General features: G+C 40.8%; 4 protein-coding genes across 4 annotated transcripts; all 4 read left to right on the top strand.

Annotated features, from left to right (window-relative positions):
• The first annotated feature begins 16,038 nt into the window (after positions 1–16,038).
• On the top strand, positions 16,039–36,433 carry renbp (renin binding protein). Its single transcript, XM_085344431.1, has 11 exons — positions 16,039–16,091; positions 19,446–19,551; positions 19,633–19,708; positions 19,792–19,867; positions 26,605–26,783; positions 27,946–28,173; positions 28,293–28,374; positions 28,527–28,702; positions 28,829–28,960; positions 32,487–32,574; positions 35,444–36,433. The coding sequence occupies exons 2-11, from the start codon at positions 19,451–19,453 to the stop codon at positions 35,515–35,517; spliced, it is 1,212 nt and encodes a 403-aa protein (XP_085200557.1). The 5' UTR covers positions 16,039–16,091; positions 19,446–19,450; the 3' UTR covers positions 35,518–36,433.
• A 1,453-nt stretch (positions 36,434–37,886) lies between these two features.
• Positions 37,887–43,021, top strand: lrif1 (ligand dependent nuclear receptor interacting factor 1). The gene is made up of 3 exons (XM_085345144.1): positions 37,887–38,167; positions 39,279–40,725; positions 42,059–43,021. Exons 1-3 carry the CDS (start codon positions 38,151–38,153, stop codon positions 42,983–42,985), a joined length of 2,391 nt encoding a protein of 796 aa, XP_085201270.1. The 5' UTR covers positions 37,887–38,150; the 3' UTR covers positions 42,986–43,021.
• A 6,817-nt stretch (positions 43,022–49,838) lies between these two features.
• LOC146611158 (uncharacterized) lies at positions 49,839–54,415 on the top strand. Its single transcript, XM_085345245.1, has 3 exons — positions 49,839–49,887; positions 51,977–52,504; positions 53,787–54,415. Exons 2-3 carry the CDS (start codon positions 51,980–51,982, stop codon positions 54,258–54,260), a joined length of 999 nt encoding a protein of 332 aa, XP_085201371.1. The 5' UTR covers positions 49,839–49,887; positions 51,977–51,979; the 3' UTR covers positions 54,261–54,415.
• A 2,812-nt stretch (positions 54,416–57,227) lies between these two features.
• Positions 57,228–66,621, top strand: LOC146611157 (uncharacterized). The gene is made up of 4 exons (XM_085345581.1): positions 57,228–57,449; positions 59,156–59,300; positions 65,002–65,180; positions 66,433–66,621. Exons 1-4 carry the CDS (start codon positions 57,228–57,230, stop codon positions 66,619–66,621), a joined length of 735 nt encoding a protein of 244 aa, XP_085201707.1.
• Positions 66,622–72,089: the final 5,468 nt, after the last annotated feature.

The following is a 72,089-nucleotide window of genomic DNA, read 5'->3' as shown; positions in this document are numbered from 1 at the left end:
CCAGCTTCAGCCTGTGCTTCGCCTGGTCAAGCTTCATCAGAGTCTTCTTCCTCGCCTGGTCCAGCTTCATCAGAGTCTTCTTCCTCGCCTGGTCCAGCTTCATCAGAGTCTTCATCCTCGCCTGGTCCAGCTTCAGCCTGTGCTTCGCCTGGTTCAGCTTCAGCCTGTGCTTCGCCTGGTCCGGCTTCATCCGAGTCTTTGTCCTCGCCTGGTCCGGCTTCATCCGAGTCTTCGTCCTCGTCTGGTCCGGCCTCTGCTTCTGCTACGCCTGGTCCGGCCTCTGCTTCTGCTACGCCTGGTCCTGCGGCTGTTGTGCCGCCGCCCAAGCCTCGTTCTGCACCTCGATATCGCCGGCCATTTTCGGGGCCACCAGCTGGACGTCATCGCCGTTGGGGTCGGCCCCCTGAACTGCTCCGTGGTCTCCTTCGTCGCCGCCGCTGCCTTCCGCATGGTCGGCCCCCGGATCGCCGTCGCCTGTGTCGCCGCCGTTGCCGCCCGCACGGCCGGTCCCCGGAACTATTTGACTGTGTTCTCCTGTGCCGTCTGCCGCCGGGCCGGCCCCCTGCTCGAGTCAACTATGGACTTCTGGACCGTCACCCTCTGGGTCGGCCCCTGAGGAGTTGCGAACTGTTTCCTGTGCTCTTGTTGGACGTTTTGTTTTGTGGCCTTGTTTCTGGCCCCCCGTCCTGGGCCCCCGCCGCCCGCCCTTGGTGGGTTGCCTTGGTTTTTGGGGTTTTGGGCGTCTGGAATCCGCCCTTGAAGGGGGGGCTCTGTCATGATCCTGGGTCTGCTGACCCAGCGTTTTGTGTTTAGTTTATGTAGCCTTCAGGTTTCCTAAGTTCATTGTTTTCATGCCTAGGTGTTTCTAGTTATTTTCCCCTCGTGTTTCCACCATGTTAAGTCTCCCCTGCTTTTCATGTATTTCATGTCTGTGGCTTATGTTGTCAAGTTCAGGTTGTCATGTCTATATCTCACTGTTTCCTGTTTTATTGTGAAGAGGTCTGGCGTTTCTGTGTTCATCGTGTTCAGTTTTACTCTCCCACTGTGACGTCATTATGTTCATGTGTGCCAGCTGTTTCCCCAGGTGTTGCCACTTCCCTCATTATCCTCCTGTGTCCATTTAGTCTGTGTGTTCTCATTCATTCTTTGTCAGGTCGTCCGTTGTACTGGTCCGTTGTATTCGTCTGTTGTACTGCTCATCCATGTCTCGGCTCCAGGTATCCCTGTCAGTTCGTTATGTTTAGAGTTTTGTATGTTTCGTTTTAGTTCACCCAGTTTAGGTCATTGTTTAGTTTTCATCGATTCCCTATTATTTTGTACCCTCGTTTCTTGCCTTAATAAACGGCTTGTTTTGTTATCCATACCTCATTTCGGTCTGCGCTTGAGTCCTTCCCTGCAACATACGGTCTGCCCTAGCCAGACCGTGACACTGAGGCTGTACGCCAAATAGAAGAACTGGAGAGCGTCAGTACCACAGTCCAGGATGAGGCAGCGAACATCCATGAATACATCAGCAAGATGGCCCCAACCGACCGCGTGCTCAGTGAATACCTCAGGCAGCAGAAACCCAAGAAAGAAAGATGGTATACAGAAACATCTGTGCCGAGTATGTCCTGGAAGTCCCAAGGTCAAAATGGGAGATGCCCCCTAGGGTGGTGGAGAATGACTGAGCTAAGATCCTGTGGGACTTCCAGATACAGACAGACAAAATGTTGGTGACTAACCAACCAGACATAGTGGTGGACAAGCAGAAGAACATGGCTGTAGTGATAGATGTAGCGGTTCCCAATGACAGCAACATCAGGAAGAAAGAACTCAAGAAAGTGGAGAAGTACCGAGGGCTCAGAGAAGAATTGGAGATGATGTGGAAGGTGAAGGTAGCCATGGTCCCAGTGGTAATCAGAGCACTAGGTGCAATGACTCCCAAGTTAGGCGAGTGGCTCCAGCAGATCCCAGGAACAACATCAGAGATCTTGACTGTTCGCATTTTTCTGTTCAGGTGTGGCATCAAAGTCACCCTCTACAATTTAAACAACAGAAAATGGTTATTTCTTGAAATTCTTATTCACTGCTTCCAGGGTTTTAATAGTTTTGCAATTTTCATTAGTTTTTATTTTTATTTAGTTTTGACTTCAGATTTTCAATTTTATATCAGTTTTAATTAGTATTTACCAATTGTTTGCTAGTTTAGTTTTTATTTTTTGAAAATCCTTAGTTTCAGTTTAGTTTTGATTAGTTTCAGTTATAGTTTTAGTTGTGTTTGCAATAATTAAGTCTAACAAAATCCCAGTTTCATCATATCAGTCATTCTCTTCTGCTTATCCTTGGGTATGTTGCTATTCCAGCTACCATACCCTGCACCCTGCACAGGTCGCCTGTCTGTCGCAGGGCTAACACGCAGAGGCAGACAACTCACATTCCCACCTATGGGTTCTTTAAATAAATAAATAAATAAAAACTTTGAAGGCAATTGACTCACACAGTTATGTAGATATCCCCGTCCTGTTGTCTCGGGATGCATCACACTGCCTTGCCTGAGGTTAGCTTCTGTTTTCTGGGGATGAGGGTTGAGTGTGCTCCCTTACCTTCTCAAGGTAACCTTCTTGTGTGAGCTTTTCAAGTGCACTTTAAGGTTTGTGGGATTTTTTCCCCCTTTAGAAATGTCCCTCATAATTTGTCTCTTTCCACTACAAGACACTTGCTTTATCCAAAACACAGACATATTCAAAGTAATCCCAAATTGGACTTTGGCGCTTTCTCCCGACTTTTCCTGACATGATTCTGCGCGTGGACGGAGCAGCAACATAGACGACTCGACTAAAATATTTGCCACCTGCTGGCATAATTAGACAGCAAGAAAAAAATCTGTAAACTAAACTTCATTTTCACCCTTGACTATTGTATGACACACACAAATCAATGAAAACTAAACACATTTTTGCTATAAATTCAGTTAATTTTAGTTAGTTTTGTGAACACTCATTACAGTTTTAGTTAGTTTTCCTTTTTTTGTTTTTATTTTTATTTCCGTTAACGAAAATATTTTTTCACTTCTAGTTTTCGTTATTTCGTTAGTTTTCGTTAATGATAATAACCTTGACTGCTTGAGTCTTACACAGGACTGGTAATCTGGCATACCGAGTATTTGCCCAGTGGGTCGATGGGCCAATATAATTTTTTTTTGTCAGTATAATTATACAGGCTTATGGACTGGCTTGAAGGGCAGCTGCACACCAGCGCAACAAGCACTGACAACAGCCCATTCTTTAATTTGTATAACTAACACTGGACCGCTTAGTCAAATCTCCTTCCCCAATCTTCCCAATGCACCTTGTAAAACAGAGTTTGGAGTAGAAGTGGTTGATAAAGATGTACCAACAAAATGTTGGAGCTGAAAAGCTAAGACACAAAATGAAAAAGAAACTAGAAATGATATAATGTGATTGATGAAATGGATTCATGAACAGAAACTAATTACATATATCACTTCTAAGTTCCTGTGAAATAAAAATAGATCATTGAGAGAGAGAGGTGATTCATGCAGGAAATAATAGCTGTGATTCATCCATTAACTACTGCTGTCTAAATGTACCTGACAGGCAGCATGGAGAAGACGTCACTGCTGATTATAACAAAAGGACGACCATACTGTTGTGTCCAGTTAGATTATGAAGATCATGGAGATCAATTGGTAATACGCCAGTGAATCATTTCACCTGAACCTGAAAAGAATTATTGTTATGCTCAATAGACACATGGTGTCCTCACGATGTTAACCACCACATAGCCCGTCGTTGTGTCCACTTTTTTCTCTGTGCTGGCTTCAGTGTTGCACACGTGATCAAAAGGGGAAAAGGTCTGTGTGTATGTGTTTGTGTGTGTGTGTGCCAGAATATACAAATATGCAAGATTTCAGTTTGCTGGCTCTTTCACCTAAATTCTAGAACATGCACTTCAACAGCAGCAGCAAGTCTGGCAGCTCTGAGTTTTACTCAAACTTTAGTTTTAGCGATGGATACGTCTCTGTGGAGAAGAGTTTGCTCAAGAGCTCTGGGTACTTTTCTCATTGAAACAGAGCAAATCTGGAAGACACCATCCTACTCCAGCTGAGATAAAGAGGTGTTTTCATGGTGGCTGTGCTGCTGCAATGGTGAGGGCTTGGGAGTGGAAATATAAATCCCTCTATGGCAACAGTCATCATGGAAAATGTCTCCAGCCCAACAAAAGCACTGTTGAAACCACTGTTTAAAGAAAGAGAACAAAACCCAGGAGTTGCCAATAAACTAAAGCACCAGTCAAAAAGCACTAAATCACTAAAACACACCAAAAAAGTTAGTAACAACAGAAACATGGGTGCAGGCAGACTGAAAAACTAGTGAGAAAAGCTGACTCTGGAATTGGAGCCAGACTGGACATACTGGGAGAGAAAAAGGAAAAGGGAAAACAATGCAGGAGTAAGTTTCACTACAAAGCAAACTGCATGAATTAGGCCTGTAAAGTCCAAGGTGACGTTATATCATGGCACAGTGTGGCTGTTTAATATATCCCAAAAATGATTCTTTGTACAACAGCAGCCTTGAAAACACTTTATCACAGAGCGCCCTCCTGTGGAACTTTTTGTGTTTTTGTTTTCATTACAACACTTGACTGTAAAAACTGGAAACTCAGACATATGATTCAATACCTTTATGAATTTTATCAAATTTAAAGTTGTTATTGAGTTTTCATATTTCAGATTTACATGGTTAGACAAGCATCCGGAAACCTGAATTTTCTTGTTTACCTAATTACAATATTCCTGTGAGGTTCATAAAACTCTAGTTTCACTGGCAGTTACTTGTACCCTATGAGGATGGGTTAGAAACAGGCAGTTTTTGTGCGTTAGGCAATTGCTAAGCAATCTGCCATACACAAAACTCTGCCGTAACAAATCAAGGATATTTGCTATTAAGATTCAATGTGGCATGCACAATTTAAATATTAAAGAGGGAAAAACTGAAGGTTAGCTGAAACATCACAGCCCTTTAACATGACTCAAGTACAATATTTTAAAAAATAAATTTATATATATTTTAAATGAATTATCAACTATATTTCAAAAGGAGAGGTCATTATTGAGCATGAGGAGATGAAAAGAATAGACTGGCTGCCAAACACCAGTGTCATAGACAGGTGTCTGATTGCACATCCTCCTTTTTGAACTTACACATAAGCTCCATTTAGACTGAGCTTCAACAGCTTCAGATAAAATAAATTGAATATTTTCATTTTTAGCAATAATTAACCTTGAAGTAAGGATTCAGAACATTTTTGAAGTAACAGTTGCCAGTGTTGGAGCATATCAAGTGGTTCGGCAAAATTCTGAAAGTGAAATATCCTCAGTGCATCACAGTTGGGCAATAATAGCAGGAAGTTTGTTGGACAGACAGGCCTTTATTTGTTCACACTGACAAATCTTAATTATTACTCTGATAATTTTGACATTTTACAGAGATGAACAATTGATCTCCACAAAGCCGTCATTTTTTTATCTGACAGGAGGGCTGACAGGAATACTCCCAATATATGAACATGTGACTTTATCACACACACACACACACACACACACACACACACACACACACACACACACACACACACACACACACACACACACACACACACACAGAAGCTCAATGTTATCAAGCTGGAATTTGTGTGGATTTAAGAGAAGATGAATAAAAGTGAGGAGTATTTACTACATGCTTTGGGTGACTAAATGGAGGATGGATAGGTGACGTGAAAACACTACTGACCCTTTATACTGAGCCAATAGCTCACACACTTCTATTAAATCTGTTTATAGAGCCAGTAATCACAGAGGATAGATACTGGAAGCAAACTGAAATGTTAGGAGGAACTAAATCACAGATTACAACACCAGTGGCAGCACCCTGCTGTCTCACACATCGGGATCACGGTCCTGTTGAAACGGGCTAATTGCTAAAGCTCACAGTTGCATTCGTCTATACTCAATATGATCGAAAGGAATGTTATTACACTTGAAAACTGCTCTATTCACGTCTTCTTTTGGTGTGAATGATATGTCAGCAAGGTGCAGCACTCATAACCACAGCAGAGCTTTGTTGTACTACGGCCTGCAGCCACAGAGCACTATAAGAGCTCTGTGGCTGAGGTCTGTTTGTTCTTTTACCTGCCAGCAACAAACAGACCTCCTTGTTGTCATGGCTACCAAGGACCACTCTTCCTGTGCCAACAAGTCATTGCCTGACAAAACATTATTTCCCATGTTTCCCTGTGTTTTTTTTTAACCTCTTTAGTCTCTAAGTGTGACTGACTTGAAATTGAGATTAAGGACAGTAACCATTTTAGGATCAGTCACTTCTAATGCCTAATCCACCCCAAACAGTAAAAAAAGGGTGGATGTATGTGTTTGTTTGTTGTTTGTTTGTTTTTGCAGTAGCAGGAGGATGACAGAGACCAGAGGAGGGGGAGACTGTAGGTTCACATGAGTGTGTGTGGGCCCTGCAGACTTAACCCTTTAACTGCCACTTTCTGCTGTCTCCTTGTTCAGAGGGCCCATCATTATGCAGAGAAAGGAATCTGTGTCTCTGGACTAAAATGACTGTACGTGTAGTGCTGTAGAAACAATACTGCCCAAAAACCTTGATGTTTCTATATGTGGAAACCTTCAAGTATGCATATCCTCCTGTAAGGGTAAAGTAATGGGACATTTGCACTTTTTGCATGTAAGCCTGTCGGTCTGAACTGGAAGTTGCACTTGAGCTGTCTTGGCATCTTTCCCTTGTTTGACTCATCAGTTTTGCCCTGAGCTGAACTGCTGCCTCCTTCTCTGTTGTGGTCCTCAGCGGTGGCCAAGATGCTGTAACATGCATCTGGCTGCAGTGACTCCAGCATCACCTGCTTCTCTCCACCAGGGACCAGCACCTGCAGACAACAAACAACACTATCATCCCAACACAGTCAGAACTCATTTAAAGTTTTGGGACTTATGGAATTTCTGGAATTCTGACACATGACAGCCGGCTGAAGGCCAGAAGAGGTGAAGATGTAATGACTACGACCCACTCACAGTGTGATCCTGGCTATCCGCTCCAGTCAATGCTGTGTAGGACACATGATACTGGGAGACATGGGCATTGGGAGGTACCCAACTGATCACCATGCTGACGGCAGTCTCATCAGAAACCGTGAGGCTGGTCGGGCCTCCACCAGACCCTGCAGCTACCACAGCTAACGACACTTAACCCTCACTTTGTTCCTTTATAGGAGGAAATTATTTTGGCAGCAGAGCAAAGTGTTTTTTTTTAGACAATAAATGTAAAGTATAACAGAGAATTTGATACTTTGATTTGATACTTTAACCTCACTACATTTATTTCATAGCTCAGAGTTCTAGTTATTCAAAGATGAGAATTTAGATGTGAAATTTAACCTTTAAGTGACTAGTACTTTGAGAACTGCCATCAATTACAGAATGAAGTTCATTTACGTACAGGTTATTGTATTAGTAATGCTATATTGTACATAGAGACAAAATATGACATGAAAGGCTGCTGACCACAGAAAAGTAAAAGGTAACTGGGCCTAAAGACTAACGGGAGAGAAACAAGCTTTCTGTGATTCTATTTGTGTTTTTGTGGTAATCTTGGATATCTTAGGTTGTCTCATTACTGTCATATATGTCCTGTCATTAAAACACTGACTTCTAACAACTAACAGTGTCTCGAAAAAAATTTAATAAATAAACAAATAATATGGATGCATGACTCAAATGCATGACTTTTAACTTGTGTATTTTTTAGGCTGAACACTAGTGCTAATGTGACTTAGGTAAATGGTTTCAGGCTCTCCCCTCCTGAGTTTGAGAAACGTTCAGGATCAGAAAATGTGTGACTCACAGGTGCTGTAGCGTATGGCCACAGCTTCACTCTGAGCTCCATCTCCATAGAGTGCAGACAGTGATATCTGATGCTCCTTAAGACACAGGACAACAGTTTATTGAGATATTATATTTTTTACTTCATAATATGTACTCCAACAATCCAATAGTTCTTCCCCACCTGTCTCAGGTCGCCTCCACTTAGTGAGGTAAGAAACATCATCATCAGCTGCAGCTTCCCAGCGCACCGTGATGTCACTGTCTGAGAAATGTGTTACCCTAAGGTCAGAAGGAGGAGGCACCTTCAATAGAAGAAAAGAATAATATGTATGGGAATTTTTTAAAAATGAGAAAGCTACATTTTGACATCTTTCATTATTAATAACATTTATAGTACTGTGCAAAAGTCGTGAGCCACACGCTGAAGTATTTCTTTGGACATTATCTGGTTTTTCCACTCCTTTTTAGTCCAGTTCTTGTACCTGACCATTTTCTGAGTAATGTTTTTTGTTTGTTTGTTTGTGTAAACACTTTGGCCATTATTGGAGAATTAAAAAGCACCTAAGTCAAGGAATGTGTGTGCACATAACAGAAAACTTGGGAAAGAACCAATTTTAAATCTTTAAGCACTTTGTTACTAGCAGCCTGTCACAAAAACACATTTTGTATAGTGTTTTTTTTTTTATCTTGTGAATAAAATGTATACAAATGTGTGTGATTAATCACAATGTGTTAGTGTGTAATCACCCTGAGACATGCATGCCTGTCTGCTAGTGTCAGATCTAAAGCCATTTCTGATTTGGAGATGCAGGCTGCAGATTCTGTCCAGACTAAACATCCAGTCTTCACTTATCAAATGTGTAAAATTCAAGGCTGATCCTTAAAAGCTCCCAACAACGCAAAAACTGCATAGCCACACAAGTCCCAGCGTTTCCCACAGCAGCAGCAGCAGCTGTGAAAAGAAAGTGGAGAAAGGATGAATGAGTGTGTGCTCTCCGCTCTCCCCCAAGCTGGCGTTGTTCTTGGTAGCCATGACAACGGAGATAGTCCCAGCTTTATAAATAAAGGCCCCAACACCCCAAAACAAACGAAAAAAAAACCATCGGGATTCCCTGCGCAGACCAGGAATCCCCCTAGCAGACCGAAGCTACTGAGATGATTTTGATTGAGTGAGACTCGAACCATCGACTATCTGTGCTTCAACCTGCCAGGGGCCGCCACATTTGCCGCCACCACATTTGCCGCCACCTGCCGGCAAATGTGGTGTATTTGACTTCTCTGAATACAAATGATTTTTGAAAAGGAAAAATAATAATTTTAATGTGAGGCAAAACATGTATGGTGCTCGTTAAAGATGACACGCCAACTCTCTTCTTCTTCTTTTTTTTTTGTTTGAGAAAGTTTGTTTTCATATTAAACCAGTGTCAGTGACGTCATTCTACACCACTACCACAAGTAAGGAAAAACCTGAATCTGTACATCTTTTTCTTTTATTTTTGTTGTCTAAAACACAAAAATCCCGAAACAGTCAGCTCACAAAGTTGCAGGTTGGTGGGAATTTGGCAGAAGAGCCAATGACTTAAAGCATTTAGGTGCATATATCTTGCCACAAGACATGTGCGCTAAGCTAGCTAAATTAGTTTCTGTTAGCGAATCAAGTTCAAGCTCCTCACATATCATCATCCAGGGTACAGTCATATGCTCATGAGGAGATCCCATGCAGGCAACATTAAGGCAGTGTAACAAGTTAAATATGCACTAATTTTAAGCTATTTCCTAATATCTAACCATTATGATAAATGTTTGCCTGCAACTGACACAGCCAACACAAATGTCATTGACAAAAACAAAACCCTGTGATAACATGTTTTTGTTTTTCTAGAATAGAAGAACCCGATTTTAAAAAGCCAGTAGGAATAAATCTTTTTTGTTACTGCATGATTAGAATGAAGTAACAACAAGTCTGGCTGGAATAAGAAGTGGTAATCTGTGTACTGTGCTAGTGATCTGCATAATTCACCTTAGATGGTCATCTGTTTGGATGGCTGAAGTCGGCTAACTACACAGCTAATTTCATCAGGCTGCTAATGAAACATCTAAAATGATAGATGGTTAACTACACAAGGGAAGCAACAGCATTACAATCACTTGATTTAATTAAAAAATTTCCCCCAAACTTTTGATCCAAATTAGCAAAGTACTGCAACCATCTGAACCTTCTAGGTGTTACATGTTACAGTGTTGCACTCTGGCCAGCTTTAAAAATGGAAAACTCTTTGTGTGGTTTACTCGGTTCTGTAAATGAGGCTCCTTTCATTTGTGAGACTGTTGTTCTTCTCTTCCCTTTTGTCCACCCTTACAAGGTGAAGGTGCTGCCCACCCATGATGCCAGCAAGGTGCGTGCAAGTGGATCCGGCCTTAAAACCACTGGAGTGCCCACCTCTCTGCCAGTGAAGTCACTTGAGCCATGACTTGAGTAAGCACTGTCCTGTTGAGTTTGTGGGCTCAGATGACAGTTATTGTAGAAACGATGTGAAATCATGTTTTAGTTTCTTTGTAAATTATAGTCAAACATACAATGAACTGAGGTATTCTCTTTGGTTAACAGAGCAATACGATAATAAAAGTGGACAAAGCACATCGAGTTGCCACAAATATCTTAGTATATCACACAGTTTACATAGTCGAAAAGGAGTATAAAGAAGTTTACACTCACAAATACTTATTTTCCACCATAATTTGCAAATCAATTCTTTAAAACTCAGACAAGTTAGAGGTAAACCTATCATGAAAATTACAGGCCTCTCTCATATTTTTAAGTGGGAGAACGTGCACAATTGGTGGCTGACTAAATACTTTTTTGCCCCACTGTATTTGATCCTGTCTCTCTCAATACTATTTAATATCTAAATGCTTGATTCATCATATTATAACAAATGTGCTGTTGTAGCTACTCACAGTGAGTTTGATTCCATTTTTTCCATCTACCAAAGAGAAATAATATCTCTTAGTGGCAGGTGGATCACACACTGATTGTAACACTTTGCATATGAGTGCGTAGGATGAGCATTTTATAACAGCATGTGTTGTTTTTGTTTATGTAAGGAAATACATCAGTTTCCCTTGTATTTTAAATTTGAGTGAAGATCCTAAATTGGCCCCACTCTTGACTTTGAGAAAGGCTGATCTGTGCTGTCCCCACATGAGCACAGTCAGATATAATACAGGCTTTCGGGAGCAGGAAGGCTAAAGGCTGTTTAATGTCTGATGTAACTGTGTCAGACATTTGCGTTCTCACGTGCATGGATAATATCTTGAAAACTTCAGAGCTGCAGTGCATGTGTAAAAGTGGCTAAAAAGCAGTGCATTAACATGTGTTTTGTCTCTTTGCGTAGCTGCTCAGTCCATCCAGACTCCTCTCCATATGCAACAGTGATGCCAGCTCTCTCCAAGTGATTCCTTCATCATCAACATCTGCATCCACGATCCACCAGCTCAACAGCAACATCTGTCAGCTGTGCATCCAACTCGAAGCCTTCGCCTGCTGTGCTCAGGCTCCGGGCCGCGATTTCTGTCCCGTGTTGACGACCTCGCTGTATCCTGTGCTGGAGAAAGCTGGTGAGGAGACGCTGCTGGTTAGCCAGGCGGCGCTGAGCTCCATGTGGGACATCAGTAAGGTCTGTGGATACGCTTCCCTCAAGGAACTGATCAATGAGAACTCTGACTACCTGCTTAATGACATATCACTCAACCTTCAGAGACTCAGCCAGCATCCACAGGTAGTTATGACGTGTTTTTGTTTTTAACCCAAAATGGACACAGAAATAACTGTTGGAGGGTTTACCCGATTTCCTCCTTGATCTGCTTAAGCCTGTGCTGCCCTGAGCTTGTACTGTATTTCATCATAATACTGTCTTGTTGGCCAGGCTCCACCTGTGTTGACAGTTCTGTTGACTCACTCTGACTGCAGCCTGCTGGTCGGGGACATCGTTCAGGATCTGGATGTCAGCTACGAGCACACAGCTGCTCTTTTCTGCACGCGCTCATGAAGGCACTGGGTAAGATTTCAACAGTGATGTCAGCTTGAGTCTCACGTATACTGGGAGTCAAAGAGGACAAGGAAGAAAATGTGACTCATTGCATGCTCTGCCACATTTTTTATGTTGCTTAACTTTGTTTTCTGCAGTGCCTTTCAAAGTTTCTATCAGGGAGTACACTTCAGGATGTATAATTTGCTCATTATGAAATTATCAGTATCTTTGGAAACATTTAATACATCGTGATGGTTTAATTGCTGAGTCGTTTTCTGTTGTAGAATTAATATTCATAATAATATTCATACAGAAGTTTTACAAACCCTCACAGTAAAAATGTATGAATTAAATGTTACTGATGGGCTCTTTTCAAAAACATCAGCGTCTGTGTCACACTGATTTTGATCAACTGACTTATTTTATTGTAACCAAACCTATGCTCATATTGTTGTCTTGTTTTTCCTTTAGTGAGGTGGTTTCCTTCCACTTGTAGCAGGACCAGTACATCTGCCAGCTCCAATCAAAGCTCCTGTGACCAGGAAGACCGCAGCATTCGCCAATTCCTGCTGAATTACCGCAAACAGAAAGAACTGGCAGAGGGCATTGGAATAGAGGATGATGACACTGAAGACCGAGGTAATAGGTCTGTCTAAGGGCCAGTGGAATATAAGCTATAGGTTGTAGTGGTGGTTATATTAGATTCAGAGTGTAGAGGAGATGGATCATTGTAATTAAGAGTCATAGAAATCTGAACCTCACTGCTAAACTGGTGGTCTAACTGTACATGTGCTGCCATTGCAGAAGTCCCTCCCACTGAGTGTGAGGATGTGGAAGATATTGGTAGTCCTGATGTGAAAGCAGAGCTTCCCTCCCACCTCAGCATCACTAAGGATGTTAAGGGGCGCTGCATTCATCTGCTGTCTGATCCCAGCCTCAGGCTCTGACTCAAGGTACTGTATCAGTAGTTTTATGTAGAGTCAAATTGTAGGGATGAGTATTGATAAGATTTTCACGATTCCGATTCCATTTTCGATTCTGTTTAACGATTCGATTCTTTATCGATTCTTTTTAAAAAAGGAGAACACTAAGGTCGAATAGCTTTTTTTATATCTTCTCTTTGAACAAGATAGAAATTTAGGAGTAACATGGCCTTACAAACCCAACAGTGAGATCTTAAGAGATCCAGCCTACGGCTCTTCAATGGGTGTCACAGGGTCCCCAGGAAAAAAAATTGTAAATGTAACATAATAAAATAAATATTCTTCTGTAGCAATAACAAAGTGTAACATAAATTATTCTGTAGCAATTACACAAGAATATCCAGTAATGTCCCTGCCTACAATTAAACACATTCACTTACTGAAAATCGGGGCATCTGCTGTGGCAAATGGGTGCAAGCCTTTTACCACAAACTTGGTCACTGCTCGGGGACATTCGTCTATCCTGGCCTGAAAGGAGACGCTACCGGTAGACTGCAGCGACAACTGCCAGCATCTGAGCCAGCCAGACTCTGTCTGTCTCTCTCATCATGGTCACCTAAATGCACAGTAATGGCAGGTTTTGTAATAAGGCAGATCGCGCTAACATAATATGCGCTGTTAGTTGACCTGCCGCATTAATGGGAGAGGACGTGCAAACGTTACCGCTGCTGCTGGGTTGAGATTCACGAGCCCAGAGCGGAATTAAAAACATGACATTCATTTAAGGTTATCGTGTGTTTTTTGAGCAAATGCTTTTGCATATTCGTAGTGTTTCCTCCCTTAAATGAAATATCTACTTTGCAAGTATGTCCAAAACACTAAATCATTGGTTAATGAGAGATATCACAATTTTTGGATGCAATCTATTATCCAAATCAGAGGGTGTCTCAAAGATGGTTTATCGAGTTTACTCATTATACATTACCCCAAAAAGTCTTAAAAAGATTAACTCCATAATCTATCAATTCATTTGGCGCAATAAAACACATTACATTAAAAAAATCACAACTCGTCAAAGATTACCCCAAAGGTGGTATAAAGACAATTGATTTTCAATCAGTGGTTGGAGTATTTAAAATTAACTGGATAAAAGCCTTCCTCTTGAAACGTCTGTGAAGGTTCTCAGTCATCCAGGTCATCGTAGTCAAAGGTGCTTGCAAAGAAAAGCGTCTGCACAAGTAACTTAAAGAAGTCCAGACGCTTTTCTTTGCAAGCTCCTTTGACTTCCTCTTGAAACCTGACTCCATATGGTTCCATATCCCTAAAAATATTTTCAAAAAGGTGGGATGGTTGGATTTTCTCCTGAAATGTGATTTTGATATATTGAAGTTGCCTGTGAAACTGTCAGAATAATAATAATAATAATGGATTGCATTTATATAGCGCTTTTCAAGGCACCCAAAGCGCTTTACAATGCCACTATTCATTCACTCTCGCATTCACACACTGGTGGAGGCAAGCTACGGTTGTAGCCACAGCTGCCCTGGGGCAGACTGACAGAAGCGAGGCTGCCATATCGCGCCATCGGCCCCTCTGGCCAACACCAGTAGGCGGGAGGGTAAAGTGTCTTGCCCAAGGACACAACGACCAGGACAGAGAGCCCGGGGATCGAACCGGCGACCTATCATAAGCAGGTCTTGTCTTATTGGAAGATGGTTTTTGCCCATAACTTCATGCCACATTGCTCCACCTTGTGGAATAACAGGACCATTACAAGTAATAGGAAGTCATTGTTCATTAAAGAGTGGTATGAAAAAAAAATCATCTTTATAACAGATTTACTTGATGAAAAGGGGCAGTTTCTCCCAGTGGGTGTTTTCAATGCAAAGTTTAACATTCAGTGTTCCCTTAGAGAATATAACAAGGTCTGTAAGGCGATCCCCTTACCTCTGTTAAGTTTGATACAAGGCTATTTATATTACTCTAAGGGACAAATTAGTTTATCTTCTTTACAGGTAAATCAGATTCCTTTAACTAATAAAAAGTGTAATAATAAAATCATAAACAATATATTTAAAAATGAATTATTTCACGATTTTAACAGTAACACAAAATTAAAAGGTAGTAAGGTTAAAATAACGAACAAATATACACACTTTTTAAAATGGCCTATCCCCCCCAAAGTCAAAGAAATGCAATTTAAAATAATTAATGAATATTGTCCAGCAGCTGAAATGCTTAAAAAAGGTTTGGGTTTGAGGTGGAGCCATGTGGATTTTGTTTACAAAATGAAGAAAGTATTGATCATTTGGTTTTTTTCCCCCTGCACAGTAACGACTGACTTCTGGCAGGATTTGGTTGACTGGTTGAGTGTAAGAATAGATGGGATGACCCCACTGACTCTAACACAGGTTTTATACAATAATGGCGATCCGTCTAAGGAACTTGCCATGCTCCACAATATGGTAATAATTATGGGCAAATACCACATTCATAAGTGTAAATGGCAAAACAAAAGACCTTTCCTAAGTGCATTGAAGATTGAATTGAAGTCTTTTTTGTCATCTTTAGAATTACTGAAGGATTCATGTAAAGATGCTGCTTTGATATGTGAAAATGGGACCCAGTTTCTATCCTTTTAATGAATATGTTTCGTTTGGTGTACCAAGTAAGCCGCATGTATGTTAAAGTGTTCACGGAAAGGATATTGTTAAATGTCATAAGAATGGCCTTCACACATATTTATATTGTTTTTTGTTTTTCTGTTAGTCTTCTCCTATCTCTTTTGTTTTCTTACTCAACATTTCAAGATGTTGTTGCACCAATGTTGTCTCCCAATGAGAGATTGTAAATGTGTGCAAAATATAACTAAATTAAACAAAACAAAACAAAACCAAATGACGGCTCACGGAGGAGGGGGGGCAAGATGGCGGAATAAGCGGCGGGGGGGGGGGGCAAGATGGCGGAATAAGCGGTTGTACAATCTGCAGGTCTGATTAGGAAACGTGATTTTGATGTCCTGAAAAGTACCGACAAACAGTTACTCCAAAAGGAAGTCGAAGGCAAGCGAACCCCCCCTGGAAGTTACTTTGAGAGACCCTAAAAAAAAAAAAATGACGAGTCAAGTGGCCGCGTGACCCGCTGTCCACTTCCTTATCTGATCATGTGATTAAAGTAACAGAGCTAGCGAACGGAGCAGCTGGACAGACTATTCTTCACTATTTCAGCTTGAAGGTAATGGCAGCTTTATTAGTCCTTTTCTCAATATGAACGCATTGAGACGGCTACCAAAGGCACCGTTTGTCCTTTTTACATGGCTGACAGCACGGAAATGACTTTCTGTTGTTTTTGCAACACAGGGAAAAAGAAATTAGAAATCCTTGGTGAAATTAATAGTTTTTAAACCAAACAGTATACCTTGCTAGTATAGTTAATATTGCTTTTTTTGCATGAGCTAGTTTAAATGTAAGATGACAGTGTTATTGTTGGCTATTGTGGCATAAAGTTATCTCTCTAATAGCCTTTGGTCATCTAATAATAAGTAAGTGGTGTTATTATGGGAAAACTAAAGCCCCTATGGAGAGAGGTTAAATTCAAAAACCTCACAAATGTATGTGGTATGGTAATAAGTTATGATTCACATCAGACAAAGGAATTTTAATTTACACAAAAATATACACCGATTTCAACAAAAAAGTCCCTTTTTACACACAATTTTTAATGTGTAACTTTACAAATGTGATCATTTTTACTTTCAAAAAGCTTCCTCTGAGTGTAAATGTCTACAGATATTTGACATGATGATGTCACATGTGTGAGGTTTCGAGACACTTTTTGCCTGTGGACTATGTTCTCTATGCTTATCTTTAGCTAGCTTAACAAATGTACATCATGGTAAAAAAATTGTCTTAAAAATATTTTTCAGACTCACCGATTCTTCATGGATTTAATGGTCGTTGCATTTATTTTTTCGAACCAAGCTCAATTTTTCCGATGTTTTGCATCCAAATAAACAGATTTGACCAATTAGATCGCTGCCTTTGGCAACAAGCACGCTCATAGCTCAAATCGGGCACCCCCAGCTGCCTCCTCTGGTGACTGGGGCAGATGTTGAGACCTGGCTGTCCTCACCCTGGGCGGCAACCCCCTCCTCTCCTGCTCACCCTGGCCTTACTGATAAAACTGTAGTTAGGAGGGGTCGTCTCGATGAGAACAGCTCCACTGTTACTTTGGTCCAACCAAGTTTCAGTTAAAAACATAAAATCAAGGCTGAGCTCAGTGATTAAATCATTAATTAAAAATGTTTTCCCAGCTAAAGATCTAACGTTTAATAAAGCCAACTTAAGTGTTTTAGAGGTATTATTTGCCCCCCTCGTGTTTGGGAGCAGTCTGTGGCACACAAGGTATGTTTAATATATTTAAAGATCTTTTAGGGTGCAGCTCTCTGTGTTTTGACCAGGCCACATGTCTCCTTCTGTCACCTAAAAGTACAGAAATTTTAAAACCTTCTAGTAAACAGGGTCCCAGCTTCTCCTGGGAAAAGTCACCACTGCCATAATCCTCGCAGCCCGGACCCTCCACACATCACACATCAGACTGCGGAGACAGGGCATGAAGGTGGTAAGGAGGAACTAAGGGGGATGAGGCTGGGCAATGTGACTTCGATTGCTCTGTTGAGGGTGGGGCTCGATGGCGAACCTTTGGCTGCTCTGGTGGGGGGTTTATGGGGGACAAAAAGGGATTGGGACGGGGGTAGATCTGAGCCCAGCATTGACCCGCTCCATCATCTCCTCAGTGAATTTCAGGTGTAGGGAGGGGGAGGAGGGTGATGGCGTGTCAGGGGTTTGGGGGACTGGGGAAGGTCGTGGTCCCTGGTCCTGGTCGTTGGTGTTGTTGAGAGAGTTGGAGGCAAATAGGGACCCCTCTTCTTGCCTCTGATCTCTCTCCTTTCTGAAGCTCTTCGGGGGTGGGGGCAGATGAGGCTCCTCTTCAAGGTTTCTGCTTGGCTTTGTCTGTTCTTGGAGTACTGTTTGTTCCTCTATATGACATGACTCCTCCTATAGGCTAATTGCTATCTGCAACAACAATACGTCGTTCAAGTGGAACAGCGAAGCGCAAGTACGAAAGCTAAGGGGGTTGTCACATGATTCGGAAGGCATTGTGGGCTCAGCCAATCAGAGCCAGCGGATTTCGTTACACGGGCATTTTGCCGTAACACGGGCAAAAATATTGCCGTTCAGTGCCTTCGTAACTTGAATTTTTCGTTAAATGGGGTATTCGTAAGTCGCGGTTCCACTGTAATTTCCCACTGCACATCTGCTGATCTCTCACAGCACACCCAGTGGTTTTCAACATCTGATCTAGACAATACACAATAATCAAGTACACCCAAAGCAACTTTGTGTCAGGGGTGATACGCTCAGTATGGACAGTTGGCATTCCTAATGGAGTGGTTGCAAAAGTAATGCAGTTTCTTGTGATTGAGTCATGCAGTAATGAACCTGTAAGTGTTAGTTCTTTTGTCTGGTTAAGTAGCATGATGGTAAGTGGACTGGTTCTTGTATAGCACTTTTCTACTCTGCGCACTCAAAACACTTCACACAACTTGTCTCAGTCACACAAGTTCTTTCTGTGCTTACTATCTACCATCCACACACATTCATACTCCAAGGATATTTGATGTGCAGACTGAAGCAGCCAGGCATTAAATCACCAACCCTCTGATTAGTAGATGAGCTGAACTACATCCACCCGTGATGTTATGCTGGTATATTGGTAAGATTATGTTTGGGCATTAGTTTAATAGCAGCGACCAACCTCCAAACGGTTTTCAGTCAGGTTGGTTCAAGCAAAAAGAATTCCATTTGGAGAACAGAGTTACCTGCCAAAGCATGAATCTGGTGCAGTGGTTGCAAAGCAGACAGTTTCACTTACAAAGGATATAACTTTCTTTACACTTTTTATTTAATTATGTGGAAGCTGCAACAATTTCTTTTCTCTCTGAAAAATCACCGAGCAGCAAACCCCATGAGAGAATCATGTTTGTTTTTTATAGGTGAATATTCTGTATTTGTTTCCAGCTTTGTCTCTTACATACAGAGATTTATCTGGACTGTGTGTGTGTGTGTTTCAAAGACACTGACTTCCTCTAATGTTATTTTCAAAAATGTTATTTCAAGTTTCTTGAACGGTTGGTCCATGCAGTCTTTCACAACAGTCATGAGCCCTTCCCCATTTTTGTCCCAAGTCAGCCTCTCAGTGGTACACTTTTTACACCCAGTCATGTACTAAATAATCAGATTTATTTAGGATTTTCCACCTCTTTGTTTTTAAATTGCACCACTTTTACAAGCTTGTGTTGCCCTTGTTTCACTTTTCTGTTATCCCACCTAAAACCTATTCCAACTTCTAAAAAAATGTCAATTACAGTCATATTATTACAGTCACAATATTTTTGCAGATTTAAATACAGACATATTTGCATAATTCTACAGTTTCAGTACCACCTTTACACTTTAAACATATAACTATAAACCAAGAATCCATAAATTTTTTTCACAAACTAATTTTAATGTTCTTTTTGAACAGGAACAATGTCAGTGGTGACGCTTGAAAAGTGTCGAGAGAACATTCGGAAACAGTTGGACAATGTAGTGGACTTCTGGCTCAAATACTCTCTTGACAGAGTACATGGGTACTGCCTTTACACTGGAATATGTTTGTACTGCTATATTGTCCAAATCCTTGTAATGAGTTCTTTTGCTTTCTATTTTAGAGGCTTCTTCACGTGTATTGGAAAGGATGGGAAGATCTATGATGAGCTGAAATATGTCTGGCTGCAGGGTAGACAGGTGAACCTCGACAGTGATTGTAATAATCTGCTGTTACATTAGGTTGTTCAGTGTGAAGATTTTGCTATATATGTGTCTCACAGGTGTGGATGTATTGTCGCTTGTACCGAACCATGGATCGCTTCCACAAGCCTGAAATCCTTGAAGCAGCAACAGTTGGTGAGTGTGAATGTAATGCTTGACTATACAGCTCTGTATCATGAGCATTGTGTTTTTCTCAGAAATGACAGCGTCCAGTCGCTGTTACCGAGAGCAGCACATAATAAAGGTTTCTTGCATCTTTTTTAATATGCATTTACTGTGTATTTATATCACAAACGATAAATGTTAATCATTGACTTGACTGACTTGAAAGGTCTCATATCTTAGAAATCAATTTATTTCTGCTTTTATGAGTTTGTTTTTTTAACATTCTAGGCCAGCGGTCCCCAACCTTTTTGGCACCACGGACCGGTTTATGCCTGACAATATTTTCACGGACCGGCCTTTAAGGTGTCGCGGATAGATACAACAGAAAAAAAGATTTATTCATAACACACGTGAAAAGACCCAGGAAAACCGAGTTAACGGTAAAAACGATAACAAAATAACGCTGCAGACCGATAAAAACCCTGAAAACTATACATTTCACACCTGAGCCTCTACTCTCGCGGCCCGGTACCAAACGACTCATGGACCGGTACTGCACATTAAAAAGGTGAAAAATATCGGCAGTTAGGGAGCATTCTGACATGATAGCTCCCAATAATAACAAATTATTATCTTCTCAAATCAGTTTAGAGAAGCTATCTATATAAAGGGTAGCACGATGGTGTGATGGTTAGTCCTGGTCCTGAGTTCGACTTCACCACCTTGCTGGGCCCTTTCTGTGCAGAGATTGCACACTGGCCACCCACTCACCAGCTCTGTAACTTTTAAGGGAGATAAACTTGGCTTTTGGAGGCAGAAACTCTTTCCCCAGCCCAAAGACTTTTTCCATCTTGAACAAACTTATTTCCCTTTTGTTCGGCTTACCCCCACCAGAGCTGCTTCCAAGCTCGCACTTCATACTACTCCTCTTTAATCCTTTTGTTGGTGGAGTGGTGGCCTGAGGATCAGGACCCTGTAACTGCTGCACTCCCTATTCCTTCATCCGGGAAGAAGTGGGGCACCTGTTTCGGGCACTCAGCCTGTACCTGCCGACGTTGACACCAGCCAGAGCCTGCAGCTCCATCCGCTTTCCTTGCTACACACATCCTTTAGGTCACTTGCTGGGCCACCCGGGGAGTTTCATCTCTGTAAAATCTTAGGTTGAGGTGACTGCTGCTGAGCCAGCCAACTCTGAAACTGAGTTTTACATCGCTAAAGGGGTGATCGTGGCTCAAGAGTTGGCAGTTCGTCTTGTAATCCGAAGGTTGCCGGTTCGAGCCCTGGCTCGGACAGTCTCGGTCATTGTGTCCTTGGACAAGACACTTCACCTACCGCCTACTGGTGATGGCCAGAGGGGCCGATGGCGCGATATGGCTGCCTCGCTTCTGTCAGTCTGCCCCAGGGCAGCTGTGGCTACAACTGTAGCTTGCCTCCACCAGTGTGTGAATGTGAGAGTGAATGAATAGTGGAATTGTAAAGTGCTTTGAGGGTCTCGAATAGCGCTATATAAATGCAATCCATTATTATTATTATTATTATTATTATTATTAAAGCATCTCAATCAGAAATTGAGTTTTAGAGGCTGTTGCACCACCTAGGACCTCACCAAAGATCGTGTGTCTGATAAGGACTGAGCATCTACTCATGGCTGCTAACATCCTTTGTACTTGGACTGGCCAGCTTCATGCCTGCAGTGTGGTCTGAGCTAGGACCTTCTGGAGTCCCAGTTGCCAGGAGAGACTACACAGCCTGCGGTGCCACAGTCTTCAGCCTCAGTTGAGGGCCTTCCACAGACCCAGCATCCAGTGTTGGCTGAGCATCCTGTGTTGCCCTAGGCTCCAGAGTCAGCTATGGGTCCTGCACAGCCTCACCCAGCCTTCAAAGTACTTTGTGAGCCTTCAAAGTACTTTGTGAGCCTTGCACAGCCTAAGCTTTATGATATCCTGCATATCCTGAGAATCCTGAGCTTCCTGCATCTTCTTAGAGTCCTGAGATTTTAGTGAACCCCAAGTCTAGGCATTCTACGATTCAACATTCTACGCTGCCACGGATCCCCAACACTTCAAAGTCTTAAGTGCATGAGGGTCTCAGTCTTCACAGGGGGTCACTTGCTGGGCCTCCTGAGGAGATCCATCTCCTCCATCATCACTAGCCCCCAGACAAATAACTAGCGGTATCCTGTCGCCTACGCCTCCCCCAGCCTTTAGAGAGTTTCCTTCATTACTGGCCTCCAGAGGGTTTCCATGGCCTTTGTCACTGGCCTCCAGCAAAGGCACCAGAGGTACTCTGTACTCTCTGTCGCCAACAGCCTCCAAATGGTTTTCTTCACCTCAGGTGCTGCTGACCTCCAGCCAAACCTCCTGAGGTGCTCCTCCATTGTCACTGGCTGCCTCCTTGGGCACCAGAGTGATTTCATCACTGGTCTCTTGGACATTCAATTCAGTTCAGTTCAATTCAATTTTACTTATATAGCGCAAAATCACCGCAACAACAAGATGTTTAATATTGTAAGGTGAGGACCCTACAATAGTACAGAGAAACCCCTTATGAACAAGCAATTAGGCAGAAGTGTGAAAGAAAAACTCCCTTTTAGGAGCAGAACCGGGCTCAGGAAGGGGCAGTCTTCTGCTGTAACCGGTTGGGGGTGAAGGGAGGAAGACAAGACATAAGACATGCTGTGGAAGAGAGCCAAAGATTAATAATAACTCGTAATTAAATGCAGAGGGGGTGTATAAACAAATGGTGAATAAAAAGGAGTGAGAGAAGGAGAAATGCCCAGTACATCATGAGAAGCCCCCTGCAGCCCAAGTCTATTGCAGAATAAGTAAGGGAGGATTCAGGGTCACCTGATCCAGCCCTAACTATAAGCTTTGTCAAAAAGGAATGCTTTAAGCCTAATCTTAAAAGTAGTGAGGGTATCTGTCTCCCAAATCCAAGCTTGGAGCCTCTTCAACAGATGAGGAGCCTGAAAGCTGAAGGCTCTGCCTCCCATTGTACTTTTTAATATCCTGGGAACCACAAGTAGCCTAGCAGTGTGAGAGCGAAGTGCTCTATTTGGGGTGATATGATGCCATGAGGGTGTAAGTCCGTCTGAGTGATTTCCTTTCTTTTATCTTTTGCTGCTTGTTCTGGGATAAAGCTTTCATTTCTTTATACAAGTTAGTGATGTTGCCACAGTAGAGAATTTCAAAGGAAAAAACTGTCTATCCGGTTGTTCAGTGATGACGCGACGAATCCTACTTCCGGGCCTAAAGTAGTCTGCGTTTAATATGGCTTTTGTGTTGTTAACATGTTTAATGTTTTGTATTTTCTTCTATTTGATCTCAAAAAGCTCCTAAAACACTCAGTGATCACTGTTGACCTTCCTCGGCTTTTATTACCGCTAATCATTTATTTAAGCTCAGTTTTTAAAACCTTAGGATGTAACTACAGCCCAGCCCATGCAGCAGTATATGAAGTTTGGTCCTTTTACAGCATCCTGCCATGCGATTACATTTGTTCCTGACGACCGAGAACACTCACGTTAACTTTTATCGAGTGGGAAAAAAAGTTAGCTTGTTTATATTATGCTAACATAGCTGTGTCGCTAGCGGTCACGTAGCACATCATTATATACCAGCTAGCCCAACTTCAGTAACCCTACAAACGTCACTGCTTTTTAGTTTTCTGTCTTCATTTATTTTGGAAGTGATAACAGAGCTGTACGTTTTAATTTGTTTCCAAAACCCCGCAGTCAGGACATGCTATATTGTATTTAGATAGAAGCTAGCGAACTAACTCCCTGCTAACTTCTAACTCCGTTAAATGTCATAAATTCCGTTTTCATGGATGCCTGGATGTTAAACTCAATTGTTTCACCTGGTAGAGCAGAACGCTGATCATTTTATTAAAGATGAAAGACTTTAGACAGTTTTTCAACTCTCAGTAATGCCATAGTGATCGTTTGATATATGGACCTGCAGCGGAGTTTAGGTCCAGACACGGCTAGTGACGTCAGACTGAACAACCGGATAAATTGTGAAATTAGTCCAGAATAATGTTCCTCAACGTAAAATGGCAAAAATATCTCATCATCTATAGTTCCTTATCAACAAAAGAGTCAGCTAATGTTGAGAAATCTCTGTTCCCGAGTTGAATGTCTGTGATATTTGGACCCTCAGGTGGCACTGCAGTAAAACTAGGCATGATTCTGTCAGAGGAATCACTGCATAGGATCGGGAACACTTCCTGATTAAAGTTAAAGATTAAAGTTTAAAGCTCTATAACACAAAGAGGAAGCTACCTTCTTCTCTTGGCCAAAGATTATTTGAAATGGACTGAGGAAAAGTGGAAAACTGTTCATTTCAGATCAGTTGAAATTCTTTTTGGAAAACACATCCTCTGACCTGATGAAGTGAGAGACCATCTGGCTTGTTATTGTCACTATTTGCAGGCTAAGGACTCGAATGTTGACTCAGGAGACAAGCTGTTTAATGAGTTGTAAAAATCCATAAACGTAAATACAAAGTCTAAAGCACAAAGCAACACAAAATACAAAGGGACACAGAGAGAATCACAAAGGGCTAGAAAACTGAGTAAACAGAGCTACAACCCAGATCTAATTCACTAAAATACAGAACCCAAGAAGAGTCAAAATAGAAACTAGAATTAAAGAATATAAAACAAGCTAAACACACTTTATGAAATTCTACAAGAAAATCCACAGATCCCGGGATCATGACAGTGTAGTGTAGCAGATGTATGATGATGCCACTGTTTAGGACTTTGTGAAAGGACAAAATTAAACCGATTCAGCACACTAGCATGAGCATAAATGCACTACAGGTATGTTGGTAAATAAAGGTATGTTGCACATACAGGCAGAAATTTCTCTGTGACTCTACTGATCGTGTGCTTAGAGCTTGTTCCTGTGATGTCATGATTGTCAAACCATTGGTAGTATATTGATATCAGCCAATTCTTCTGCCAGTGGTACATGCCTTACAGGGGCTGTCTTTACATGATGGTTTCTCTTTTTGCTCCTCTTCTTTCTTGGATTTCAGCTGTCTGAGATATTCACTAAGCACATGGTCAGTTGGGGGTCTTTGTGATATACTCTTGGATCTTTGTTGTTACAGTCTGAATAGCAGGCTCAGGGTGCTGGACTTAAAAACCTTCCATGCATGGAAAGGAGTTTTCTTGTCTTGATGTCAGTGTCTTCTGTCTCCTCCGTTGGCCAGCTGATGATCCCAACAGGGTATCTGATGACCGTTACTGCGTAGTTGTTGATAGCCCGGATCTTGTTCTTCCTGTTCAGCTGACTCCTCAGAACACCTTACTCTCTGGATGTATTTGGTGGTTGTGGCTTTCCTAGCGGCTTCTTCATGGGTCCCATTTGCCTGTGGGATTCCAAGGTAGCTATCTTCGATGTCTGCAGTGTTGCCTTCTGGTAGTACAATCCCCCCAGTTCTTTGTTACCATCCAACTACGCATTTCCAATCCTAATAACATTATGATGTCATTGCTGTAGATCACATGTGTCAAAGTCAAGGCCTGCGGGCCACATCCGGCCCAGCGTACATTTATATCCGGCCCGCGAGATAATTTTATATAGATTTATTATTATTGTTATGCATGGCCCGGCGATATGAGGCGCTAATAATATACAAACAACAGATCCCATAATGCAGCGCTGCAGCCTCCTTGCTGAACGCTAGGCTAACTGGGAACATTCCCGCGTCAATCAAGTCAAACTTCTGTTATTGCGCAGCTAGCCGCTCACAATGGTGGAGAGAAAAGTTGATTCTGAAAGCAGAGCCTTTCAGTGCCAGTGGGTGACTGAATATAGGTTAAACAGACATTGCTGGTAAACCCGTGTGTCTTATTAGTGGAGCTAATGTGGCTGTAATTAAGGAATTTAATTTAAGACGGCACTACGAGACAAAACATCAGGATTAGCTGAAAAACCTAAATGCATAAACTACAGAAGGTAGAAGAGCTAAAGAAGAATCTGACATTTCAGCAGACTTTTTTCACCAGAGCAAAATCACAAAGTGAAGCTGTTGTGAAAGCAAGTTTTATTGTAGCAGAGGAGAAAGCCAAATCAGCCCGGTGTCGTGCCAAAGTAGGTATCCCCGACAGAATTTGTTTCCCCTGCGTTGGGAGCAAACGTCGGGCTCTTCAAATCACGGACAAACAGTATCCCACATTCTTGATTTTTAGTTCACAAACACTTCTTGTAATGACTAACTACTCCTGACATTTTGGAGATGTTAGCTCTTTATACAGTAAAGTTACAGTGGGATACAAATAATATCAGGCTAACCCTGCCGTAATTTGTTCCCCCTGTCTATCACGGACAAACGGTATCCAACAGTTGTTTGTTTTTAAACCCATTTTGCACAGAGAGGCATTTTTTTTAAAAAAAAAAAGTATTAATAGAAATGTTGAATATTATTACACAGGAAAAAAACAACTACATGTAAAATAGCATCTTTCTTGTAAAACAAAGGGGGGGCCCAGCAAAAAAAGTTTGGGAACCACTGGTCTAACCGATGGTGATGTGCTGCCACCTGCTGCCAGCTTCAGGTGGCACATAGCCCCATTGATGGCTGATCTGGTCCGTGACTCATATCGCTGATTTTCTGCACAATTTCACTCTTGTTGTTTTTGAAGTCTGAGAATAGATGTTCTGAAATCTTAATGAATGATTCTTTTATATTTTCTCTATCAGTGAACAGCTTCCTGTGGGTTCATACCAATGTTCTGTTGTTCTGTCTGAATCATAGGAGGAGCATTCCTGAGAAAGTTTGCTCGTGTGTCCAGTAGCAGCGGTCAGTGGAAATGTGCCTTCTGCCTGACGAGAGATGGTAAAGCGCTCAAAGTTCAGAGAACCATATTCAGTGAGTGTTTCTACATCATGGCTATGGATGAACTGAGCAGGCTAACTGGTGACAAGGATATGCAGGTATATGTAACTGTTAGTGTAATCTTCTTTAGTTATACCATATGTTTGCCACCTCTCTTAGTTGTCTTATCTTAAGCCTATTGACATTTCTGTTCCTAGTTATTATTGATCAGTGCAGTGGAAAGAAGTCTTCCAAAAATTCTATGCGAAAAAAACCCCTTTTATTTAATTACACTAGTATTTGGCATTTTTTTCATGGGTGCCTTTTCTTGTGTTAAAGAAATGCAGTAAAGGATCAAGTAAAAAGTCAAAAAGATCAGGCTCTGAAACATAAAAACCTAAAAAGTAGCTCTTTGAAGGACAATTCTGCTACAAGCTACTATGCAAAGTGAACTCAACCCATGTTGTTGTGATAATAAAAAAAACTATTAGTACATGACAATACAAATGTTATTCAAATCTAAATACAACTTCTAATAAATGTATTTAGTTTTAATCAGTGGAAGAGAATTTTCCAAAACAACTGTTCTTTTGCCTACATTATAGAGGGTGGCATTAACTCCACACACCGATTACCCAAATTTCCTTCTGGGTCAACCTTTGAGATCAATAAAGTTTTATTGAATTGAACTGAATTGAATCTAAACAGGAAAACCAGTGCAGTCAGGGCTTAAAGTGGGATTCAGAGGAATCTCAAAATCAATTGTAGTAGCTCAGTGTAGGAAAAAGAATCACAACTCACCTTGAGGCGACTTATGTTGTGATTTGGCGCTATATAAATAAAATTGAATTGAGTTGAATTTTGTTTTTGAGCTGCAGTAGTTTCTTTGTGTGATCAGCTGACCTGATGCTCTTTGTCAGAATCTTACAGAATTGAATTCAGCAGACTGTAAGCAGACGTTTCACTAGCTATCTTTGATCTTTATACCAGACCATATACAGCTGCTGTAAAGGTGGAATTTATTGAATTAATTAAGGGGAAATAAACAGACTTTCCGGCAGTAGAAGATTTAATGCCAATAAACATTGTTACAACAAAGAAATAATCTGCCAAACACTAATTTTTTTGTGATTGTTAAGTTTAGTTTTCTTCTGACATTCATTCTGATCATACAATTGGCATAAAAAACATGCCCACCTCAGAAGCAGAGTGTTTGAGTTTGAGTTATAGCTATGTTACCATTTCTACAACATTATCTCTCACCCCTCTTATGTGTTTCAGCTGGAAGCTGAGCAGATGATGGAACAGCTAATTTACTGGGTTCAGGTAGACCCTTCAGGCCTTGGCCGGCCCCAACTTCCCGGGGAGGTTCCCATCAACAGTTTGTCAGTTCCCATGATGCTCATGTGCCTGGTGCAACAGTTAACCGAAGGCCGTGGACAGGAAGTTGCTCAGAAGTACAAAGAACTGGGAAACTGGTGTGTAGAGCAGATCCTACAGCACATCCAGGTTTGGACACAGACAAACACTCTGCTGCTTTTTCTGTCACGGTTGTATATTTTATCAAGTACCTTCTATTCATAAATACAGTTATTTTTCCTTCTCATCTTCTGCATCTTTTAATGCAGAGAGCTGGCACAGCTATCTTAGAGAACGTGTCAGTGGATGGATCTGAACTGCCGGGTTGCCAGGGCCGACTGCAGAATCCAGGTAAATGCTCCACAGCCTGCTGACCCAGATGGCTATGAGCAAAGTCCGTCCCTGTGGAAACAGATATTACACTCTTGTCCTCTCCTTAGTTGCTCACTTCATCATTTTCCATGTTTTTTTGTCCTTCCCACTAATAACTGGTGCTGACTCAGGCCATGCCTTGGAAGCAGGCTGGTTCTTGATGCTGTACGGTGCACAGTCCGGGGACAAGGAAATACACAGAACTGCCATCAGAAACTTTGTGGAGCTCCCTTATCAGTATGGCTGGGACAAAGAACACGGTGGCCTCTTCTACTTCCTGGATGTGGATGGTCACTGCCCCACACAGGTTAACCTGTCATCTCTACACATGATTATGTTTTTATTAGACACAAAATTCTGTTTCAATTTGCATTCAATAGTAGTTTGCATTCATCACTTTATGATCAGCCATGTTGCTTTTGTGTCTGAGCAGCTAGAGTGGAGCATGAAGCTGTGGTGGCCACACTGTGAGGCTCTCATCGCGTTCCTCATGGCCTACAGTCACACCAGGAAGCCTGAGCTGCTGGAGATATTCTCAGAAGTTTACCAGTACACTTTTAGCCATGTGAGTTGATACGGCACTGGCCACACGGCATAGCAAGAGTACTCTGTGCTTTTGTCATTAAATATTTTGAGTATTTAAAATTTTTGAGAAATAAGTAATTTCCTATTGATATGAAATATCAACGACTACCTGATGTTACAGAGATTAGTTTAAAGACTGGAAGCAGGCAGGAAACAGCAACTTCCTCTTTTTACCTTTAAGGCTCTACGATTTTTTTGTTGAGTAAAGTTTTGGAACAAAACCTAAAAACACACAAAAAGCCATATAGTCCAAACGAAACAGTAAACAGTCTGGGTGGTTGGGCTGACCTAAATGGTGGAGTTGTAGCAGTTCAGGCCATGGAACAAGGCAGTTAAGAGGTTTTTTTTTTTCTGGCTCAGGGTGAGCATGAAGAAAATTCTTTTTTACTCACCCTTGAGGTGGTTGCAAAGACCTGGGTTTTGGTTGATCTCAGCAGGGCTGCAGGCTTAGATGAAGATCAGGGTCAGGCGGAGGCCCTACACAGGCTTGAAAGCAGCCTCTGGTAGTAGCGAGGAGTGCCGCCAATTGGAGACCCGCTTCCTTCTCACAAAGGGGCAGAAGTGGTACAAGTGTTGGCAGGCTCCTCTTCTGCTTCAGCTCACAATTCTGACACCATGGAGGTAAGTGAGATGCAGACTGGCTGTGGTGGTAAAGAGGAGATTTGCTGCTGCATTTAAGTAGCAGCTGGGCCGGATAGGAGTAGCTGCAAGAAGTAACAATCGCTGAACCAATGTGAGCAAATAAACCTGAAAGTGAGATTCCTGAGCCGTGTCGGGTCCTTTAGTGTTACAGTCAGCAAATGGATATGTCTTTATAGTCTTTGACAGGAAGAAGTCTTCTGCTTAGATCAAGGCCATACCTCAGAGGAGTCCAGTAAGGTCAAATAGTTTGAAGGATCATCCAAAAAAGAGCGAGGTACGTATGTGAAGACCAGGGAGCACTGGAGCAGAACTCTACAGCACTGACCCAACTCTCCCACGAACAGTTTCAGAGACAGGAGGTGCCATTATGGAACACCACTGTAGTGGAAGTAATGAAATGAATTCAGGGAATAAGCAAAGGATTCTAAATCATTACCAATCGAGGTACTATGACAATCAGCAGTGTTGGGAAGGTTACTTTTAAAATGTATTCCACTACAGATTACAGAATACATGCCCCAAAATGTATTTTGTAATGTATTCCGTTACGTTACTCAATGAGAGTAACGTATTCTGAATACTTTGGATTACTTAATATATTATCAATTTTTTTACAACTACATGAATGTCCTATTGCTGTGTGATTTATGGTAAATGGCCTGTATTTATATAGCGCTTTACTAGTCCCTAAGGACCCCAAAGCGCTTTACATATCCAGTCATCCACCCATTCACGCACACATTCACACACTGGTGATGGCAGCTACATTGTAGCCACAGCCACCCTGGGGCGCACGGACATTGCTGTGTGATTTATTACTTTTACTGAAGGTTACTCTTCACACCAATACCAACTAGATTTTTAAATCTTAATATAAAATGAGTAACAGTAGGGTGGACATTAGGTAAGGCTGCACTTTTTGCAGCGATCTCGTATAGAAAACTATTCCACATGTATATAAAACAGGTCCGCGGCTCCGAACCGTAAAGGCGTAAAACCATAAAGGGACCTCTGTCTAATACGTTAGGTTCTCTGTCAGGCTCGTAGCCGAAATCTAGCTTTACTTTACTTTGTTGTCTGGGTCAACTTTGCTAGCAAGAGACAGAGGCGTTGAAAGGCTGCTCCAACTGAACTTATTGTTTCGGAGAAAAACACGAACACATTGTACAGTCGAGTCTTAATAGCTTACTTACAACTGGGCTCGTCAGGCACTCTTTTTGACTGAAGTGGTTATTATTATATTTACATGCTTCCATCTCCTGTTTCTGCTCTGTGACAACTCGTACTTTTCCACTCTCTTTTTTTCTCCCTCCCTCGCTCTCAGGAACATAACGGGTATGGCAGTCCATTCTCCCTGCAGCACGGACTACACTGCCCATGAGGCTACATTCTTTAGGTCTATGTCTGTAACACTCTGCCTATTGCCCTCTTATTAAATAATTTTTGAGAATTTTTTTTCAAAAATATTTCTTCACGTCATTTTGCGGGCCGCAAGTAGAGGTGTCATGGGCCGCAAGATTGAGACACAGGCATTAGAGCCTCTTAATGCGTGTTTTGTTTGGGTTTCCACCGGCGTGGAATTACCCCCCAAAAATAGAGAGAGCATAGTCTAATATATGAAACAGAAAAAGAGCCGTGTAATCCATTTATTTCAACAAAGTAACTGTATTCTGAATACCACCCTTATAAACGGTAACTGTAACGGAATACAATTACTCATATTTTGTATTTTAAATACGTAACGGCAGTACATGTATTCCGTTACTCCCCGACACTGACAATCGGGCAGCAGCTGAACGCTGGATTCTGTCCGTAAGTAAGGCAGGTGATGAAATGAGGAAGAGTAGGCATGAAGAATGGAGAAACTGGAGCCCAACCCCCCCAACCACAGCCTAGCTGGGCGGAGCTTAACTTACTTGAAACAGAGAGTGTTAGAAAATGCAGAAAACAAGATTGACTGGCTATGACGAGGTTATGTTGATGTTGTAGATGGAGAGATATGTATAAATACTGCATAAATGAAGATTACGAGTTATATTAAAAAGAATTTACATTTATAATAATTCAGTTTGCATTTTTTTGTCTATTTCTAAATTGCAGGCTTTAGGATTATTGTGTTTTTTCATTTGACTCCAGTTACTGAAATCCTCACAAATGCCAGGAGTTACACAGGGTCAGATTTACCAGCAGGAAAAGAAAATGTGATTGGACATGAGCAGAAACTCGTCTCACTGTGATAACCATTTTATTTTACTTTAAAGGCTATATGTGTACTCCTGTTTATTTAAAATGACTATCCTGTTTTTCACAAAGTATCAAATTAGCTCATCTTTCGACACTAGTTTCACCACAGCAGACACAAGTCACATTATTATGGAGTCTAGTATGAGTTCACACTGAACTTCTCTTTTCCTTTGTCCTTAAAAAACTGTCCCTCACATCTTTCTCTGACTTTGATGGAAAATTTCATGAAGGAAATATGAAGGGGAATTTATAAAGGACAGTCATGTTTGGAGTTTCATTATTAGATTAGACCAGATTACAATTAATAATTGACCTCGGATCGCCTTGTTATGGAAGGTTTATTAGGAAATATTTGTTTGCATTCAGCATATTCTGATCCAACAAATATTATTCCAAAGTTTTATTTTTAAAATCCATTTTAATTTGACTCCAAGATATTGTTTTCCCTGCTTTCAGTCTTTATGCAATACTAAACTAACCATATCCCAGCTTAAATAGTGCTGAACTATGACTTTAAGTGTAAAAGGCTAATTTAAGGCTCTTTGACCGTTGTTGATTATGTCAAAGAGAGAACTTTAAAGAATGTAACGCTGGGTGATCGTGCGTGTTTCTGTTTCCAGTTTCCTGATGCTGAGAATGGTGAGTGGTTTGGCTATTTGACACAAGAAGGGAAAGTAGCACTGGATTTTAAAGGCGGTCCCTTTAAAGGTAAGAGCATAGTTAAGATGTAGCAACAGCAGGAAGTTCTGAAATGAGGGAAATAAATGACAGGAGAATGTAGAGTAACTTGTAAAATGGGCTTTGTATGTTTTAGTTACCTGCACAACACTCCTTGATCTGCACTCAAATTTCAGTGAAGATGTTGAGTGCTGCATATTTTAGGCCCCAGGTTGTAAAAAAATGAGGGAGAATGTATAAAGTGGAACACATTTCTGTAATGTTTAATAATTTGACACGGATGTAATGATGGTGCTGGGCATGTCTATTAATTCTGACTGTCTCTGGGTAAGCTGTGAGACAATAACAGTTATGTGATGGAAGCCAAATTTATTTTTATCAGCATCTGCTTGCAGCCATTACCACATGGCATGACAAACACGAGGAAAAAAAACAAACTGAATTTTGTCCCTAGTAGTTATGGGATCCATCGTTTCTGCTGTGAAATGAGTGGCATTTCTACAGGGTGGGCCATTTATATGGATACACCGTAAAAACATGGGAATGGTTGGTGATATTAAAGTCCTGTTTGTGGCACATTAGTATATGTGAGGGAGCAAACTCAAGATGGGTGGTGACCATGGTGGCCATTTAGAAGTCGGCCATCTTGGATACAACCTTTGTTTTTTTCCAATAGGAAGAGGGCCATGTGACACATCAAACTTATTGGTAATGTCACAAGAAAAACAATAGTGTGCTTGGTTTCAACGTAACTTTATTCTTTCATGAGTTATTTACAAGTTTCTGACCACTTATAAAATGTGTTCAATGTGCTGCCCATTGTGTTGGATTGTCAATGCAACCCTCTTCTCCCACTCTTCACACACTGATAGCAACACCGCAGGAGAAATGCCAGCACAGGCATCCAGTATCTGTAGTTTCAGGTGCTGCACATCTCGTATCTTCACACCATAGACAATTGCCTTCAGATGACCCCAAAGATAAAAGTCTAAGGGGGTCAGATCGGGAGACCTTGGGGGCCATTCAACTGGCCCACGACGACCAATCCACTTTCCAGGAAACTGTTTATCTAGGAATGCTCGGACCTGGCACCCATAATGTGGTGGTGCACCATCTTGCTGGAAAAACTCAGGGAACGTGCCAGCTTCAGTGCATAAAGAGGGAAACACATCATCATGTAGCAATTTCAAATATCCAGTGGCCTTGAGGTTTCCATTGATGAAGAATGGACCCACTATCGTTGTACCCCATATAGCACACCAAACCATCACTTTTGTTGTTCCAACAGTCTTGGAGGGATCCATCCAATGTGGGTTAGTGTCAGACCAATAGCGGTGGTTTTGTTTGTTAACTTCACCATTCACATAAAAGTTTGCCTCATCACTGAACAAAATCTTCTGCGTGAACTGAGGGTCCTGTTCCAATTTTTGTTTTGCCCATTCTGCAAATTCTGTGCACCGATCTGGGTCATCCTCGTTGAGATGCTGCAGTAGCTGGAGTTTGTAAGGGTGCCATTTGTGAGTAGCTAATATCCGCCGAAGGGATGTTCGACTAATGCCACTCTCCAGTGACATGCGGCGAGTGCTACGCTGTGGGCTCTTGCTGAATGAAGCTAGGACAGCCACTGATGTTTCTTCATTAGTGACAGTTTTCTTACGTCTACATTTTGGCAAATCCAACTCTGAACCAGTTTCACGAAACTTAGCAAGCAGTTTGCTAACTGTAGCATGGGAGATGGGTGGTCTCGTACGGTGTCTTGCATTGAAATCTGCTGCAATGACCCGGTTACTGCGTTCACCAGATATCAACACAATTTCGAGCCGCTCCTCACGTGTTAACCTCTTCGACATGTCAATGGCTGTGAACAAAGAGAAACTTGTAAATAACTCATGAAAGAATAAAGTTACGTTGAAACCAAGCACACCATTGTTTTGTGTCACATGGCCCTCTTCCTATTGAAAAAACAAAAGTTGTATCCAAGATGGCCGACTTCTAAATGGCCACCATGGTCACCACCCATCTTGAGGAGTTTGCCCCCTCATATACTAATGTGCCACAAACAGGACTTCAATATCACCAACCATTCCCATTTTATTACGATGTATCCATATAAATGGCCCACCCTGTACAATGATTTGATTCCAAAGGCAGCACAGTGGAATAGTGGTTCACACTGTGTCCTCACAGCAACAAGGTCCTGAGTTTAATTCCACCATCAGGCCGGGATCTTTCTGTGTGGGCTTTGCATGTTCTCCCCATGTTTGCGTGGGTTCTCTCCAGGTACTCTGACCTCCTCCCACGGTCCAAAAACATGCAGTTAGTGCGACAGACTAGCAACCTGTCCAGGGTGTAACCCGCCTCTCGCACTGCAAACCTGAATTGGATAAGCAGAAGAGAATGGATGGTTTGGTTCCAATGATCTCTTTAGAGGAAAGGATCACTATAAATGAACACAAGGTTGTTCTGAATCATCACCTTGATGCTGCGCTTCTCCATTGCTCCCTGTGAAAGCCATTGCATACAAATTGCATTATTTTCATACTTATCAAACCATTCAGACCTTAGACCTCACCCCAGCTGAATGCTTCGAGAGATACTGGACTAAGATGTTTGGTCTCCACAAATCATCAGATGAAATACCTTGAAAGATTAGTACTAATTCCTCCAACAGAGTTCTAGAAACTTGGAAAATTAATGCCAAGCAGCACTGAAGCTGGCCTAGTAGCACATGGAAACCAAACCAAACAAGTTTTTTTCATTTGTCATCTATCAGCATGAAAGAGTCTTTCTTCTGTGTTTTAGCTGCATCAATTGTTTTAAAATCCCAACAATCATTTTATTGTGAAAAACTTTTCTGTTTTAACATAATGGTAAAGTAGCTGTTTCGTCTGTTCCTCAGGGTTCTTCCACGTGCCTCGTTGCCTGTACATGTGTGAGCGCATTCTGGATGACTTGCTGGAAAACAAGGACTGAAGATTCTGACATGAATGATAAAGGGATTCATGTCAGGGATTGAACTTGTGCATTACTTCGAATCACGAATAATCAAATTATAAAGCAAAATTGTCTGATTCTTTGTGCATTCATCCAGGTTTCAGTTAAAATCTTACCTTTGTAGGGGTTTCTAAAATACCCAATGCTAAGGGTGGGAATAAAAAAAGAACACATTAACCTTGAGATATACATTTCCAATCATTCATTCATGTTTCATTGAAGACCTTCAGCTTTAATTCAATGTTTGAAAGTAAATAAATGGTTCGTTTGACTGAATCTGGGTAGAGTAGTGACCCAGTTCCAATGGCAGCTCGCGCAGGTGATCTGTAATGCTTCAGATCATAAGCGGTTCCTTCCCATCATTCTGGTACAAGTTAATTTTGCTTTCTTCGGTCCAACAATGTTTTTTTCAGTAGCTGTACAGCAGCTATCACCAGTGATGTCACAGTCACAGCAGTGCAGCAACAATACATCACAGGCTCAAGGGGCGTCAGTAAGTTTGCCCTTATTTGCATCAGGAACATTTCAGCTGAATAATTTTGATGAAGATAATTTTTCACCACAGTTGAAGTTTTGCAAAAATGTGGATGAGATTTGTATTTAACTCCCCTGTGCAAAACCTGTGCTTCACACTTGGTATTTACACCTCATAATTTACTGAATTTCCCACAAAGCACTCCACAGATGTACAACAGCTGGTAGTACATCCATCCATCCAATTTTCTTCCTCTCATCCAATCCCAGCGGTCACAGGAGAGGGAGGGTAAGCCTAGGACAGGTCACTAATCTTTCACAGGGCTAAGACATATAGACATATGTTTTTATGCTCATATTTTTACAGAAAATATGGATTTTTAAACTGGAACCTTCAGGCCTTTTAAAATGTTATTTTACTACTGTTCTATGTGATCTATACACTTCCATGTCAGGAAATAAATTGTATACTAAAATAATAAAGCTGCTGATGCAGATGCTTTCATTCAGCAGAGTTATCATTATTATTACTAGTTGAAATGGAATGGAAACAAATGACAGATGATGAGCCAATGTTCCTAGAAAGCGGATATGTTTCTAATTAACAAATAATTATTAGAATCTAACCTTTGTCTGTCTGTTAGCAGTCTAGCATCCACTGTTCATTTTTCGATTTTGTGTGAAGGTAGATACCAGTAACAGGTGGGGCTGGTTTGACTCAGGTCAAGGTCAAACAAATGTGAAAATCTGTAAAAATGTTGTTCTTCATAATTTTTATGGATTGTTTTCCAACAACAACAACAATATATTAGGCTTTGGGGCACATGAGTACCTAGGTTGGCATTTGACCTTGATCTTCATCATTAGTTCCCAAGGTCAAAGTTGATCTTAAAAAACAAAATGTAAAGAAACAGGTCAATTAGGATAAGCGTTAGTTTCCATTAGATCATCTCCAAACTTTAAAGCAAAATGTTAGTCACTGGGGGTCACAAGCTTTTTACTTTGAGCTCTTTAGAACAGCATTTTTAAAAATTGTTATATAACTTCACGATGACACAAAAACATGAATATAGTTCACTAGATTTCCATATTAACAATGCTGACTGACATCAGCAAAAACAGCTGAATATTTTACTCATAAAGATCCGACATTGATTTAGGAGTTTCTTTCCTTTTCTTTTTTTTTTTTTTTTAAGCAGTGAAGTTCAAGCTTGATCTGGTTGTCCTGCATCATAACTTTGATTTTCTACTCTGTTGCTGGAGCACCCTGTGTTCCTCCCTTTTTAGATTTCCTTGTCTATTTTTCCCACTACTTGTGTCAGTGTATTTATAAATTTGTCATGGGGTGATATGGTTTACCAAAATGAACACTGCAATTAACATCAATCCCAAAACCCACTGACAACATTGGGTGTCATGTTTAAAGGAGACAGAGCCCATCTCCACCATGTGTCATGTTCAGAAATGTGCATCTTCATGACAGGTTATCTAAATATCAGACACACTTAATATATAAGAAAATATATAAATAAATATGCGTATCACAAAACGGAACCGGAAGTGGCCAAGCGGAAGTTGGTAAAAAGGGAGAGTTCAAAAGCCACAAAGGCTAACAATATTTAACTCGTCTTGTGTTGCGTGAAAAATAAATAATAGTAAATAATAAGAATAATGAACCCTGCTAAAACACGACAGAACACCACTATATTCAACCTAAAGTCAGAGTCTGCGATTAAAACAAACAAACACAATCAACACAAACTTAAAAATGGCTTGCTACGTTGAACACAACCTCGTAACAAACCGGAAATAATGTGACAGAAGGGCTGAAATGATGGAAACGAGATTCCAACTTATTACATCCATTGATGAAAGGCACCAGGGAGAAAAATGTGCAGTCAAAACATTTTTTAATGGCAATTAAACGAGAGTATTCGGAGGTTAATAGCGGCGATTACACATTTGGACCAAGGCTAGCTTTCAAGCGCTGAGGCTACGATGGTGTTTGGACGTTACCAGTAACTTATAGCTATCGTGTAAACGGAGCTCACACCAATAATTATGTATTTAATTTAGTCATTTTTCGTTACGGCAGCTAAAAATTACATTCCAGCGTTCGTCTTTTCACCAGGGGACAGATGGATACGATTTACAGGTACTGCGGTTTGATGGCTCAATGCCTCCCAGTCCCTTATTGATGATTTGTGCTTTTAAACATAACGGGAGTCATGACAACACTAATGATGGGTCCGAATAAGAAATCATAGGCTGGCTCAGTTTGCTGTTATATTTAGTATCTAATCCCATCTATTAATACTAAGTATAAATATTCTAATCATTATTATTAATTGCAATGAGCTAATCTTACAAAATATGAGATCGGTCTGTCATTCATATAGTCCCACATTAAAGTTTTAAAGTTCTTATTAACTTGTTTGAAACAGTATTTAAATATTTGTACCTTTGTGTACTGCACACCTTGTCAGTTGTAATGTACCCTTGATGGTAACCGCGAATAAGGCACAAGTACCCTGTACTTACATGCAGTTTCGTGTACCGAGTCAGGTTTTTGCAGGAAACTATAAAATAATTACATTGTTAGACCGCAAGTATCCTGTATTTCCGTGTAACACGTTTTGTACAGGAAACAATAATAAAATGACATACAATAACTTGTTACCTGCAAATGACACCTAAGTACTGGGTACTTGCGCCTTATTCGCGGGTCATGTTATAAAGTGTTACCCCTTGATTATTAAAAGAAATATAATTGATCTCCCATTGCAGTAAAACAGCTCTTCCCAGTTATTAGGAGTAAAGCAAAAATTAAGAATTTTGGGAAAACAGTAAAAATAGTACAATAATGACGTACCTCATTTTATTTTTCCAATAGAAAAAAAAAATACAGCATCAGATACTCCGTTGCCTCTAATTATGCTGGTGGAATAACTTCTTTGTAAAAGAGTGGGGATGAATTTCTTCTTAAATGCATGTGACACCTACGTATGCTCCCGAGTGCCTGCTTAAAGCCTTCCATCCACTCTGAGCAACAAGAGCGAGTAATAAAACTAATATTGGCTTAGAAATGCAGGCAACTATCACAAATTCAACAAAGGAAATCAGATAAGTGGACTCTCTGCCACTCTGGTAAAGGTTTAGATCTGTACTGTTTGGAGGTGTTAGAGTTCAACATAATAAAGTCATAACTGTATAAAATTCATATATTTATATTTGTGTTAATTCCGTTCTTCCTTCTGTTCTCTCAGTGGCCGAGGTGTCTTCTACCAGGCAATGCCTGCAATTGGAGCTGATGGAAAGAACATCATGAAACTGATTCCTGTCCAAATGGTGAACAGACAGTTTTTCCAACCACAGACAAGTAACACTAAAAGGGACCCAATTTCCCAGGAAGCTGTTACCATAAATATCAACTCAGCACCTGTGAACATGGTCACAGATACAGCTTTGAGTTCTTCTGTCTCTCAGCAAATAATCAGGAAGCAGGTTTCAGTTATGAATGTCTTGTCCAACCGTGTACATTCAGTCAACAACCAGTCGCTGCAGCAGCAGACTGGTAATTTAATGGCTGAAGTTCCGTCAGTGGCAACTTTTAAAGAAAAATCTGGAATGCCAGTAAAACTTCTTAATCCGCTCCCAGTTACTGTGAAATCTCCTGCACTCCCGAGAGGACAGTATCTTCAGATTCCCCCCAATGCACAAGTCCAGACCGTTCCAGCATGCAGACTCCCTGCAGCTATCCAGAAACAGATTTTTACTTCTTCTGCCAGCTCCTCCTCGGGGTCAGCATTACCCAGTGTAGTGTATGTTACTCCTGTCACCACTATAAATCAAGGCGGGACTCTGCCAACGGACACCGCTCCACACTCAGTCCGAATGTTTTCCAATGCATCAACACTGACTTCTTATGGATTTCACCCAAAGCAAAGAACACAACAGTTAAAACTGATTCCAAAGGTTTCACAAAGGCCCGACAGCCCCACACGCTGGGTGATAGAAGAAGTGGATTGTTCATCAGGTCCAAATATAAAACCTCTTAACTGTCCGTCTGTAACTTCAGAGATTCTTCAAGCAATCGCACAGAGAGAAAATTCTTCCACACAGCTCAGCACCTTCAGAAAAACAGCCTCTCAGCTGAGTCAGGACAATGGTGCACAAGGGCAAGAAAATGCTTTGGTCATGTGCAATGGCAAGGTGTTCTTTGTAGCTAAACGGTGCACCCCGCTATCTAAGACCACAACAACAACTAAAGCGTCTGAACTCAGCAAAAGCATTCTTCCACCATCTTCTTCTTTACAACAGTTTCTTCAGTCAGCTGTAACAAGTCGAGATGTTAGAACGCAAAGGGAGTCAGATGAGGTGATTGATCTATGTGACGATGATGAGTCACCTCAACAAGCAGTTAACGTGCCTGCGGTCTCTCATCTGGATGAAGACAATGTCATATTTGTATCATATAGTCCACCCAAGTCAGAGTCCTGCTCACCACGCTGCACAACTTCAAACATGGCTTTGAGAGGAGCAAAAGCCGGCCAGGACACGTCAGATAGAAATGAAACGTGTGTTTGTGGCTCAGACGTGCTTCACAGCACCTCTGCCCAGCAGTTGCAAGACGTAGAGCTTGATGCAAAAACAGAAAGTCCAACAGAGGCCAGCAGCAGCTGTGAAACAGAGAGCGACAGTCAGATAACTGAGGTAAGGCTAGTTCTGATGCTTCTGGGACTTGTTAGTGTTTTAATAAAAATGCTTTTAAGGTGTGATTGTAGACTAGATAATATAACATTTCACGTAGGTCTGCAGCTAATCATTACAGATCTGTGGTTTGGTCTATGTTTTTTGAAGGATAATTCAAGTTTGTTTGTAATTGTTTTTTGTATTGTTTTCTGTCTGGTGAGTATTTCTGATCACACCAGTGTTCGTTTGGAAGTTCAACCTCTTAACCTTGTCGGTTTTCTTGTGTGATGTACAAAATGAGTATTTATTTTCTGAAGCGTGGATGATAGAAAAACGTGGATTTATTTTCCTTTTTTTATTTTTTATTTTGTCTCTGTACAGCACCGTAGTCAGTTTTCATTAACATGTGATTAAAGTGCAGACTTTCAGCTTTCAGTATTACATTAACTTGTTTACACTGGAACGTGCTACCTATTAAGCTTCACAGCATTTGGCTGAATCTGAGCAGAGTGTACAGCCCTGTGCAGCTCAGATTCATCCCATTATGTCTCTGAGCAGGCACATGATCAGCAAATACTATGACCTGGTAGCACTGGCAACCATACTTTAGCTTTAGCATTGCCTCCACCATGTTTGACAGGTGGCATCTTCCTAAGCAGGTTCTTTTCAGATGTTTTCTAAATATACTCTGGACTTTCTCTTCTTAAAAGTAACCAGTGGCACCTTGTTGTAAACCCTCTGAAGATCTTGTAGACCTTGACAATGACATCCCAACCTCTTTAAGAGCAATTTTGACTTTAGAGTACAAGCCACATTTTTAACCATGCATTAAATGCATTGCTTTATTTATTTATTTTTTTTTTTACACTCCAAGCACTCTACCTACCTCACATTCATGGGTAGTTTAGAATCAACAACTAAAACGAACAATTAACCTGACATGCATGTCTGTGGACGGTGGGAGGAAGGAACATGCACACAGCACACAAAGGCCGCAGCATAAACCAGGAACCTCAGGTCATCTCTTCCTGTGAGGTGACATTGCTAGCCAACAGTGTTGCATGTTGTGAGTGGGTTTTTTCTCAGTCATGGAAAGAATTTGTTTTAGTTGTCTTCTGTTGTCTTTCAGACCTTTGGTGTTGCTAGTACATTGCTTCTTTTAAGAATGTATCAGATTGTTGATTCGACCACTAGAGTTTTAGCCATCTCTTTAATAATGATGGCCTCCTTCACTTGCAGTGACCTCTCTTTGGACCGCTTAGTAAAAGTTACCATAAACAGCTACTAAATGTACTTGGATCATTTGCTTAATGTGTGATAATGGTATTTTTATTTTACATTTCCCTATTTGCAGGGCTCTACAAATCCTGAGTCAGTGGCACCAAAGCCTCGCAAATTGTCTGACCACCTGCTGAGGCAGATATTCGGGATAACAGCTGAACTTAAACTTTGCCTTCAGAGGGTTGATGAACCATCAGTTGAGTCTGTCCCTGTAAATTCGCTGCACATAGACTCCATTAAGTCAGTGGAGGATAATGAGGAACCAGTGGTAGATGTTTTTCGATATGAAGGTGGCAGTTCACAAGAAACCAATATGAACAGTGGTCATACTGATATCCCGAGAGTAAAAGTACAAACTGGAAAGGAATTACCACCATCACCTGACACAGGTGTTGGAGCTCTCAAATGTTCTCATGTCAAACTGGACCAGAAACCTCCTCCTTTTCCTTGGAAACAGAAGTTCTTTTCAGGTCAAAGTTCACACAACAGGGCATCATGTGACTGTAAAAGTAAGCAAGAGACAGATTGTTTGGAACCAGGTGGTGAGGATGTCCCTACCACAAATGAAGGCAGTATCTCACAATCACAGTATGCAGATGCTCATCTTCAGACTCAGACTTGGTTGGATCTCAGCAGAAACACAAGGAGAATAGGACGGACCAGGAAACGCACTGTGTGTCCATGTTGCATGCCCACTACTCTGGATCCTGCAGTCAAGTCCAGGGCAAGGCTAGAGGAGCTAGACAAGTGGGACTTTACAGCAGAGCAGGTGAGTAAAAAAGGGGGAAGAGCAAAGGTTCCTCGAAAAGATGGAATGATGAGCTGTGGAAAAGTCACAAACAAGCAGAACTATGTCGCCCATGTGGGCTATAGTAACATTTTGTCAACAACGTCCACGGACTGTGATGAACTAAAAAGACAGGAACGGATCAAAAGACTCAAAGATTACCTGACAGAGAAAGAGGCAGCGTTGCAACTAATGAAGAGAAAAGTGAGCTGATTGAAAATGTCCAGTATTTCTAGCACACACGTGTCCTTATAAAGTTCATTGATTAATGGACTCAAAAATGGCACCTCCTCGTGCACATTCACTTTCTGAGACTCAAAGTGAGTTTATGTTCCATGGAGCCCACCACACATATACATCAATGCTGGGTTTTTACTTGTCCAATAGGCTATAATGTGATATCATTACACACAGAGTATTTACAAACATGAAACTTTACCCTTTAAATCCTGAACCATGAAATACCTTCAGGAAAAATATTAATTTGCTTTTAGCAGTTTTCATTTGTATCATATTTGCTACATTTTGCATTTTGTTTGCTTTTTTGAGAGGCAGAGGATCACATTTATGTGGAAATTTCAAAAACTCACAAAAATGTATGTATATCCTCCTGAGAACCAGCCTATTCATTTATGCCCTCATTAATGGACATTTGTTTTTGCTCTATATCTTTTGACTTATTTGGGCTACCATAATAAGTCACACCAACCTTTCCATTGATATCACACCAGTTTGGGTGATACTTTTAGCTCCAGAAATGCAGGACATTACAAAAAAAGATATTTGGTTCCTCGGTTCTCAGGAGGTGTTGCAGGGTTAATGGAATTAAGTCTTAATTGAAAATTGCTTTTTTGTTTGTTTGTTCGCTTTGTTTGTTTTGATTGTCTGTTTTCCAATTTAAAAATGAAAATAAAGCTTATAAATAAAAGAAATTTTAAAAAAAGAAAGTTGCTTAACTGGCAGGTGCTAGGGCCACTAAGGTGGACGTCTTCCATCTTGGTGGCCTAAGGATCTCCTCTTTGCTTTCTGTTGACTCCATCAGGCAGTTTCCTCCAGCTCCCACTGGAGCGATTCACAGACAAAATTCAAGCCGTATTAAGAAGAACTAGAATTTCCAAATCTGAAGATATGGTGTTCTGCTGGATGAATTGTTACTCTAAGTCACAGGTGTCGAACTCCAGGCCTCAAGGGCCAGCGTCCTGCAGGTTTTAGATGTGTCCTTGATCCAACACAGCTGATTTAAATTGCTTAATGACCTCCTCAACATGTCTTGGAAGTTTTCCAGAAGCCTGGTAATGAACTTATCATTTGATTCAGGTGTGTTGACCCAGGGTGCTATCTAAAACCTGCAGGACACTGGTGCTGGAGGCCTGGAGTTCTACACCCCTGCCCTAAGTGGTATCAAGTATCTCAGGGAAATTTTTCCCTGAGAGAGGGGAGCAGGAGACTGATAGACAAACTAGGACAGGATCTGCAGTGATGTGTACTAGTGATGGGCAGATGAAGCCTCATGAAGCACTGAAGCTTTTCATCCAATTGGTTCACCCCAACGCGAAGCTTCTTGAAGCTTCATTTGCTCTAGGAGGACACCTACTGGACGTAAAAATATTAGTTGGCATGAATTTGAAGAGTGTGGCATTTTGCACACAGCCTGTAAATGTCAACAACAAAAGGAGTGTGTAAAACATCTATATTGTAGTGATGGCAGTATACTGTGTATATTTATGCTGGCAGTATGGAAAATGATTATTTGCGGCAAAGTTCGAACCGCTTCCTGAACCAGTCACGTGGTACAGCCGGGCAGCGAGGCTTCGGACGTCATCATTTTCAGCTCCTCCCATAAATGAAGCAAGCCTCGATACGCGCTTCGCGGAAACGCCCCCTCCATTACTCGACACACGCTTCGAAGCCTCGATACAGAACGTCACATCACTAATGTGTACTAGTTTGTTTATCAGTTGATCCGTGTCTGTACCCTCACCCATGGTCACAAGCTATGGATAGAGAACAAAAGAAACAGACACCAGAATAAGAGAGAGACACCAGATGTCAGAGTCAAAGCCAGCTGCTTCACTCTTGTCATGTGGTCACCTGCACGGTGAATGGTAAATGGACTGGTTCTTATATAGCATACTCAAACAACTTGTCTTTTTCACCCATTCATTCCTCTGCTTACCCACTGAGCTAAAGTGGCACCCAGTTTATGTCTTTTCCAACACACTTACAGCTTACATGTTTCTTACTGGTCAGGTTTCTTGTTTTTTTCTGACAACCATTAAACTGAAAACAAACTCTGTTTCCAAAAACTGTTATGGAAGTTCAAAAACAGGTCATAAACTATAACTTTTTATTGATAAGATTATTTTAAAGTTTACATCAAATGCTAAAACTGAGAAATTATGTTTTTTTAAAAAGGTAACCAAAGAGATAACTGATCTAGTTCTTATAATTCTTTTTCTTCTTTGTTTTTAATGGCTGCTCTATTCTTTATTTACAGAGCTCCATGACGATTGTTAGTACGCACAGATAAAAAGCTAGCAACCTATAATGGTGTAGTAATTTACATATCTCATTAATGCATTAATGAGTCTATGTTATTCATTATTGATGAATGATGTGCAGAAAGGTTTCATGTAATGGTTTCCAGACTTATCGCAGATTGAATCAGCAGTTTTACTAAATTCCTGGTTTTTCCATCAGTTCCTGCCAGTAAGTGTCTCTTTACATACAAGGAGATAACTGGACTCCATTAGGTTTGTGAAGATGTTTCACCTCTGAGGCTTCTTCAGGTCATGTGATGGGGGCAGTATTTCCAACCTAAAATGAAGGTGAAATAAAGGGGTTGTTTAAAAAAGTGGTTATGCAACACAATGGGAAACTGTTGCTGTCATTAATTAAACATTTTAAATGAATATTTATTTTCTTACAAAACTGTTTCAATATTTGAATCGTTGTCTTTCTGCTATTTATAGTTACACAAAGGTTTTAATTGAATACTGTATTATTTAATTTACATTTTTAAACTGAATCACAATATTTTTGTAAACAGGGTTATATGTTTTATAGTTAAGTTTGCTATGGTTTACCTTGTGCTGTGTAGAACAATACAATAGCATGTATCTGCTCAGTGATGCACTTTTTCGTTTGTAAACCTTAATTCTTCACTTTTGAATAATAGATTAAATCACTCTGTTCCACTTCAGCTTGTAAGCTGCATCCTAAACATTACTTATAATGTTTTCATTTGTTTTCCAAACACAGCCTAACATGTACTGAATCATGACAGACAGTGTAAGCTTTGTCTTTACAAAGTGGATATTTACAAATGGTATGAAACATAGTTGTTCTGAATTGGACGCAGTGAAGCAGACATCTCTGACTTCTGTTGGAAACATGTGACCATCAGTTTTAGGTTTCTTCATGTTTTTGATTAAAATATGTATTCATGATTTATTTAATTCCATTTCCACTAAATGAACATTTATTTAAAACTTGCCTTCTTGCTGTTTTCTTGTCTGTTATCTGTAACATACATTAATTACAGTTCAATTGTGTGTGGATCACAGTGTGTACAGTGATTTCTTTTTGCAAATGAACACAGTGTCATAATTCATTATCTGCTTTTTATTACCATTAAATGCACTGTAATTGAAGGAAGGATGTACATGCATTTAAACAGAGACAGAAAAACACCTCCCTGCCTTGATAATTAATTCTGATTCTATTTATTATTTAATTTCTGGACATTTTGTTCAGAGTTCCTTGGTCCACAAAATAGCCTGACTTTTATGTGGTGTGATGTGTATACATGCTACAAAAAGACCCTCTGCGCTCTACATCAGTCTCAATATTTCAATTCAGTCATAGCACTGAATGAAGTTTCTGACCTTCAAAAACATGCAGCACCAGCCCATAATGAGCACATGTGATGTGTATGTGAAAATCATAAAAAAAAAACTTCTTTATTTAATCATTTTAATCCTAACAGGTTCAAGGTACAAGGTTCTTTATTTGTCACATGCATAGTTATACAAGTATAACACACGCGAAATGTAGCCTGACACGCTCCTCGACATGTGCAAAAAAATTGGGGGGGGGGGGCGTGTAGAGGAAGAACATTATATATATATATATATATATATATATATATATATAGTATATACATTGGGTGAATGTGCAGTAGTAGCAGCAAGCAGGTGAATTCTGTACATTAATATGAATAGACATCTGACTATTTTACAGGATAGACAATATAAACATATTTAAAATTAAAGGAATTGAAATGTACATTGTGCCTTGGTTTAGTGTCTGGAAGAGTCCTGACAGGGTCTGCTTTAAAGATGTCCCTTGGTTGATACTTGACCAACTGGGACTCACACTGGAGGACCACTGCACAAGGTAGCTGGTGGGGTCATAGAATCGGCCCTTCACCTACGCAAGGCAGGTGCATGACCCAGCGGCCGAGCAACGCCAGGCACTCACATAAAGGAGAGGTTTGGCTGGTGGACCTAATTGGCCTTGAGCAATTCATGGATGGGCTCCCAGTAGACACAGCAGAGTGGGTCTGCTGCCACCGACCAGCCGATCCGCATGCCGTGGTGAAGCGGTCGGAGAACCACCTGTCAGTGCAGCTAAGAGAATCAATGAGTCGGTCAAAACCAGCAGTGGCAAGTCAGCCAGTCCCAACTCTAGGGAGGCAGCTCTGGGTCTGAGTCATTGCACAGTGGCTATGGACAATGCACTCCACTCACTGCGAGCCACACAAGCATTGGGGCTGGAGTGCTGGAGATGTGAACAACTAGGACACGTCAGTCGAGAGTCCCGTGTATGGAGGCGGGACAGATAATGTGGACTCAGGCTGCACGCTGACTCTGGTCCACCATTCCCTTCGTTCAACCCAGGATATTGTTGGAGGCAGAGTAGGTGACGCTTAGGTGTATGCCCAGGGACATACACAGGCTCTGCCTGCTCCAGTAATTCACTCCATCTGAGATTTCCCACTAGAGCAGTCTTGTGATGACGCTCTACGCGCAGCCTTTGACCGAGGGATGGAAACTGATGATCAAATGGTGTGCTCAGACGTAGCGCTGACCGACCCTCTTTCTGTGATGGTTAGAGACAGATTGTATTGAATGAGTCATGACACAACAAGTTGGTGGTGCCAAAAAGCAGCTGGAAAATAATTTTCCAGGCAGCTCATTGTAACCCTATGGCAGGGCGTATGGGATATACCAAAACTCTGAGAAGAATAATGGTCTGGTTATTGACTGGACATTCAAGGGGATGTATGCCGATGATGTGCATTGTTGGGTCTGTGTTTCCACATGCCCCGCTAGTTTAGAGACTTATTCCTCATGAAGAACAGAAAACAAGACAGAACATCTTCAACCGGTCTTTTCACTCCTTAACGAGGGAAGTTTGGGTCAGAACCAGCTCTTGGAGCTCACGCTCCTCACCTGTCTGTAGCCCAAATCCTTCAAAGAGCAGCTTCCCTCGTCGGCTTTTTATTGACAAACTGTTACAATACACATCACAGCAAAAGCACCTCCCTCCGTAAATTGAATTGTACTTGTTATTAATCTCTGTCTCTCTTCCACAGCATGTCTTTATCCTGTTTTCCTTCTCTCACCCCAACCGGTTGCAGCAGATGGCCCCGCCCCTCCCTGAGCCCGGTTCTGCTGGAGGTTTCTTCCTGTTAAAAGGGAGTTTTTCCTTCCCACTGTCACCAAAGTGCTTGCTCATAGGGGGTCATATGATTGTTGGTTTTTTCTCTGTATCTATTATTGTACGATCTACTATACAATATAAAGCGCCTTGAGGCGACTGTAGTTGTGATTTGGCGCTATATAAATAAAATTGAATTGAATTGAATGGGTGAGTGTGAGATCATTTCACATTTGCCATTTCTTTCTTTATTTTTCTTTTCTTTTTATGTGTGTGCAAACATTTCTGGGTTTTTTTATTTCTTGGGATTCGGTATCTTTGGAAGAGTTTATCTCTGTATGTGTGCAAATGTATGTGGATTCATTTAATCCTGCAATCCTGAGATTTAAGGTTGGATCAAGCTCAATGCAGGCACACCGAATGGGCCACGCATGATCAGGAAACATGTGGAAACATTTCCGTGTTTGGATTGCTTGGAATTTTGTTCCGGTGGTTTCTTTAGCCGTTTCTATCTCTGTATGTGTGGAAATCTTTGTGCATTCCCGTGTTCCTGCTTTGAGATCTAAGGTTGGCTGAATTGGTTGATCTCTGTGGACAATCACATTTGTGCACAAACATTTCTGTGCTTGGATTTTTAGGAATTTTGGATTGGTAATCAGTTTACCAATCCAGATGTGTACAGAAGTATGTGCATTCATGTGTACATGTGTGGAGATCTGAGGCTGGTTTCTAGGGTGGACCTCTGCACATAATCATATGTGTGTGCAAACATTTCTGTGTTTGGATTGATTGAAAATTGGGTCTGTTGGTTTCTTTGTTAGCAGTTATCTCTGGTTGTGTGCAAATGTGTGCATGCGTTATTTCATTATTTAATTAATTAATTAAATTCATTTTGCACTCGTGGCTCTCCTTAGCCTGGTTTCCCCTTTTGGCAATAACCTCTTTGGCTTTGGAGAAAACCCTTTCACGTGGTACTGAAGAGGCAGAAGTGCACAAGTACCCCACAGTAGGCTTATGTTAGGCTAAAATATATGCACCTCCACCCACGGATCCGTTCCACTTTATGTATGTCCAGAAATCACACCAACACTCACTTTCTGAACTAGCGAGGCTTCAGACGTCATCACCGACGTCACTCACCCATAAAGGTGCAAGCAACACACGATTCCTGAAATACTTCCTGGACTTCTCAACACACCCTCCGAAACCTTCCCTTTTTTTCCCAGCACATATCATTTTTATGTCAAGTACGCATTTTTAACGCAGCATTTTTTTTTATTATTAATATTATTATTATCATTATTGGTTTTTTTTTTTTACAGTTTCACTTAAAATCGCTGTTAGGCTAAATGAATGTTTTATTCTGAAATTCGGCCCGGAAGTCCGTTCGCCTGTGGCAAAGTGAAACAAGAGCATATCGGGGTCTTGGGAAAAAGGGCTGCTTTGCTAAGGTATGTGTTACTGCGTTTGACTTGCGTGTTACTAGTATGTTATGTGTGTGTTTAACGTGAACGACGATCTTCGGCACTGTGAAAATCCGCCTCCGCGTTTTGAGGTTTGAGTTGGTTTCTTGTCCCTCTCGAACGTGAGCTGAGGTACGACACCCAGGTGTTGACGAGCTTTTTGGAAACAAATGTGCTAATTAGCGGTCTAAGACTTGTCCTTGGTTACAAAGCCTTTCTTGCTGTTCTCTAACAAAATGGTGTCTGTGTAACAGGAACACCGGGCTCGGTCTCTTTCACGGGCGAGTTTTTATCTCGGTGTGCGTTTCAGCGAACGTCATGTTAGATTTTTCACACCGGGACCTTTTTTTTTTTTTTTATAAACATGGCTGTTCAAGTCCTTTGCCAGGAAGTATACATCTGGTATCATCAGCATGGGCCAGAGAGAAACTGTGGGTACGCTGGGAAAGGAAGTCCAATTAACGCTTAGATGTCGGTAAGACGTTGGGCAAGCAACTATTCGCATCATTTATATGTGTAAGCAGTTTCACATAAGTAGTAATGCCAAAGTTTCACTTTTAAGCTTTGAAAGTTCAAAAGTAGTTTTGTAACATTTTAGTTTAAGAAAAAGTGTTAAAGTACTCAATGCAGAAGAATTTCCCATGTTAACGTTACAGTGGGGGAATAATTATTTGCTCTTCTGCTGAATTTGTTTGTTCACTTACCAAAAAAAGAACAGTCTCAAATTTTTATGGTAGTTTCATTGATATTCTCTCTCTCTCTATTAAAATGAAACACACGCACATTACATAAAAGTTGGAATTTATTTGCAGGTCATTAAGTCAGATGAGTACTTGAGCCCCTGTAACAAAGCCAGAATACAACCAAATGAATTAGATCCTTCTGTTCTCAACTTGTTTTGTGCATTAAGCACACATAACAAGATTCCACAGAATCAGTGTCTTTCATTCCTACATCTCCACCACCGTGGGAAACACCAAAGGACCTCGTGGATAAGATTGTAGACTGGTACAAGGCTGGACTGGGCTACGAGACCATGAGCAAGAAGCTTGTCAATCACCTGAAGGAAGCTGGAGCCACAGTTAACAAAAACATACCTGGTAATCCACTATGCAATAACGGATTGAAACACCCACAAGGTCCCCGTAATCAAGAACATGTATAGGCCTGTCTGAACTTTGACAGTGAACATCTTAATGATTCACAGGAGGCCTGAGGAAAACTGCTGAAGTTGCATGAAACCAAAATCAAGCTCTTTGGGGAACACCATCCCCATACTCGAGCACAGAGATGGACACACTGTACTTCTACTGTACTGCACACATTGTGATTGGTACATGGTGAAAATTATATAGGGTAATTTACTGGTTCACTCTGGGCTGTTTTTTGGGACTGACAAAGAGCCACAGATGAGCAGCTGGCATATTCTTATTCTTATTCTTTGACCTAAGCATTCGTGTTGCATCTCAATTACATCAAGGGGACGCTGGGACGCGTTGCTATGATAATGACCATCCACATCAGATGGTACTAGATTTTAATGGACAAGCAGTCAATCCAAGTAGGTACTAATGGAAAAGGGCTTTGGTTGAGGTTTGTGCTCTTGGAGTGCTTGTTTATCGCATGTGGTTGCCTAGACACTGTGGATGATTCTTCTGATATGACCCAAAACATGCTGCCAAGGCAACAAAGGAGTGGCTAAAGAAGCATATTAAGGTCCCCGGCTGTCCTACCCAGACTCCAGACCTCAATTCTATAAAAATCTGTGAGACGAGTTGAAGCCTGAGAAAGAAACCTTTAGAGTTTCTATAAAGAAGAGTTGTCCAGAATCCCCCCCTGTGATGTGTGCAACCTTGATGGCCAACTATAGGAAACATCTGTCAGCTGTGCTTACAACAAGGGTTTCTCCACCAACAACAAAGTCATGTTTTGTCAATTCCCCGATTGTGTACTGCTGGAAGCTGAGGTGGAGCTTTTTCTTCAGTCTGTGACTGTTTTCATCATCTGATTCTTCTATTTTTTTTATGTGTCACTTTATTAAACGATTGCTTATTGATTAAATGATTTGTGTACACAGATCATGGATCTCCTCAGCAGTTTGGAAATCTACATCCCTGCGGAGGCTGAGGTGAAAAACATCCCTTTGTTGACCTTGCCAAAGTCTGTACTCAGAAGAATGGGCCTCCCTCTACTGAATGCCTCCAGGAATCTTGCAGACTCTCCAGAAGGCATATGGATTTCTCCAGCAGTTATACGGAAGAAAGGCCAGAGACACACAGGAAGTGCAATAGATAACATGACCTCCGTGCTGGGGAAAGAGTTGCGCGCTTCAAGGGGTCCTTTTCGAATGTCTTTTGTTTCCTCGAACCGTGCAGCTCACGAGGTGCTGAAGGGCACCGTTCCCAAGGCACCTCTATGTCAAACCTCTCAATTCCCTTCGGACTCTGCCCCGCGAACCGGTCGAGATGCTGTCGTCATCTACCGTGGGCAAGTTTACTTGTCCATCAGAATGCCTAGTCGTAGCCATAGTCAGCGTGGGAAACAGATGACTTCTCAGCCTGTCACTCCTTCAACGTCCCACTTGTCTTCAAAGAAAAGGAAAAAGGTAACACAACTTTCTTTCTGCTAAAACGACCAGTTTACAAAAAGTCTAGCAGAGGTCGTATTTACACAGAGCAGTCTGTTGCTGTTCCAGAAGGGAGAATGATTCAATACAACACAGTTATATATCATTGAAAAGAATCATAATGAATATATTTATGTTACTATTAACCTAAAACACACAAATGCTCTCCATTCTTTTCTCTTTTCACATGGTTTAGCCTGATCACTCGGTGTAAACTCTTGATTATTGGTCTCAGCCTTTATCTGAAACCAACCTGACATCAGGTAACAGAAACACCAGTCCAGCGCATGCAGAAATTATATTGCTGCACGCCGCAGGAATATAACAGCAGAGGGACATGATATATTTAAATCCACAAACTCGGTATTAAACAGAAAATGTAAGAAGTAGAAATGATTAAGTTAGCTTTGGAGAGACAAAGTGTGACATGGACACAGTGGACCGGTATCTCTGTTACGTGCCTTGCTGTGATATCGAGTTGCTGAAAGGGGTTGATTTCAGCCAGGAACCGACATCTGGTGAGAATTTTATGTTCAATACACAGAGACAGACAACAGTTCACACCTGTGGGAATTTACATTTAACCTGACCCCACTAACATGTCTTTGGCTGTGGGAGGAAGCCGGGGTACCCGGGGAGAACATGCAAACTCCACACAGGAAAGACCCGGCCAGGGGGTGAAATCCAACTAGGCACCATCTTGCTGTGAGGCAGCAATGCTAATCTTACTTAGCACTTAGTTCCTCCTACACCAAGTGTCACATCGGGCAGCTAATGATCTCTATCGACGCTGGTCTGCAGCAACTGCTACATCTTCGTCTCAGGCGATGTCGACGGTTTTCAGATCATCCATAAACGTTCGACACCATGTGATTAGCACTGCTTTGACAGTGCTAATCACCACCAATAATAATTGTTATTATTATTAATTTACAGAATATAAAGTTCAAGCTTATCTCTAGTATCAAGATGCAAATAAACATGCATGTATTAGGAGGCCCCTACAAATGTAAAGCTACATGCTGCTGCCTGTAATCAACCTATTTGACAAACAATTGAGCCTTAGGGTTCACCAAAAGTATATTTCATAATATGCTTTTGGTGGGTTTTTTGGAATTCATGAGATTCCACAAAAAACTGAACTAAATGACAGAATAGCATCTCCCAGAAGCCTCTGGATTATGTTTATGTTCATTTGTATTTTAGTCCTAGAATGCTACTTTAAACGCTAATTCTGTGACTTTTTTTGTACATCCTTTAGACGATGCCAAGCGACAACAAGCCCAAGAAAAAGCACAACATATGTAAAGTAATGCATACAGAAAACAAGAAGGATGACGCACACAGGACAAGAGATGTTCACTTTCTGCCAAAACCCACTGAGAGTGAGTGTGAAGTGGGCAGCCAGTGTCCTGCAGATTCTAGAGGAGAGCCGCTCTCAGAGGCCCCCCTGAAGGCAGCTTGCTTTCAGCCTCACAGGGAGCCAGAGGAGGATCTGGCTGCCGAGGAAGCAGACGGCCCCGGTGAGAACAATGACAGAGGTGGTAGTCTACAGATGGACATCAGGGAAGTTGACCAAAGTAGCAGGGGCAGGGTGGAGCCCCTGGGTGCAGCTGCCGCCTCCACATCACTGCAGATGGACTGTGACTTTAACGAGTTGGCACAGGAGGAGAAGATCGCTCAAATGAGAGCCAAACTTAGACAGAGCGAAGCTGCTCTAAACCTGCTTTCTTAAAGTGACCTCACATTTATTAGCCTTTTTGTACTGAATGTTTAGAATAGACTTTTATACATTTGTCTTCTGTGAACACATGCACATTAATAAAAGTGGTGTCGATGGGCTTATGTGTTTGGTGATCCTTTTTGTTTTATTTAGGCGTCCAAAAACAGATGTTGTACTAGTGTGGTGTTCTTTTCTCATTAGGTGCAGTTTATAGCAAGGTCTTCAATGTTTGGATGTTTTTGATGTGTTAGTTCATTTCCTTTTGATAAAACCTCAAACCATAGCAGCGTATGGTTTGATTATTTCAAGCTGTAGTTTGGTCCCATTTACAAAGTGAACCAAATAGTTCTTTATTAAAATACTTCTTTTTTCCAGAATATATAATGTGTTTTTCCTGGTTCAGTAACTAAGACTGTTTTTGTCTTTCTTTCTTATTTTTTTTTTTTTTTTTTTTTTTTTTTAATCAAGCATACCAAATCACACTTTTGTTTTTGTTTAGTATGATAGTTTCCCTGATCACCTTGAAACACCTCCACAGGTCATGAGTTGGTCTTATGTTTGTTGAAAGTGCTCCAAACCATAAACAATAAATATGACTAATCTTTGTGCATATGTTTCATAATGAGACTTTTAATACTAAGACCTGTAAAAAATCATTATTATTGCTGTTATTATTATTATTATTATTGTTATTATTTGGTGACCTAGTGCTGAAATGGTTGTGGTGTGACTGTTGTCCTTTCTACTCTGCTTTCTCACTCCTTAAATTATTTTTCATATGCAGGTCTTACACTCTGAGCCTGACATTTCTTCTGTCAGTGTGGAACAAGAAAGTCAGGACTTTGAATTGTGACATAGTGACTGTGCTCACACTCACCTCTCTGCTTTGGTCCCTGAATGATTCAAAATGTTTAGCATGGACTCATCTAGTGTTTAAGGTTTTCATTTCTGTGTTTGAAATTCATTTCTATAGCTGTATATCTGATTGGAAAATATGTTTGCATTAAAAGCATTCTGTATGGGGCTTTGACTTTTTGTTTTAAAGAAGCATCTCACCACACCAAAGGGTCACAGTTTATGCTGTAACCAGGGTTGGAATCAGAAGAGTTCAGAATATTGAAACTGAAGGAAAGTTTAAAAAAAAAAGTGAGGTTTGTTGTATTAGTGTGAGTTATTGGATTATCCCAGAAAGTTGATTCTGTTCATCTGGACGTTCTCATTAGGAGAAATGTTTCCTCATCATCAGCTGACTGCAGGTTTCCAACCATATAAACAGGACATCTGCACACTGACTGAAACTAACAACACTGATTAACAGTGGACTGTGAGGTCAGTTTCATGATCATTAATATGGAAATTGATCAAAGCCAACTGAACAATGTCCATGAGTACCATTCACAGAGAGTTGTGGAATGGCTGCAATCACAGCATTGTAAGATGGTGACAGATGTACCCTTAGACCCCCTCCTCCATTCAGAGATTGTTTTTCCTTTTCGCGCTCAAACCAGCGTTCCTCCCTGTCCAGGATGTGTACATCCTCATTATTGAAAGAGTGTCCACTGGCCTGTAGGTGTAAATAGACTGCAGAGCCCTGGCCTGACGAGGTACAGTCAGGTCCATAAATATTGGGACATCGACACAATTCTAACATTTTTGGCTCTATACACCACCACAATGGATTGCAAATGAAACAAACAAGACGTGCTTTAACTGCAGACTGTCAACTTTTATTTGAGGGTATTTACATCCAAATCAGGTGAACGGTGTAGGAATTACAACAGATTGCAAATGTGCCTCCCACTTTTTAAGTGTATGTAAATACTCTGACTAAAAACTGACGGTTCTATATCACTAATGTCACCAATTTTGCTGGCATGAAGCCAAATGGTTTAATGTTCTTAGTGATGGCTCAGAAATCAACCACAAACAGGGACGCGCGTCGCTATAAGACAAATTATGTGACCCATACAGCTGCCGTGTCATACACACTGACGTGGATGCAGTCGTTGTTTGTACAGCGATCAGGGCTCAAATTGTGTTTGTCGGGAACTCCTTTGCATCGGAGCTGTTTGTGAGGTTATCACCCAGCACACAATGATCTCCACCCTTCACACACACCAGCACTCCCACTGTCACGAGCGCTTATATTTCCCAAACACTTTCACTTTGATTTCACGTGTTTCATTTATACGTCTTTGCAAAACCTATTTTTGAAGTCTGCATTTGACACACTGTATTAATCAGTCATATGAATTTGTTATAATCAAATTAATATACACCTCTCGTTCATTCAGTTAGCACTTATATAAACAGGACCGCTCATCAGTCAGGATAAATGAGCGATGTTCAGGATGCTTGCAATAATTTTACATCCAGCAGATGTCGCTATTAAGCAGCACATCCACACAGTCGACAGAAGGGAAACGTTGGGAAACATCACTATTAGAACCTAAACATTTACTCCTCGCTCCATGATGGGTAATTCATTTTTTTGAAAAAAAATAAAAATCTCCACCACCACGGCTGCGCTATGAATCCTGGGATAGGGTGGACCACGAAGGATTCATCCAACCTGTCCTTCACACCTGGGAAAAGGAGGCCACATTTGGAGGAACCTTCAAACTGGGACAGCCTTCGTTGCCTCGCTGTGATGTAATCGGCCTTCAAGGATGCGGCCCCTGACCTGGGACACTGTATATGCCAAGAACCGGCACTGGTACAGAGGCTAGGGGGCCTAAACGAGAAAACCAACAGGAATAGGTTATATTTTTATTTATAATATAAATGGAATGCAGTATAATATCACTGCCGAATGAATTCTTTGATCTCAATAAGGGGAATCAAACTTAGAAAATACAAAATATGTATGCACATATTTTACTGTACAAAAATGGCATGAACAGAAAGAGAGTTATGTTTACAGCTCAGTTTCCACTCCTTGGTGTGTTGCAGTTGATTTCACCCTGAGCATGTTTCATCATGTTTGTCATTCTAACAGACGTCCTCTCAGGACAACAGAACCAAGTCATCTGCTACATTTTCAAGCAGAAATGGTTCTGTGAGGATAGGAGGGAGGCAACCGCCCTGACGCAGTCCTCCCCTCCTGCTGCCTTTTATAAGACCGCAGGTCTCCCAAAGCTGGTCTACACAGAAAGGATGTGCTCCTTGTGCTGTCTCCGTGCCAGACCACAGACACTCCAGGTAGGGCTTCGCCTCACTTCTTTTAGGTGGGACAGAAAAGAAACATACTGTATGTAGGTGGTGTTTTAAACATTGTTGCTTGTCATTATTTTCTTTTGTTTTTATTTATTTTTTTATTTTTACAAAGAAAAAAAGTTGATCTTTCTAAACTAAATGTTGAAGTCTGCAGAAGCACTACATTCCAGGCATCCGTTATTAGCTAGTTATTAATTTCCTGAGTCTTAGTTTAAAAAAACTGTGTGCATTACATAATTTAAGTAGTAAAATAAGTGAGAAGTAAAAGTAAATGGGGAGCTATCTTTCCAAGGCCACTGGTCATATTTCCTAACGCTCCCTTAACAATAGAGACAATAGTATAACCTGTCATTTAATTCTGCAGTCTACTCTCAACAATATCAGAAGCTATGTGTTGGTTACTGAAGGTTATCTATCTGTACTGTACAGAATGTCTACGCTGACGTTGTGATTATATCAGATATCATAGTGTTCCCACTTATTTGTTTTGTTGTCTTTGTTTAGTTAAATTAATCCAGTGGCCAGATTCAAACTGACAGTTTGGGTAGTGTGATTGGAAGGATGTTTGTTGTTTCAGTTCAACTATGGCCTAAAACAGCCCAAATGTTTCACTATTAATAAAATATTTAAGGATATCACTTTATTGTACCACAAAAATACCATTAATACATCATTCTGTTGTAAAAGATCATAAATAAATGTACAGCTGTAAGTATTTGGACAATTGTACATTTTTTGTAGTTTTGCCTGTGTACACTGCCACAGTGGATTTAAAATGAAATAATCAAGATGTGGCTGAAGTACTGCTGCTTTAATTCAACAGGTTTAACCCATTAATGCATTTTCATACATACTGCCCATTTCCAGAGAGTCAAAAGTAACAGGGCAAACTAACATCATTTAGACTATAATGATAGTTCTTAATACTTGAATTAAAATCATTTGCAGTCAATGACTGCTTCAGCAGAGGCATTTTTCCTTTGAGACGAACTGCTGGACCTTTACTGCAGCTGCCATCAGTTGCTGCTTGTGTGTGGGTCTGTTTGCCTCTTCATTAACTGAAAAGCCAGCAGCCATCCATGCCAGTGGCACAAAGATGCCTCCACTACGATTGTGTGCTGTCCCTCTTTGTTGCCAATATTTAATTTAGAAAGATGTTTGTGCTATGCAGGCTGTATTTAAATTCATGAAACCATGTCTTGTTTACAGACTTGGGTGATGGTTTGTCTTGAGTTTGAGTTCTTGCCTTGACCAGTGTGAAGTCATTCTGCAGTCACCTGCTTATGATGTCTTCTGTGGTTTTTTGGGGCATTTTGGTGTTACTAAGCTGCACAGTGCGTTTTTGCTTGATGAGGTTCAAAAGTCACTCATGCAATGTCAACAGATTGTTGAATATCCATCATTATACTTTCAGTCTAACGATGTCTTCCTTTATTTGCATTGAGATTTCTTTGGACCTAATATTGAAACTTGTGCTGGATGGTTATTCAAAGGCAACATTCAGAATCAATTCCAGATCTTTTATCTGCTTAATTTGTCAGAAACTATTGATGGAACAGGCCTCGCCTTCATGTCAGTCAGTTTCATTTACTTTTTTAACATTTGGAGTGTCAAAAACAGAGGAATATGTATAAAAATGGCAGCATTTCCTTAACACCTTTCTCGTATTGTGGTTTTCTTCTTGTCTTCAGGTGCTGTGTGTGCAGATCTGCATGTTTTACTCCAGCATTTGTCTGGTAAGCTGGCCACTGTGCGCAGAGACAGCTAAAGTCCGATGTGGCTCTGACCTGCTCAGTGACCTCATGTTTGTCTGTGGGGACCGTGGAATCTATTTACGTGAGTCTGCCTCAAGTACAAGCTGTGGCTTTATGTACTGTGAGTTTGATGCATCAAGCAGCAGGATGGGCCCACATTATTCAACTTACTTTAGTCATTAGTCAAGCTGAGGAGTAGCAGCTTAACTTTTTTTTTTTTAACTAAAAGCTCCAGGTGTAAATCTGTAACGATGCACGGACACAAGTGCGCCAATGTGCTTAGTTTCCTTTTTTGAAGTTTTTTCACCTGTTTGTTCATTCATGTTTTGAAAGCTGCTAAGATGAGATACTAAATTAAACAACAAATTACCAATATTTTGAATGGTGCCACTATAACTACAGATTTATTATATGTATTAAAGGTTTGATAATAGCTAAACACACTGTTATTCTCCCTATAATCAGGATTTAAAACTAAATGCGATTAAACTTTAATTACTTCCACTGCACAGTACTCGTACCAATGCAGTTACCCACTGGACTTTTCACCTGGTTACCTTTGCTCTCTTCTAACCAAGGCAACCCTCTGCATCTGCTATCAGGCTGGTGGCAGTGCATCAAAATAGCAGCATACTCACCAGGACACTGTGCTTCTGTGTGATAGTCTTATTGTTAAAACAGTGTTATCTGAGAGCAATAAAAAGGTACAGAGAGGGAGCAGAAGCAGCTGCAGATATGCTCTTTCAGAAGCACTGTGTTCTTTGGCCTATATCGTGATTGTGCTAAATACTTTTGCATGTTTCATGTTTTGTTTATGCCAAAAACAGCGCGATAAATGTTCACAATGCCAGTACTAAACATGACTACATCTTGAAAGTAATGTTTACCATATTCACCAAGCTAGAGACAGTCAAAGGGCTCTTGAAGAAAAGAAACATTAGAAGTAAACACTGAAAGAGGTTTTAAATCAGCCGTGTGAAGATAAATAGTATCAATTATTATTTTGTCTTTTCAGGATAATGTGCTGCTTATCATTAATCCATTCACATACACGCTAATGCTGACGAACGCTGCAGTGCTCAGGCATGTTATGATTGAACTGTTCCTAATTGTACACTGATAATGTACAAAGGACAAAATATTCTACTTCTACATTTCATATCTATCTATCTATCTATCTATCTATCTATCTATGTATATATATATATATATATATATATATATATATATATATATATGCTAAATTTGTGGAAAAAGTATGATTATTATTGTTTATGAAACAACAGTTTTATCTTTATTTTGTGAATATGTTTTGTTGTAAAACTATCATTTTTATGTACTTATTTTTTGTTTTTGTTTTTAGTGACATAACATTATAAACCATTTAAACAGAGTCAGTGTAATAGGTCGAGTCATTTGGGTCAGTTCTTCGCTTATATTTATTGATTTTGATTTAGAGCTTAAAAAAATGAAAAGCTGTAAATAATAATGGTTTAAAAATATTATCATTCACATTAAACAGTGTCACTGCTACTAAACAGACTGACATGAAATCATCTGTAGATTTCATGTCTGTGCTCCAGAGGATGAATCCTGATGATTTTAAATGCACTTCTTAAATGGCATCTGTAAAACACCAGGAAGGAATTAATCAGAGCATAAGTCATTTAAACTTCTAGGATGTTGATGTGGTCAGTCAGGTAGCAGAGGGTTTTTTATTGGTTTCAGCTGCTTTGGTGTTAATGAAATTAACAAAAGGTGCTCAAAGGTGCAGCAATAAGACAAGTCCCCAAACACAAATGGTTTCCGGTCACTGACATTTTTCCTCCTCATCTATTCTGACTGTTCAAATTCAAATTCAAATTCAAATTTTATTTGTCACACATAGAGATGGCACGATACCACTTTTTTATGTCCGATACCGATACCGATATCATAAATTTGGATATCTGCCGATACCGATATGAATCCGATATAGTGTTTTTTAATCAACAAAACTGTTTTTTAAATATCTTGCTGCATTTTGTATAAGTTCATACTCAAGTTTAAAACAACAACTACACTAAAGCTATTCTGTTATACCTGTATGCAAAAAAAAATATTTCATAGTTCAGCAATACTGATCTATCTAATAAACTTAAACCTACACCATCCTCCCTATTCTGGTATTTTAAAGAGTACTTAGCATAAATATTAAGCAACCTAACTAATAGGGTTCCAACTCCCAGCAACAACAAAAATAAATAAATAAAAAATAGGGAACCACCCCTCACGCTCCACCTCATGATGCTTAATCGACGTAATCAACCTTAATTTGATGCAGTGTGAAAAAAAATGCACAGAAATCAATTATTTTTCAAGAAATATTAAATAGATTCAACATCTTTCTTCAACAAAATTGCAGACTGCACAGATGGTACCTTCCCAAAGGAAAAAGTACTATAGCTTACTAGGGTATATATATTAGACTTAATAGTTATTATATACAGTAATTGACTTCTATTCATTTTACATCAAATTAAAACTTTGGGTGTCAGATAATTATTTATTAAAAGCTAGACATTTTAAATGAGAATAAGAAAGAAAAGTATGTCTTTGTGCCCCCTTTTCCCTGTTAATGCCCTATCAGCCCCCCTGGCTAAACTTTGCTAGATCCGCCCCTGCACAGTTACCAGCGTCAGCTACGTAGAAAAAGATCCTGGAGTAGAAAGTAATATTAAATAAATTCTAACAACAGCTGATCAAGCTTAAACGTGCTGCTGTTGTTCAGCCGCTGGTTTCCTCTTTCTGGTGCAAAGTGGGCCAAAAGCAAACAAGAGACACGGACTAGCGACAGAAAAGCCGATCAGCTGATCATTAAGCAGTTTCATGATTGAAGTAGCAGCAAGAAGAGGCAGTCGCTCCATATATCGTTTGTTAAGCTTAACGCAGGAATGCTTTACAAACATTCAGAGATGGACTTACACACTTGCTTTACTTCTCCCGGGATAACTTTGTCGGAGATGAAATGCCGGGTTGCTAGCGAAGCTCCAAATGCTATCCAGACCATGGACAGGTCCTAAATGCCACAGCCGCTCTATCACGTGATGCATACTGCTCCGACGTGCTAACGTTCTGAGGTGAGTTACGGCGTGTTGCAAGTTTTGTGAGGTGCTTTCGTGATATTTAATGGATCGGATTACATTTTTTATTTTTCTCCGATATCCGATCCAGTAATTTAGGTCAGTATCGGACCGATACCGATACGTAATATCGGATCGGTCCATCTCTAGTCACACACACACAACCATACGCAGTATGACATGGGGGTGAAATGCTTGTAGCTGTACAATGCCCGACCATTAAATGACAGAAGAAAAGTTTTACAATATTTACAATTTACTACAAAAATTTACAAATTAACTTAGGAATTTACAGTAAAGAATGTGCAAATAGCAGAAGAGATTATAAAGATAAGGATTATAAATTATAGGAATTATAGGATTATAGGAAATGTGTGGTGGTGCGTGTGGTGACGTGTGTGAGAGTCCAGTCTTATAGTGACGTGTTTGGGAGAGTCCAGTCCTACACCTGGTTCAGGGCCCGAATAGCCTGGGGGAAGAAGCTCCTCCTCATTCTCTCTGTTTTGGCCTTAAGGGAGCGGAAGCGCTTCCCAGACCTCAACAGTGAGAAGAGTCCATTGTTGGGATGGGAGAGGTCCATCATAATCTTCCTAGCTTTGGACTTGCACCGCTTGGTGTAGATGGACAGCAGGTCAGGGAGCTCTGATTGAATGATGCGTTCTGCCGAGCGCACCACCCTTTGCAGATCTCGTCTGTCCTGCTTGGTGCTGTTCCCAAACCAGGTGCAGATGTTTGACGTCAGGATGCTCTCGATGGTGCAGGAGTAGAAGTTCTTGAGCACCTTCAGTGGCAGATGGAAGTCTCTAAGTCTTCTGAGGAAGAAGAGACGCTGACGGGCTTTCTTAACCAGGGTGTTGATGTGACAGGACCATGACAGGTCCTGAGTGATGTGGACACCCAGGTATCGGAAACTGTCCACTCTCTCCACTGGCGTGCCACTGATGATGAGGGGTTTGTAATTCCTCGCCTGCTTTGTAGTGAAGTCCACGATCAGCTCCTTAGTCTTGCTGATGTTTAGGAGGAGGTTATTCTCCTGGCACCAGGTCTCCAGGTTCCTAATCTCCTCCAGGTAGGCCGTCTCGATGTTGTCGGAGATCAGGCCCACAACAGCAGTGTCGTCAGCAAACTTGACAATGGAGGTGGTGTCGGATGTGGCTACACAGTCATAAGTGTACAGTGAGTACAGCAGGGGGCTTAAAACACAGCCCTGAGGCACTCCAGTGCTGAGTGAGATGGAGGGGGAGACTTGTTTTCCTACCCTCACTGATTGGGGTCTGTCTGTGAGGAAGTTGAGGATCCACTGACACAGTGATGAGCTGAGTCCTAGATCCGTCAACTTGGTGAAAAGCTTAGAGGGAATGGTATTGTTATACCTTTGGCTAGGTCAATGTCACCACTGGTAGCGTGAGGTAATACCTGGCACCAACAGATTTAACAATTTACTCTAGCAGAGCTGGACAGGGGTACAGAATGGTCTTTAAACCATTTGCAGGACTGGTATCAGCTCCTTCGTGCAAGCAGGAATAGAAAGAGCACTGTCAGAGCTCTACAAAGAGCAGGCCAACAGGCCACTGGTAAGTGACAAAACGGATTTAATGGGCCTGAGAGCCACCATCCTCTAGTGGGCCCTGTGCTCACAGCTGGGTACCCCTGGGGTTGGCCATAGAATACCAGAATTGTATTTTTCACAGATGAGAGCAGGTTCACCCTGTGCACATGTGACAGATGTGAAAGGGTCTGGAGAAGCTGTGGAGAATGCTGCCTGCATCATCGTTCCACATGACTGGTTTAGTAGTGGGTCAGTGATGGTCTGGGAAAGCATGGGAGGGCCACACAGACCTCTACAGCTTAGGCAACAACACTCTTGACTGTCAACTCTTATGCTGGTGCAGTGGGACCTAGCTTCCCCGTGTGGTGAGAGTATACATATAGTTGCTAGAGGATGAAGCACCTGACCTAAATCCGATAGTACCAATTTGAGTTGCTACAATGAAATTTCGGCTAAATGAACTAGCCCGCCATATATTTTTCACTTTGGTTTTTGGGATGTCTTTGAATTCAATGCATCTTTTTGTTCCCAACACATCATGGCCTGTATCTGTATAGCACTTGGCTTAGTCCCCAAGGACCCCAAAGCGCTTTACGCCCCTACGATCGCCCATTAATATCAGTATAGATGATTAACATGACTTTTGTCCTGTTGAGAATGTGTCCTGAGGTGTTTTCAGAGTTGGGTAGTGCATTATGTTAAAATAAAAATAATAAATGGACTCGTTCTTATGTAGAAAAGTGTTTATCCATTTAACACACACACACAGACATTTAAACCCAAATGAACACATCAGGAACAAGTCGGGGTTCAGCATCTTGCCCAGGGATACTTTGGCACACAGACTGCAGCAGCCAGGGATCAAACCACCAACCTAACGATTAGCAGATACGCTCTACCTCCTGCGCCGCAGCCACGACAGTTCAACAATGACTAAACTGTCCGAGCACATTTCTTTTCTGCAGAGGAGGAAGTTGTTATGGCCACATAAGGGGACACAGTAAATCTTAAGCACCACTGTACTCTGTAAAGGAGATTTTGTTTGACTGTAAAGCTATTGATAGTTAAAGGAAAGAGAAGAACGTAGTGTGTGACACGTCTCTCTTCTGCAGGTAAAGGCTTGTGGTCTGGTTATGGCACTCGGTCCAGAGGGAAGGGGATAGTGGATCTGTGTTGCCTGTCATCAGGTTGTGAACTTCATCACCTTGAGATGTACTGTGCTAAACCAAGGAGCCAACAGACCACATATTCTCCATCCACAACAGTACATGCCACTACACAGCCAAATTTGGTAAGATCTCTGTTGTTTAAATAAGTTTATATACCTTGTATCCATCCATTGTCTTCACCTTATCCACTTCAGAAGAACAGGGAGAAGGTGGGAGCTTATCTCATGGCTAAACATGAGGATACAACCCAAAGGCCAGATACAGAGAGGGAACCTATCATGTGTCCTTCACACGTACAGTCGGTTTAGAACGACCACTTAGCCTAACCGCCATGTGTGTTCAGACTGTGGGAGGAAGCCAGAACATCTGCAGTGCATTTGATCCAGGACCTTCTTGCTGTGAAGTGATAGTGCTGACTCTGCACCACTGTGCTGTTTAAGTTCACACTTGGCCTTGACATTATCAGAGGATTGATTATACTGGATCAAAGAGAAAAAAGCTGGGCCTTACCCTTAACTGTCTCATTGTATAAAATACAGTGAAGCGTGTGTCCTCAGTCATTCCTGACCTTTACCAAATTAGGTCACATTAGATCCCAAAGAACATTTGTAAACCAACTGTGGAGTCTTCTCTCAGTGATCTGTGGTAGTACTGCAAGCATGTGATCCACAACTATTTCCATTTTTGATTAAATATCTAAAGATGGTGAAAAAAATATGTTTATTTCAGAGCTGTGAAAAACACTTCCCTTCTTTTTCATATAAGTGTGTTTTGTATAAGAATGCAGGAATATGTCCATATACCTACTGAATGTTGGACAGACTCAATATTACCATTTAATAAATATATCAACACTAAGCCAGAAAATCAGGATTGGGAGTTGTATTTGTTTTATTGTGTTGTTTTCCTCTAACACACCTGTCACTGTTAAAGACATGCCTAACAAGTAAATCCAGACATGGTTTCAACTGGCCACAGACAAAAAAGTTTCATTTTATTGAATCCAAAACCACAAAAGCCACAAAGAAAAAGTCAGCATACACTTTAGCAGAAAGTTTCACTGTCATGAAAGAGGAAAACAACCAGTTGGCACTACAGCCACTAAAGACTTATAAATGGTAAATGGCCTGTATTTGTATAGCGCTTTATGAGCTTTGGCCTTATGAGATGAATATTTATATTCCTGGATTTGTAATTCTGCAATAGTATTGCCAAGCCGGGGAAATTCTCTGGTACTGTGGTGATCCAGCACAATTTGTGTGAAGCAACAGAATATCAGCAACAGTGACCACATAACACAAACTAACAGCTGTATTGGAGGCCTTAAGCTCCTCATTGTTTAATGAACTCTTTATTCTTATCTGTGTCTTGCAGTTCCAAGAAGTATTTCAGAAAAAACTTTTACAGTACCTGGGACCTCCGAGCAGTCCGAAGAGGGAAGCATACAGAAGGAATTGGCGGCATTTGCTTCGGCACAAAGTCAAAGTTTCACGGTCACTCAGGAGGATGACTGCATATGAAACAACAAGTCAGCCGACTGCAGCCAATAAGAGCGCACTTTAAAGAATTATGGGTTTACAGTCCGGAGTTTGAAGTTAATATTTATACTCACAGAAGTCCTGTGGTATAAAAACAATCAAACAGTGTATGTGTTTGAGTATGTGCAGCGACCCAGACCTCTTATATGTTCATAGATAAAAGGTCACCTCAGAAACTTTAGAAATGTAATCAGACAGCAAACTTCCAGTAACACAGCAATCCATGTATGGTTAAGGACAGTGTTTGGTTAACCCCTAGCCCCTTCATGGAGAATATTTGGTTGTTTGTTACACCGATTTAAAAAAAGAAAAAAGTTGATTTAGATTAAAACAAAAGTTAGCTCTAACCTCAGACAGGCCACCAGTAATTTGATGAATAAGTAATGTTCAGGAAGAAGTTACTCCTTTATGTACTTATCATTATAGGCCTTCATATATCTTCACGTTAATGTGATCTGTGCAGCTAATGGAAATAACATTTGTGGGGAGAGAAACACAAATTTACAAGAAACAAATAACAGAAACAGAAGTGATCTACTCATAAATGCACAAAAATCTTAGATTTTTTTATATCTATTTTGAGATGTTACCTCATCCTAGAGCACCATAAATGCTTTTTCTTCTTTACATACAGTAGACCTAATTCTCCCACATCTGCTCTAACCCATGAAAACATCTTCAGCTGCCCGATTCTTCACTATTCTTCTGTCTGTGCTCGTCTCTTGGTGTGGTGTCTGTTAAGAAACATGTCAGCCACTATACCGTAGTTAATAGTTCTTATAAGATTTTTTATGCACTCATCATCAGAATCCGAACACTTTGTTATATACACCACCTTCTGTGGAGTCATTTGTAGTTCACACTTATTTCGATGGCACTTGACACTCTTGACTAGCTTTAATATTTGTTTGGGTAAAAGACAAATTTTATCCACTGTGTGTGTTTATTGTTTATGAACATATGTTGTGTAAATGTCTTTAAATGCATTCATTATTTATTTCACAATGAGCACGTAACTATAATAAATATTAAGCCTTATTCATCTTTGGTGCTCTGTTATGTTTTACATTGTTTGGCTGTAAAAGTGATTTCAGGTGTGACAGCAGAGTATTTTCAAATCTCACGACATTTTACGTTCATATAATTCTAATCAGAACTTGACACAACCTCCAGTTTCAGAGTGATCTTAAGCTGCTGGCTCATTTTACTTTGACATAGCTACAGTTATCACCAAAAGCCTTGAAGGTCATCTCAGGCCTCGGTGGATAAATAAAGAGCTGCAAGTCTTACTGATAGATTTGTGATTAAACAAAGTGTGCTTTCTTTGAGGCCAAGCTGAAGTTATAACCAGGTGTTCTATCTGCACAGGAGTGTCAGGAGCTAGAACTCTTAAGAGCGCCTCCTGCTGTATCCGGAAGAGTGCAGAACCCTCAACTACACATGCCGTAATACTCCCACCACCATTTATGATAGTTGATGTTTGTCCTTCAGATTAGGAGCCATTTCCTTTCCTTGACAATACTCATCTCCCCAGTATTTTGGTATGAGTTATCCTTGGTTTCATCTCTCTCCAGAGGCTCTTTTAGATGTTTTCTTCTACTCTGGCTTTCCTCAAACTGAGTATAATCAGCGGTTTGCACCTTGTTGTCAGCATTCATTAAACCTCTCTTCATTGTAGACAATGATATGCCTGCTACCATCAGAGTGTTGACAGGTTATTTTTTCTCAACCAAGGAACGATTTTTGTAATAGTGCACATTTCAGGGCTTCACTTTTATTCAGTATGATTCCATTCAAATTCTTAATATCTCTAATCCCCACCAACATGGAACTTTAGAGTAAAGACACCACGATACTGGGAGAACCAGGGAGAACCAGGCTTTGAAAAGCCACAAGTGAAAAAAAAAAACCAGTCCCCATCAGCCTAAACCTGTTGTAGCTTGGCCAATAGTAGTGTAGTCAAAGTCACTTGATCCAGCCCCTACTATGAGGTTTGAGTGTTGTCACATTGCCATTCAGTTTGTGGGTTACAAACAGAAAATGATACATGTATTCTTCTCATGCGTTATTGGACTGGATTATTTCAACAAACTGATGACATTTTGCCCATTAATTATTTGTATCCTCCTGTAACTTTACTGTATAAAGGGCTAAGACATCCAAAGTTTCAGGAGTCATTATAAGTCATTATAAGAAGTGTCGTGATTTGGAGAGCCCAGTGCGTGCTCCTGACACAGGGGAACCACATGCTGTCGAGGATACCTACCTTGGCACGACACGGGAAACAAGTCAAACAAACGTCACAATAAAAGCATGCTATAAAACTGTAAGAATAAAACACTTAACATTATTTAAAGATATTTTATCATCACATGTGTGTAATATGCTTAAATTTAAATACTCCCCATTTACATGATACAAACTTTAATTATGGAGTTCCACAGGGTTCAGTGCTAGGACCAATTCTGTTTACATTATACATGCTTCCCTTGGGCAGCATCATTAGAAGACATAGCATACATTTTACTGCTGTGCAGATGACACCCAGCTCTATCCATGAAGCCAGATAACACACACCAATTAGTTAAACTGCAGGAATGTCTTAAAGACATAAAGACCTGGATGGCCGCTAACTTTCTGCTTGTAAATTCAGTTCAAACTGAGGCTATTGTAGTTAGCCGTACAAACTTTAGAAACATGGTGTCTAAACAGATTCTTACTCTGATGGCATTACCCTGGCCTCCAGTAACGCTGGGAATGCAGAAACCAAATCGAGGAAGTCTGTCCATCCCTCTTTATACACTTACACCCTCTTATTGTGTCCCCCTTATAAGACACAACAAAAGAAATCCCTCCCCCATATAAGGAGTTGTTTAAACAGATGAACTAGTGGTGGTGAACGTGCATATGGTAAATGGACTGGTTCTTATATAGCGCTTTTCTACTCTCAAAGCACTTTACAGAACTTGTGCATTCACCCATTCGCACAAGCACATTTTCTTAGTGCTTTCTAACTAACATTCAAACTCCGCATCGCAGCGCAATTTGGGGTTTTTGGCATGCAGACTAGGGGAAGCCAGCCACCCCAATATGCATATGACAGGTGTGTGTGTGCTGTGTTTAGCTGGTTAATCATATGTGGTATGGCACAACGGACTTACAGAATTCAACTACTGCATAACTGTTCTAGCACGTTTTCATCAATCTCTAAAATTAGAAACATCTAGTCTGTGATGTGAGTGATGTTAAAAAACTAGTTCATGCATTTATTGCTTCTAGGCTGGACTACTGTAATTTATTATTATTAGAATGTCCTAAAAACTCACTGCAAAGCATTCAGTTAATCCAAAATGCTGCAGCAAGAGTCCTGACAGGGACTAGAAAGAGATATTTCTCTGATATTGGCTTCTGTTCATTGGCTTCCTGTTAAATTTAAAATCCTTTCTTCCATTGTAAAGTCTTGAATAATCAGGCTCCATCTTATCTTAAAGACCTTATAGCAGCAACTGCAGGCTTACTTGTTGTTCATATGAAATTTAAATAGATTGGTTGGGAGAGCCTTTGGCTTTCAGGTCCCTCCTCTATGGAACCAGCTCCCAGTTTAAGAGACAAACATCCTCTCTACTTTCAAAATTAGGCTTCAAACTTTCCTTTTTCATAAAGTGTATAGTTAGGGCTGGATCAGGTGACCTGAATGAATTATTATTAATCTCTGGGTCTCTTCTACAGTTTGTCTTTTATTCTATCTTCCTCCCATCATCCCCAACAAGTCCCGACAGAAGGCTGCACTTCTAGAACCTCCCTTCTGGATTCCCGCCCTTTGTTAATACTACCCGAGCGTTAACCATGTTAGTGAAACCAGCTTGTCACGTAGAAATTCTGATCCTGTTAGTGTTGGCCAAATGAAACTTTCTTTAGCACTGAAAGGTTTATTACTTGAAGTTTCTTAACGCAGTCCTCTTTGGTGCCATCTGGTTACCAAAAATATGAAGTGCAGAGTTTGACTCTGCAACTTGAAACGAACTGCTTGGTTATGATTATTCACTCTGCAGAGCTGAACTGACAGCTTCTGTTTAATGTCATGTGGCAGTTTTGTGTGATATCGGGCTACAGTTGTGGTGCTTTGAACATGGGTTTTTTTTGTGTAAAATGTTATATCTATTTGCTTGATACGTCATTTACGTGAATAAACTTTCCTTGTTTAAACATGGTGTGGTCTCTCTTTATTTGTGATAGTCATAGATTAAAAACAAACATTGTAAATAATAATGTACAACACACTCTTATCCTATAATCTGGGACTCTCCACCATTAACTCTGAAGACGCTTCTCAGATGAAACGTCTTCAAGAAACTTAAACAGGTCAGCCCTGAGAACCTACACGGACAACAAACTCTTACAATAGGTTGGGCGTATGCTTGCTTTTGTAATTAACCAGTGGACATACACCAATATATAATATATTATTTAGTGTATTTCTTGTGTATGTTTTTGACCTGGGGCTGGAGCTGTTGGTTCACTGCTGGCTCCATGTCTTTTTATGTCACACACTGGTTCACTCTCTCTCACACATAAAAAATAAACTACAAATCCTGCAAACACTTCAGTCCCTTAGAAACCATTGAATCAGGTATTGAAACAGTGACGAACCGAATGAAGCTTCAGACGTCACTGATCACTTGACTCTAGCCAGACAAACAAAGCCTCAACACAGTGCCTCCAAAGCACCACGCTAAAGCTTCAGCTTCAAACGGCCCATCATCCTGTTTTTCTCAGTCCCTGCAACCTACTTGTTTTCTCCTCTGCCTAGAAGTCCTGGTGTTTTTCCTAAAAGAGCATTATCCCAGAGAGAATCTGTGGAGGAAATATCTGGTCCTGCACCAACTGGACCATCACTAAGCTGCCTTAGTTTATGATGAATAAACCCATGTTTGAGTCAGCCTGCACATTGTTGCCAGGGGTTGTTTGATTGTTGGGGCTTTCTCTCTATTATTGTAGGGTCTTTACAATATAAAGGGCCTTGAGGCGACCGCTGTTGTGATTTGGCACTATGTGAATAAAACTGACTTCAGTATTTATTTCATTTATGTATTATAACACATTTGGGTTAAGCACACAGCTATTCCTTTATGTTGGTAAATGGACTGGTTCATTTTCCTGCTCTATCCGAGCACTCAAAGTGCTTTAAATGACTCGTATAATTCACTCCAACACTTACTTCTTCACAAATGCTACCAATTACACATGATGAGAGAGCAACTCCAGGGTTAGTATCCTACCCAAAGATATTTGGCAAGCCTGGAGCAGCCAGGAATCGAACCACCAACCTTCTGCCCTACTCCTGAGCTACAGCCACTCCATGTTGGACAGCTTTTGTCTTGGACTAAGCTCACCATAGACAAGTTTAATCTTGGAGGAAATTTGCTGATTGGACTATTTATTCAGCAAATTCGGCATAAATTTAGCTGTTGAATCGCTCATGCATTTATTTGC

This window comes from Diplotaxodon limnothrissa, linkage group LG20 (genome assembly GCF_057381915.1).
Source record: "Diplotaxodon limnothrissa isolate DT_005_m linkage group LG20, D_limnothrissa_male_GT1.1, whole genome shotgun sequence".
Classification (NCBI taxonomy): domain Eukaryota; kingdom Metazoa; phylum Chordata; class Actinopteri; order Cichliformes; family Cichlidae; genus Diplotaxodon; species Diplotaxodon limnothrissa.
Note: the sequence above shows the minus strand (reverse complement) of the source record. Positions and strands in the feature narration are given on the sequence as shown.

Coding starts and splice junctions, on each gene's coding strand:
- renbp (XM_085344431.1), top strand. CDS start 19,451: ATGTCAGTGGTGACGCTTGAAAAGTGTCGAGAGAACATTCGGAAACAG. Junction 19,552..19,632: donor TCTCTTGACAGAGTACATGG/GTACTGCCTTTA, acceptor TTTCTATTTTAG/AGGCTTCTTCACGTGTATTG. Junction 28,703..28,828: donor ATGGTCACTGCCCCACACAG/GTTAACCTGTCA, acceptor GTGTCTGAGCAG/CTAGAGTGGAGCATGAAGCT.
- lrif1 (XM_085345144.1), top strand. Junction 40,726..42,058: donor GCGACAGTCAGATAACTGAG/GTAAGGCTAGTT, acceptor CCCTATTTGCAG/GGCTCTACAAATCCTGAGTC.
- LOC146611158 (XM_085345245.1), top strand. CDS start 51,980: ATGGATCTCCTCAGCAGTTTGGAAATCTACATCCCTGCGGAGGCTGAG. Junction 52,505..53,786: donor CTTCAAAGAAAAGGAAAAAG/GTAACACAACTT, acceptor TACATCCTTTAG/ACGATGCCAAGCGACAACAA.
- LOC146611157 (XM_085345581.1), top strand. CDS start 57,228: ATGTTTGTCATTCTAACAGACGTCCTCTCAGGACAACAGAACCAAGTC. Junction 57,450..59,155: donor CCAGACCACAGACACTCCAG/GTAGGGCTTCGC, acceptor TCTTGTCTTCAG/GTGCTGTGTGTGCAGATCTG. Junction 65,181..66,432: donor CCACTACACAGCCAAATTTG/GTAAGATCTCTG, acceptor TGTGTCTTGCAG/TTCCAAGAAGTATTTCAGAA.